General features: G+C 48.5%; 1 protein-coding gene across 1 annotated transcript; it reads left to right on the forward strand.

The window, feature by feature from the left end:
* Positions 1 to 15,625: 15,625 nt before the first annotated feature.
* LOC139050197 (uncharacterized) lies at positions 15,626 to 29,306 on the forward strand. The gene is made up of 3 exons (XM_070526403.1): positions 15,626 to 16,295; positions 16,745 to 17,526; positions 29,226 to 29,306. The coding sequence occupies exons 1-3, from the start codon at positions 15,626 to 15,628 to the stop codon at positions 29,304 to 29,306; spliced, it is 1,533 nt and encodes a 510-aa protein (XP_070382504.1).
* The last annotated feature ends 36,403 nt before the right edge of the window (positions 29,307 to 65,709 follow it).

The following is a 65,709-nucleotide window of genomic DNA, read 5'->3' on the forward strand; positions in this document are numbered from 1 at the left end:
CAGTGCTAAGAATCACTGGCTCCAAACAGGCCGCCATTGGAATATGAACCTGGCAACGTTTAACGCTTGAACGTTATCTAGTGAGGCGAGTCTAGCAGTGCTATTCGAGGAATTAGAGGGCAGTAAATGGGATATAATAGGGCTCAGTGAAGTTAGGAGGCAAAAAGAAGCATATACAGTGCTAAAAAGCGGGCACGTCCTGTGCTACCGGGGCTTAGCGAAGAGAAGAGAACTAGGCGTCGGATTCCTGATTAATAAGAATATAGCTGGTAACATACAAGAATTCTACAGCATTAATGAGAGGGTGGCAGGTCTTGTTGTGAAACTTAATAAGAGGTACAATATGAAGATTGTACAGGTGTACGCCCCTACATCCAGTCATGATGACCAGGAAGTCGAAAGCTTCTAACAAGACGTAGAATCGGCGATGGGTAGAGTGAAAACTAAATACACTATACTAATGGGCGACTTTAATGCCAAGGTAGGCAAGAAGCAGGCTGGAGACAAGGCAGTGGGGGAATATGGCATAGGCACTAGGCACATCAGGGAAGAGTTATTAGTAGAGTTTGCGGAACAGAATAATATGAGGATAATGAATACCTTCTTCCGCAAGCGGGATAGCCGAAAGTGGACATGGAGGAGCCCGAACGGCGAGACTAGAAATGAAATAGACCTCATACTCTGCGCTAACCCTGGCATCATACAAGATGTGGACGTGCTCGGCAAGGTGCGCTGCAGTGACCACAAGATGGTAAGAACTCGAATTAGCCTAGACCTTAGAAGGGAACGGAAGAAACTGGTACATAAGAAGCCGATCAATGAGTTAGTGGTAAGAGGGAAAATAGAGGAATTCCAGATCAAGCTACAGAACAGGAATTCGGCTTTAACTCAGGAAGAGGACCTTAGGGTTGAAGCAATGAACGACAATCTTGTGGGCATCATTAAGGAGTGTGCAATGGAAGTCGGTGGTAACTCCGTTAGGCAGGATACCAGTAAACTATCGCAGGAGACGAAAGATCTGATCAAGAAACGCCAATGTATGAAAGCCTCTAACCCTACAGCTAGAATAGAACTGGCAGAACTATCGAAGTTAATCAACAAGCGTAAGACAGCTGACATAAGGAAGTATAATATGGATAGAATTGAACATGCTCTCAGGAACGGAGGAAGCCTAAAAGCAGTGAAGAAGAAACTAGGAATTGGCAAGAATCAGATGTATGCATTAAGAGACAAAGCCGGCAATATCATTACTAATATGGATGACATTGTTCAAGTGGCTGACAGAGACATACAAACAGAGACATATCCGAACCCGCTGGCCTACCACCGCTACTACCCGGACCTTTACACGGATAGATGTAGATTCTGTGTAGAAAGGGCGGACCTACAACACATGGTTTGGGCTTGTCCTCGTACACCCATACAGAATAAAATAATTAAGACCAGAGAGCAGTGGGAGACCGCGTTGCTCATCTGTGCACCGGAAGACGAACTCAAGGCAATCCAGCAGGCCGAAGATGCCGCCAGGGCCCAAGGGCTCGAGGCCGTCATTTAGGTAGAGGCCTAGGTCTCAAATCTGCTTTGCACAAATAAAGTTTATTCTTCCTCCTCCTCCTCCACAACCAAAAAATTATTCGGCCTAATGAAACAACTCGCGTGCCCTTTGCGAATGTGCCAAGAGGCTTTCCCGATACTTTCGTCCTTGCCTAGCACGCACAATTACCGATGCATTGCAAAAGTGGGCGTTTTTACCGGTTACTCATTTTCTAGACAAAGTTTTCCAGGCGGTTTCCGGCCCGGAAAATGTTCCCCAGTTGAGCACCGTGTCAAATGCGTCCCATTGCCGCGTCGCGAAGGTTGTCGCTGCCAACGTTTGTTGCCGGAGCATGCGCATAAGCAAGACAGCGGAGTGAGCTGCAGACAAAATAAACCCATAAAGAAACGTGCTATGGCTTGCGCACCGGTCACATAAATGGCAGGCCAAGGAATTTCGCTTTCGCTACAGCTGTCGTCTGACGATGTTGGAGGAAGAGGGCTTTGTCCTTGAATTGACCAAGTAAGCAGTTTTCTGGCGTATCAGTGACAGCCAGCGGTGCGAAGAACAGTGACAGCTGTCCTCCATAATTGTTCGCTGCAGTCCGTGAAGGACTTACACAATTGAACCGCGAACTTCACAATCCTTCAATCACCCGTCATAATTGTACTTTAGAGGAAATCACATAATTGCAACACGATCTTACATGCGCTCGCTGAGTGTACCGTATGCACTCGACCTCGTGCAGTGAAGACAAATCACTGGTCATGCCAGTCGGTCAGAAGCAAGGACCGGTTGGCTTTCGGAAGCGAGGAAGGCCTCGCCAGGTTGCGCGTCAAGCCGTGGTGCATGTGTGCCCGAAATGATTAGCGGGGTGCGTTTACATCATTGATACTGACGCTGCTCGTTGGTTAGGCCGCAGCGCAGGGTGTTGCACACGCGCCATAGTACAGTCCACGCATCAAATAAGGCAACTTCATTTGTTCTGTACGTAGCATCCGTAGTCCTTGTTTCGGTTAAAATTTGTGCGGATTGCGCATTGCATGTTAGCTCACAAGTGTTTCGACAGCGGTCATTGATAGCGATTATTTTATGGCGTACGTAGCACTGCGTATATGGCCAGCGCGTCAGCAGCGCACGGTTAACACGCGTAGGTGTAACACCACCCTGCATGGAGCTAAGCAGGAAACCGAAGCAAGCTATGCAACTTTTTCGTCTTTACGTGTCAGTGTATCTTTGTGGGTCACCTGTAAGCACCGTTACACGCACCATGAAATAATGAATACAGAGTGTATTAACATAAAACTGGCTGTATGGCCTACGGTGGAAGAGGTGCGTAAGAAGGCAGGAGAGAAAGGAATGACACACTGAAAGTAGAAGCGAAAACGGGGCTAGTTGTTATGTGTTGTATCACAAGTTACAAAAAAAACAGCGCACATTACAAGATGCAGAGAAACAGGAACAGTGCTCGCCTAGTGTTTACCTATTTCTCGCTGTCAGGTAACTTGCGCGATTTTTGTAAGATGTACCAGGACACATTGGGAATCAGTGGCTAATTCCGAGAATGTCACCCGGAACTCCCTTGAAGGAGGGGGATGATGCCTGTTTTCGTGGCTGACTGTGTAGGAGGGCTTCGAGAGCGCTTCGTTCATTGATTTGCCGTGGGCTTGAATCGTCGATATCGGCCGCGTGGTCCCGCTGCCTTGACGGCTGGTCAGGGAGTGCGCTTCACTCCAAGATCACGTGATAAGCGCTTGAGTGGACGTCTGTTTCGCGTGATGGGTGGGTCACGTCATGTAAAGGTAGCAGCGCATTTGATTCTGGGGCACTGAGTCTGTTGCATAACGCTCGCCAGGTGGTCAGGAGGTCCGAAGTTAACTCTGCCGAGAGCCGGTTCAGCGGTAACTTGCGCAATAGAAGTGGCGCAGCTTGGGAATCAAAGTGGCGACAGATCCGGCTAATTTATTTCGCCAGCCGTACTATAATGTATTTTCTCATAGCAACTTCGAAGTGGAGTCTAGATAAGCGATGCTGGATAAACGGGAGACTGGAAATATCGTCGCAACGGCGTGTAGTACCTCGAATATCACGCGCCCCGTCATGTGCCCCCTCATTCCCGGAGATCGCACAATGTTTGGGTACCCAGCGTATGCAAGTACTCAATTCGGGATCGGTTAGAAACCTGCGACCTACTTGTGCAATGAGGCGGGCGTGTCGCAGGCTTGCCGATCACAGCATAAAAACCGCCCCTTGGCAATGGTAAGCTTTCGCCTACGTGTAGCCATACAATCATATGAAATCGTACTGCTTACCAACAGTCATCTTGAAATGCACGAGCACAGTTCATTCCTGGCAACATCCTGCAGCAACAATTTACTGAGGATGCTACGCTGAGCCACGAAGTCCTATAAAATACTTGTTGGGACGTCGTTTACCCTTCGGAATCGGTGCGGTTCTTACATTTCCAAAAGGAAAAACATATATATGGCCGCGGTACAACGCGCACAGAAGACAGGGAGACGTTCAAGAACCAGGGAACCTGTTCAAAAACAAACGGAACCGAGGCACGTCTTGTTCGTCCTCACCCAATTTCAGCCACCCACTAGACGGAGTCCGTTAATGTCCCCATCGTCGTTGTCTTCTAAGTAGACCACTTTGTTTTCACTCCGCAGTGAAAACAAAGTGGTCGCCTATCAACGGTGCGCCATACGTCGGTTCTTCGCAATTGCGGCCGTCCCGTAGCGTCGTTTTGCGGCGTTGACCAAGGGGCGGCGAACGACGGCTGCTGGTATGACTGCAGCGGCATAACGGGTGCGCACCTCGAAGCATCCTCTTGCGGCGGCGACCAAGGAGCGGCTGCAGGAGGCTGGTGATACGGCGGTGTGGTTCTGACGGGTGGTGGACATCGGACAGCGGCGGCGTAAATCATGGAACGCTGGTGATCTTGAAAATCGCTTGCCGGGAACACCTGCCTGATTTCGTCACGCACCACTTCGGCGATTGATGCTACAGGTCTATCCAACGTTGGTGTCAGAATCTTTTGCACTTCCTCTCTGACAAGCTCTCTGATCAATTTACGCAAGGAATTCTGACGCTCGGCAGTCCCTGCGGCGGCATTGGTTGCATTGCTGGTGGACAGTCGATCGTACTGCCTGCACCGTTGATGAAGGGCCCGCTCAAAAGCCGTAGCCTCTTTGATAAAGTCAGCGATGGTGACTGGTGGATTGCGCACAAGCCCCGCGAGCAGGTGCTATTTTACACCTGGCATGAGGTAGCGCCACTTCCTATCTTCGGGCATGTTCGGGTAGGCTCTACGAAAGAGGCGGGCCATGTCCTCGGTGAACATTGTGACCGACTCATTAAGCTATTCCACCCTTAGCTGCATCATCTGCTGGGCGCGGCCGGGTCAGTCGGCACTGCCGAAAGTATCCGTGATCTTCTGCCGAAAGTCACCCCATGTCATCAGGCTAGCTTCACGGTTCTCGTACGAAGTATGACCACTCTCGTCAAGGGCGAAATCGACGTGGGAAAGCTTTTGCTGCTCAGTCCACTGGTTAATCTGTGTGACGCTTTCATACTTGTCAAGCCAGTCTTCAATTTCTTCAAAGACTGCACCACGATAGTGATCGGGAACGAGTGGATGCAGAACGGTTACCTGTTGTGGACTGGGAAACTGGCTGCTTTGCGGAGCTTGCGGTGAGCTGGTTTCGGCAATTGCGAGAGGTGTGCAGCTGCCGGAGAGAGGTAATTGAAGAGGCGAAAATTCGGGGCAAGGCCTAGCAGTCGGCGACTAAAGAGATGCACTGGTGTCGTAACTGGTGACAATGCCTCCGGGCTAGATAGACGGCTCCCAGAAGGACTCCGGCGCATCAGGCGAACTCATTACCCAGAACCTCCACCAGTGTCGCGGTACAACGCCGAGAGAAGACAGGGAGACGTACAAGAATGACAGGACAACCTGTTCAAAAACAAACAGAACCGAGGCACGTCTTCTTCTTCCTCACCCAATCTCAGCCACCCACTAGACGGAGTCCGTTAATGTTCCCATCGTCGTTGTCTTCTAAGTAGAATAGACGCGTCAGTATGATATACTACTGAAATGTGGTGGGCTTCTATTAAGGCGAATCCAAATATGAGCAACAACGTGGGAGCATCTGTTCTATTTCCCCAGTGCAGGAAGCTCCGAAGAACTAGAGTGGCTAAGTCGCTTAAATCGGACTTCTGCAGCTACCTCTGACGCCTGCTACTGGGCTTAGCGCGACACGCGAACGAGCAAGCTTGGAGCTGCCGACTCTCTTAGCTACATGATTAAGAAATGCCGTTTCTGCGTTCATAAATATATACTTTAGCGTAGAAGATGATGGTAATATGGGCAATACTGATACCAAAAAAATAATTAGGGTCGTCGTCGACATACTCTGCATAGGCTGTCCGGGATCGCAAGAAACAACTTCACGCATACTGCCGCTGGTGATGCCCAGCATACGTTGATGCGTTGTCGTCAGCGGTACAAGGGCGCTGCAGAATTTTTCAGGGGGCACCTCAAGTTCAACCTCGTCTGTAAAGCTCAAGCTTTGATCCCTCGTTCTTTACTCCTGCATCTGCCGGTTGACATAGCATTTGGAAGAAGCGTGATCTCGAAGGTGGAACGACAGCTTCTACAGGCTAGAATCAGTGAATGTAAGGACGAGATGAAGCTAAAAAACGATGTATTTTTCTCAAGACAACGGCTAGAGCACAATTTCCCTGAAGATTTCTTTCGCATTCCGCTGCACGTAAACTTCCAAATGGGATTACAATTACAAGTGGAAGCAGTGGAAAAAGCTTTAAAATATCGACGAATATGAGACAGTTGGCGACAAAGTAGAATGAATTTAATTTATAAAGGTAAGTGGGAGAAAGACAGTATTCACTCGTATAGACAGTTGACCATCACGTCGGTAATACACAGGCTTGCAATGCTGGCAATAAAATTAAAGCTGCAAGCATGGGCAGAGAATAATGGCATTCTGGGGGAAATTTAGAATGGCTTGAGAATAGGTAGGCGTTTACATGATAACTTGTTTGTTCTTACTTAGTGGTATCAATCGTCACTTACAGCTCATACATAGACGAGGGACAAAAAAGGACGGCGAAGACAAGCGCTTGTCTTCATCGCCCTTTTTGTCTCTAGTCTATGCGTGCGCTGTAAGTGACGATTGATACCATAGAATACCAACTGGCATGTACCCAAACCTTGCTTACTCAGTGTATTGAAATATTAAAAGTAGAAAGCAGACCCTTATATGTAGCCTTTTTAGACATTACAGGATCCTATGGCAACGCAGACCACAGTATTTTGTGGAATATCCTGGAAGGGGAAGTTTAGGGGACGATTGTCTACAGCTTTTGAGAGAGATTTACCTAGGAAATATCGTTTGCGTCGAATCGGAAGGCATGAGGAGCGAAGAGAAAGTTGATATCAACAAGGAACTGAGGCCGGGGCGCCCTTTACCACAATTGTTGTTTATGATGTACAGGCACCGACAAAAGTGGTATACTCCATGCAGCGACTACCCAGGGATGATATTGACACGTGTACTTATATTTATCGGGCGACCACGTTTCGGCGCCTAACAAATCTTATCGCACAGCACGGGACGCGCTTGCATGTGTCCGAAGTTTCTGGAAAGTTATCGATGCTTCTATCCGCAGTCTGTTGTCCCCGAACCTTGTGTTATCTGATTTATTCGCCTGACGCGCATGATGTAGAACTTTGTGGAAGGCATGCGGGTCCCGACGACTAGTCTGGAAAATTCGATGACTACTGTATAAAAGCCGACGCGCTTGACCCGCTGATCAGATTTTCGACGATCGCCGACTGTGTTCGCCGCTATCGTTGTGCTATAAGTGTAGCCTGTTTTGTGGGCACAGGTTCGCCCAATAAAAGTTAGTTTTGTCGTTCACAGTACTGCTACTGTGTTATTCAACGTCACGACCACGTGACATCTGGACTAATCGTCGGGACCCGCATGCCTTCCACAAAGTTCTACATCATGCGCGTCAGGCGAATAAATCAGATAACACAAGGTTCGGGGACAGCAGACTGCGGATAGAAGCATCGATAACTTTCCAGAAACTTCGGACACATGCAAGCGCGTCCCGTGCTGTGCGATAAGATTTGTTAGGCGGCGAAACGTGGTCGCCCGATAAATATAAGTACACGTGTCAATATCAAGATAATTGTTCGACCGAAAGACGGGCTGAATATAAGGAACTCGTGCGGAACGAGTCTCGACGAGGCGATACGCAATGAAGCGGTAGTGGGCGACGACGAGATGATCACGATCTGTCCCAATCCCATGCAAAACATCCTGGGGATAAGCACACCGGACGAGACAAGTGCGACGAAAATCGCTAAGATCAAGGTTTTGCCGATCAACGGAAAGAGGCACGAGACCAACGCGTACGATTCGGTGCCCGAGCAAATGGCAAAAAAGATTATCCGCAACATTCCCCTGAAGTATACGCAAGACCAGCTCATGCATGCTCTGGTGAACTCGAGAAACCCCTCTTTAACATACGCCAAGCCGCTCGGCAGTACGACCACCGTGATATTGCTGTATGAGGGAAACAGAGTCCCCACATGGGCTTACTTCTATAGCATCATGATAAGAGTACCATTGTATCGGAAACAGATTGACTTTTGCAAAGAGTGCGGCAGGCTCGGCCACCGACCCGACGTATGCCCTAAACCGGAGATCAAACTATGCCCGGCCTGCGGATCGAAGAACCCGAGCATCGAACACGATTGCACGCCCAAGTGCCGGATCTGCGGCGAGGTGCACCCCACGGCCGACCGAATGTGCAAGGCAAAATATAAGTTGCCACACATAGTGAAGGAGAGAAGGTGGCGGGCGAGAAGCAGAGAAGAAAGGGAACAAACACTGCAAGAAGGAAAGACCCCTCAGCGGACCCTATCACCATCGGGGTAAAGTATGGCGCTGGGAAAAGGCCGAAGTTGCTCGAGATCCGGATCCCGCTCGCCGATAAGAAGACGTAGCCGAAGTCGTAACAGACCTAAGAACAGAAGTCGAAGCCGGAGTCGGAGTGGAAGCCGAAACCGAAACCGCCCCATGCCAGACGGCGTGCGGGCCACACATGGCGAGATACAGACAGGGCCGCGCAAGGTCACCTGGTCCGACATAGTCGCGGAAAGAAATAGATATTCTGTAAAGAGCACCCCACTTTCTGGCAGCACGAGGGAAGCCCCCGACTGCCTCCTGGCGTCGAGGATGGAGAAAATGGAGCGAGCGAATAAGGAACTTCGAGAAGAGCAGGGCAGGGCCAGAAAGCAGAACGAACAATCAGCGAGGAAAATCGACGAGCTACAACAGACGCTCAACGAAATCTTTAAGGGCATGAGAGTATCCCCTCATGAGAGGATCTCCTCCTTCACCTCCCGCGAGGCCGCCGAGCGAGGCTATGCGACCGCGACAGGAGGCGAAGTAGTCCAGATGGACATGTGTTGTGGCGAAGAAGCGCCAGTGGCGGCGGGCTCCAAGCGCAAGGGCACAAGCGATACGCCACCTACGGAAGACGCTTTGGACCACGCACAAGCACTGAAGAGACCCAGGTCAGGAACCAGAAAGATAGATGCGATCGACGAGATGGTGAAAAAACTGACGGACAAGACGAAGCGAATGTTTGACATACTCCTGACAAGGCTGAACGAATCCGACGCGGGACGGAACGCGCAGTACGCAGCGGTCAACACCCAACTCGCAGCCATGAGTAAGCGAATCGAAGATCTGGAACACGGAACGATGCAGCTGAAGCAACAGCAACATCACCACCACCTGCCTGAAAAGACCGGGGTACCACCGTCACAAGTGCTAAACACACCGGCCATCCTCGCCAGCGACAACAACGCCAACATCACTCGCACTGGGGCAGGAGGGACGCACGGACAGTTGTGTCCCCCCAACACCCCTGCATAACAATCATGGCTGTGTCCCGCAAGTCCGACAACAGACGCATAGTCAGGCAGTGGAATTGCAGGGGCTTCAAAAACAAGAAAGCAACGATGGTACAATACATGAAAACGCTTGCCAATAACAAACTTCCTGTCGTGATTGCCTTGCAAGAACCTTTCGACCGGGCCCAGCTTCCGAGTTATGTGACGGGCAGTCCCCCCTATTAATCCATGGGGAGGGACGTCAGGGTGTGCACCCTGGTTAAGCGCGGGGCGGCCTTCATCGAACACGATCTCGTGCTCCACGAAGAGTCGGACATAGACCATGTACTTATCGAAGTCGTGCCGAGTATTGGAAGTAGGAAAACAGGCCTTTTCGGGCTCAACGTATATAGCTCCCCCTCACAAAGATACCGCACGCACACTGTCGACGCCCTCTTTCGCGAAGCGATGGCCAAGGCCGCCTCCAGTTCCTTGCTGATATGCGGAGACTTCACTGCGCCGAACCCACTATGGGGATACGGAGCCGACTCGCCGAAAGGGAAGAGGCTAGCCGGACTGATGGACGAGCTCGGCCTGACTGTACTCAACGAACCTGCTTCGCACACCAGGATCAGACAGGGAGTGTGCCGCGACACGTCCCCCGACCTCTCCCTCTGGTCAGGTGCGGGCGTGGTCACTTGGTCGAACTCTTTCGAGGACCTGGAGAGTAACCACAGGATCCTGTGCGTGACCGTGGCAGAGGATGAAAACGAGGAGGGCGTCTGCCAAAAGGCGAGAATCGTAGATTGGGACAGATTCCGGAAAAAATAGAGAGCAAGACAAGAAGGAGGGCCCGATCGGAGACATCAGCGAATGGTGCAGAGTACTACTCGCGGACGTAGGGAAAGCCACCGATGAGATTGAATGGACGGACTGGCGAGAAGAACCACCCGAAGAGGCAGACAGATCCCGCGGAGCCATGGGCAACGGCGCTCCCCTACCGTCCAGAGTGGACAGCCGGCTGGCACATCTTGTGGTGGCCAAGATATCCATGCAACGAAGAGCGAGTAGGCAAAAACTCAACAGGAAGATACGCAAGAAGATTGCTGAAACAAACCGGGAGATCGAGACGCATTGCACCCGCCTGTGCGAGCAAGAATGGCAAGAGCTGTGCGACGCGATGAACGGGAACATGAGCGCTGGACGCACGTGGAAGATTCTCAGGCACCTGCTCGACCCAGGAAGCACCAGAACGGCGACCCGTACAGAGATGGCCAAGCTGCGACAAAAGTACAGGGACGACCCAGAGGCCTTAGCGCAGGAGATGGTGCAGACGCACCTCGCACGGCCGGAATGGAAGAGTCACCCAGAGTACTGCGGGGCTCCCAACGAGGAGTTGGACGCGGACTTTTCCGTGCAGAAAATTAGAACGGTCCTCCAGCTACTGAAGACCAACTCGGCGCCCGGTCCTGACAGGATTACCAACAAAATCCTGAGGTACCTGAACGACGACGCCATCGAGAAGCTCTGCGAGTATATTAACGCGTGCTGGAAGGAGAGCCGAATTCCGCAAGAGTGGAAGACCACGGACGTTTTACTCATACCAAAGCCGGGCAAACCACTGGAGGTTCGAAACATGAGGCCGATCTCCCTCACATCCTGCGTCGGAAAAGTGATGGAGCATGCCTGCCTTAACAGGGTGACGACGCTGTTCGAGAAACAGGACGCCTTCGGCATCCACATCATCGGTTTCCGGAAGGGCCTTTCAACGCAGGACGCCATGGTGCAGATCAGGGAACAGGTCGTGAACGCTCCGAGCACGCACGTGCGCGCCCTACTCGGGCTAGACCTCAAGAGCGCCTTCGACACTGTGAAGCACATGGCCATACTGGACAAGATCAGCTGATTCGATCTCGGGGCGAGGTTCCACCGATATGTCAACAGCTTCCTGAATGGACGCGAGGCGACAGTAAAGATCGACGGGGCCCCACCACAAACGGTCCGAATAGGTAGTGCAAGAACGCCGCAGGGCTCCGTACTCTCCCCCATGCTTTTAAACCTCGTCATGATCGGCCTGCTGGAGCGTCTTGACGCGATAGAGGGCATCAATCATACCAAATACGCAAATGACGTGACGGTGTTAACCACGGAGAACACGAGCGTCGGCGAAATGCAAGACCGACTGCAGCGGGCCGTCCGGTAGGTGGAGCGGCACCTCGAAGACACGGGACTCGTCTGCTCACCCGACAAGTTGGAGATCCTGCTCCACAGGCCGCGCAAGAAAGGACCCCTTCCGCAGGCCGTGCTAGACGCTCGTCGTTTGGGCATCCGCGTCACCACGAGGGAGGGGACCCGAATACCGACGGTGTCCAAGTTGCGAGTGCTCGGCCTGTGGCTGGAAGAGAATGGTGCCAACCGCGAGCTGGTTGCCCGACTGAAGAAGAAAATGGCTGCCGCCACACACCTTGTGCGGCGGGTCGCGAAGAAGAAGAAATGAATGAAGGAACGCAATGTTACGAGGCTGATACAGGCGTACGCGCTGAGCCACATAGCGTACGTCTCCGCATACGCCGACTTGAACAGGAGCCAAGCTGACAAGCTGAACGTGGCGATCCGCAGGGCGTTCAAGACTGCCCTGGGAGTACCCCAGTACACGCCAACCCACAGGCTCCTCGAGTTGGCCGTACACAACACGCTCGAGGAGATCGCCGAGGCGCAGAGAATCGCGCAGCTGGAAAGGCTGTCGAGCACCGTAACGGGAAGACGAATCCTGGACTTACTCAGGATTCGATATCACGAGGCGCGTGGACTGAAAGAATCACTGCTACCGGAAGTCAGGGACGCCATACAGACGGAAAACATGCCGAAGAATATGCACCCGGTGCATGACGTGCAAAGACGTATACGCAGGGCAGTAGCAACTCTCGAGAAGCACGGAAGACAAGAAGGCGTCCTCTTCGTCGATGCAGCCAGGTACCCGCGGCCAGTCGGTGACTCTGATGGCGACGAGGAACGTCGACCACCACCGCCGCTACAAGGGAATGTGCGAGGCGAGCCGCAGTTACCAGCACCACCACCACTACTGCTACTACGACAACAACGGCAGCAGCAACAACGGCAACATCGACACGGCTGGCCGACGGCGGCTGCGCCCGCCTTCTCCATGGCAGTCACAGATACAAAGGGAACGATCCGAGTCACGGCATCAGCGAGGCTGCCGTCGGCCGAAGCAGCGGAAGAGATGGCCATAGCCCTCGCGGTACTCCAGGGAGGTGCGGAGGATAACCTGATTATGAGCGACTCGAAATGAGCGATTCGGAATTAGATCAAAGGTTGGGTGTCCGCGGATGTGGCGCGCATACTCAACGCCCGGGCCGGGGACTTCGAATCCGGCACCATTACAAACAAGTCCCTTAAGTGGCTCCCCGCGCACGTCGGGGAGCTTGGCAGTAACAGCAACAATGACACCAACATTGCTAACGGCCGAAGACGTAACGACACTCCACCCAACCACAGCGAGCGCGCCCACCTCGTCGCGAGGCAGCTTACCCGCCGCGACGCAGTCACCCAGAGGGCAGCCGCTGCCGTTGTTGTGCGGGACCCCAGCGGAGAGGTGACGGCGACGGTGGCTGCCGCCCCATCTGACGCGGCAGCTGTCGTTGCTAATACAACACAAATCGCGGTGGACGGAGCTGGGGATCACGCGGACGCCGATTGCGATGTCAGGGAGTTTCCGGCAATGTACAGAGAGGTGATTGGTCACTATAGGAAAGAACGAAGAAAATATCCACAACCCCATGGGCGTCTAGACAGGTCCCAGGCGGTCAACCTGAGACGGTTGCAGGCGGGCACTTTCACCAACCACTACCACCTGCACCGCCTGTAGCCCGCGCTGCAGCCGTCGCCCGGCTGCCCGTGTGGCCATGTGCTTTGGGAATGCCAACACCACGTGGAACAAGGACAAAGAGGAAGGGGGAATACAACAGCGGAACCCTCTGAAGTGGGGCGCCTCGCTGATATATGGCAAGCCGCCCTCCTCAGCGAGGCACCCGAAGACTAGGAGTGGGCCGTCCAGCGGGCCAGGGCCGTTGCCGAGGATCTCGAAAGATCTTCCTCGGGCGATAGACCCCTGGCAGCCTAGCCCCGGGCACCAACATCAACAACCGTTGGACAAATAAAGTTTATTCCTACCTTATCGTATCCATGCAGCGGGAGCCGGAGCAGCTGCTCACTGCATCGCGACGCCATCTACATTTACACGAGTCAAGTGATATGCGTGCAGATAATAAAGGGCACCCATTGGCTGTCTCGATACAGATGCTGCCTGTAGATGGCGTTGCGATGCAGTTTGCCATTGCTCCGGCTCCCGCTGCGTGGAGTATACCACTTTTGTCGGCACCTGAGCATGGGGAGAATGGAGGGGTTGCTAGAAGGAAGTCATATCAGGTTTAATATCTGATACAGACAGTCGGGTACAGTAGGAGAGCAGCAGCTTCCAGGTTTATTTTACGCGGGCGACATTGTGTTGCTAGCTAACAAACAAAGTGATTTGCAACGTCTGGCTCATATCTGTGGACAGGAAGGCAACAATTTAGGTTTGAAATTTAGCGTTAGAAAATTAGATTTTATGGTATTCAATTAAAACAGTTGACAGTGGCAATACAGGGTCAAGAAATACCTCAGGCAACAGAATATAAATACCTTAGTATATGGGTAAACGAAAGCAATAGGTGCGTTGCGCAACCAAGCTCTTGCTATTATACTGCCTAATGTCCTACCTAGCTTAAACAAGAAAAAAAAAGAAAAAACTATGATCTCCCACAACCAAATTTCCTGATCCCCCATTGGAAACTTTGCTTTTGTGCGTCTCCGTTACAGTGAAGGGGAAGAGAAATGCAGCCATAATGAAGCACCGATTGCTATGGGGATACAATAGGTACAAGATGCTCCGAGGTATGTGCAAAGATGTAATGGCTCCAGGACTTACATTTGGAAATGCGATTGTTTACTTTAAATCAGGGGTGCAATCAGGACTCAATGGGAACAAAAGCTCAATGGGACGCCTCGCACTGAGTGCTCACGGGAAGATTACAAATGAAGTTGTGCAGGGTGGTATGGGCTGGGCTAGCTTTGAAGTGAGGGAAGCTCGCAGTAAAATTGAGTTTGAAGAACGGCTGAGGAATATGGCAGAAAGTAAATGGGCTTGGAGAGTGTTGAGGTGTCTGTACAGGAAAAACATTGATTCACAGTGGAGAAAAAGAACAAGGAAGCTTACCAGCAAGTATGCGCCCTGTAGGGTGGGCAACACAGCAACGAAGAACGTCAAGCGGAAAGTAGAGAGGCTGATATAATCTCATCGGTGGCGGCAATGGAAAAGAAACCTGCCATTGGTAACTACTTAAGTGGAAAGAGCGAAATCAGGAAAGAAGCAATTGACGATAACTCAAAGGGAAACTCATTTGAAGAAACTGCCAACTTTAGCCTCATTCTTTTCGTCAGTGGGCAACCCTGTACTCTTCCAAACTCGCTCGGCCACGGGCATCCCTATCGAAATAAAGTTTAGTTGTTTTGTTCACCTCAAACGAAGCAGTCGGTTCTTTTTTGACCTGCCATAATTTCCTAATTATTTGGTGCCGTAACCCGGGAGAAACGATCGAACTTACCATTGAGGCAACGGGGTCAACAGACGTCGACACCACAACGAGCTCGGCGAAAACCAGCAACGATCCTCGGGCAGAAAACGGTCGACGAGGCGCGCCTTCAAGAACAAGGCCTAACGACGCCACACCCAACTGAAACCGACACCACGACTCAAGCCCCATGGCGGTAAGCGAACTCTAAACATTGATGCCACGATTGAACGGCTCAAACTGAAAAGAAGTGCATTGAGAGCTCAAGTCACTAAACTGATTTCTGAAGCGGACTTATTCTTGGAGAGTCATGCAGACGAAGGAGCTCTTAATGTATTGTCTGCGAGGCTTAGCGCCCTCCAAATACAGCTAAACGAGGTGGATGCCGCCATCGAGCCCATAGTACAAGACCAAGACTCAGAGCAAAATTATGTGCGGAGCATAGAATACAACGGCCGTATCGTCGCACACATGGCAAAACTCCGCCAAGAAGCAGAAAAAGACCTGCTAACAAGACAAGCAGAAATGGCGGCGACGCGGGCGCAGACCGACGGCCCTCCCGCGGGGGCAAAGTGCAAAGTGAAACTGCCGAAGCTCGAGTTACAACGATTTAGCGGCGCCGCCACGGAGTGGCAGTCCTTCTGGGAGCAGTTCGAGCAAGCGGTGCACGGAAACGACGGCCTCTCCAACGCAGATAAGTTTCTGTACTTGCGATCTGTGCTTTCGGGAAAAGCCGCAGCGGCCATTGCCGGCATTCAAGTGACTGGGGCAAATTACACCACTGTCATCGAACTTTTGAAAGAGCGCTTCGGTCGACGAGACGTGCTGATTCAAGAACATCTGACTCAGTTACTCGAATTGCCACCGGTACAAAACGAAAAGGAGCACATCGGCCTACGTCGACCCTATGACCACCTGCAACGCAATATCGCTGGTCTCACGGCGCTCGGAGTCAAGACAGACAGTTACGGCGCCCTACTCTCCTCCGCACTCCTGCGAATGCTGCCAACCGATCTTGTTGTCGGATACCATAAGGGACTTTCTGCTGCAAGCAAAGATGACGCGATCAGCATCAAGAGTTTGCAAGCTTTTCTTAAAACAGAAGTAGAGAGCCGGAAAAGGCACTGCAACCTCGTAATCTCGCAGCCAGAGAATCAAAACATCAAGACAAAGAAAACAGCAAACCTCAAAGAGGGTCAGCAGCTTCTCCTTTTTCTGCGGGTGCTTCGAAGCAGTCCGATCCATGTGCATTCTGTTCTGCAAAAGATCATGCGACTCACAATTGTCAGGCGAAGATCTCATTGGATGAAAAGAAGAAAAGGCTCATTGCAGCTGGCCGGTGCTTCCGATGCTGCATAAAAGGGCACACTTCAAGGGAATGCCGCAACAAAAGAATAAAATGCAAGGAATGTGGCAGAAGACATCTGACTCAGATGTGTGACCCGACATGGAAGCCACCCGAGAATAAAGCCACAGAGTTGCATTCTCGGACAGAAAAGAAATCTGAAAAGGTACCAACTGTGCTGCTCCAAACCGCTCAAGTATGGGCAGAGGGACGAAGAAGAGCGCTCACCCGTCTACTCTTTGACGGAGGTTGCCAACGAAGCTTTGTCACTAAAAGACTTTCACGTGAACTGCAACTAGAGGTTGTAGGTGAAGAGGCCATCACAATCTACCCATTCGGAGGAGCAGAAAACATTATCAAAGAGAAGCGCAGAAGAGTAAAGATTTGGCTAAGAAGTCAATACGACCGTAAAGAGCACTCTATCGAAGCTCTGGAAATACCGGACATCTGCTCTGATCGGCTTCATGTTCCTGAGGACATCCTAAAAGAGGTGCAAGCGGACATGGATGAACTGGCAGACGTGACAGTTGCGCCAGCCCATTTGATGGGAAGCGGGATCGACATTCTTATCGGTGCTGACTATTACTGGACTTTGGTGTGTGGCGAAGAAAAGAAGCTGCAAGGCGCACTAGTTGCTGTAAAGACCGAATTTGGCTGGACTCTGCAAGGAGCGATTCCCTGCAGTAGCTCAGCTGCCTACTGCTCAATCGTGGCAGTGCTGCGTGCCGGAGTGTTCGCCGACACCACCAGCTTGTCCAAGGAGCTCAAATCGTTCTGGGAACTTGAGAGCATTGGAATTATCGACTCTTGTGCCCAAACGAACGAAGAAAGCGAAGAAGTCATGAGCACATTTTCGACATCGGTAGAAAAAATGGACAAGCGCTATGAGGAGGCACTGCCCTGGAAACCCTTGAACATGCAACTCGCCGACAACAAAGCTGTTGCAAAGAAGCGCTTGACTAACCTTACAAAGAAGTTAATGAAAGATGAGTCGACACTGATCAAGTATGACGAGGCTATCCGTCAGTACCTGGATCAAGGGTTCGCAGAACGACTTCCATCGAAAGAAAGCAACAACGATGTAAGCAGATTATACTACATGCCTCATCGTGCAGTTTTTGGACCTGACAGCCTTTCGACCAAGATTAGAGTCGTCTTTGACGCATCTTCTCACGATGCAGGTTGTATATCTCTGAACGAAGCCCTAGAACCAGGACCGAACTTGAATCCAGATTTACTTAAAGTTTTGCTGAACTTCAGAATTCATCGTATTGGATTAAGTGCAGATATTGAAAAGGCATTTCTGCAATTTTCTGTGCAACCAGCGGATCGCGATGCCCTCCGATTTCTCTGGTATGCACATCTTCCAACGAAGGAAGACCCAGAGCCTCCTATTGAGGTCTGGAGAATGACTCATGTCCCTTTTGGCGTGACAACTAGTTCATTCCTCCTCGCAGCCACCGTGCGGCACCATCTGTCCACGACAGGAGATTATCCACAAATAAGAAAAACCATCGGCGAGAGCCTTTACGTGGACGACCTCATAACAGGAGCGAACACAGTGGAGGAGGCTACAGATTTCTACCGAGGGGCACTAGATGTCATGAATCGAGCAAGCATGACACTGCGTAAGTGTAACTCTAATTCCAAGAAGCTGCAACAGCTGTTCAACGACGAAGGAACCGGATGCTCCCTTGGCTACGTGGAATGTCCAACAACAAGTGTCTCACGGGTCCTCGGACTTGTATGGTATAAGGACAGAGATCACCTAGCATTTTCCATGGAGGCCATCTTAGATTTCCTAGACCGAAACAGCAACACAAAACGATTCATTCTTCAAGCATCGGCTCGTATATATGACCCACTTGGTCTCATTTCTCCGGTCACAGTTACAACCAAGTTGATGTTTCAAACACTGTGGGAATTGGGTATTGAGTGGGACGCCCCTCTGCCTGAAGAAGTCAAAGCAGCTTGGACGCAGTGGCACACCCAGCTAAACCATTTAACGGACATAACGGTGCCAAGACGATATGGTAGTTTACCCAACGATAGCTGGAATGAAGTACATGTCTTCACAGATGCCAGCCCCAAAGCTTACGGAGCAGTTGTATATTTGCGCATATCCGGGGTCTAGGAAGCAAAGGTTACTGTGGTCCTCTCAAAGTCCCGTGTAGCGCCAATTAAAAGAATTTCTCTTCCAAGACTGGAATTGATGGGCATGGTGATAGGTGCTCGACTGAGGGAATATTTGGAGCGGTCACTGAGCCTTCCAATAGCCAAATTGTATCTGTGGACTGATTCAGCTATTGCGCTGCATTGGGTGCGAGGTCCCGCACAACAATGGAATCGCCAACAGAGTGTTGGAAATTCAGCAGCGATCGGATCCAGACATCTGGAATCACTGTTCTGGGATTGAAAATCCCGCCGACCTTTTGACAAGGGGAGTCACACCTCAGGTACTCAAGTCGAGCTCACTTTGGTGGAATGGACCTGCTTGGCTTTCGAAGCCATCTACTTGCTGGCTAAGGCATGAAGGCACCGCTGACATGATCATCGCAGAGGAGGAAAGAAGAATCCTTCGCGTTCACAACGTGACTGTAAAGGAGTCTGTCTTGCCTCTGCAGAAATATAGCTCCCTCTCTAGACTGGTTCGAGTGACAGCCTGGGTTTTTGCGATTTTTCCACAACGCCAAGCACTCCGGCCAAAAATACGAGGGACCTATTACGACCGAGGAAGTTCAAAAGGCGCGTACTTGTTTGATTCTTCAAGTACACTTCGAGGCCTTCCAAGATCAACTCCAGTGTCTTCGCCGCTCGACACGCATGCCAAGCGATTCCCCGATACGTGATCTCAGCGTTATCTACGACTACGATGGAGTGCTGAGAGTGGGAGGAAGGCTTGGTGCAGCCGATTTGTCCTACAACGTGAAGCATCCTATTATCCTACCGTCAAGACATCCCTTCACAGAGCTAACGATAAGCGCAACCCACCGCCGTCTCCTGAATGCAGGCGCACTGGAGACTCTTACCGAACTGAGGGAAATGTACTGGGTCGTGCGGGGAAGGCAAATGGTGAAAAAGGTGCTTAAGAAATGTGTGACTTGCAACCGTTTCAACAGCCGAGCGGCTACTGAGCCAGTCGCTCCTCTGCCTCGTGAGAGGGTGACACAAGCTCCACCCTTTGATGTTACCGGTGTAGATTTTGCTGGCCCACTGAACACAAAGGATCAAGGAAATAACCGGAAGTCTTACATCGTTATTTTCACATGTGCAGTGACCAGGGCAGTACACCTTGAATTGGTGACCGACATGTCCACCTTAAACTTCCTGATGGCGTTCCGAAGATTTATCTCGAGAAGAGGAGTTTGTCGAGTGATCTTTTCTGACAACGCCAGGACATTCGAGCGCGCTTCTAAGGATCTAAAGCGACTATGGACAATAATAAGAGGAGAAGAAATTCACAACTTCTTCACTAGCCACCAGATCCGCTGGAAATTTATAGCTGAGAAAGCTGCTTGGTGGGGAGGATTCTGGGAAAGAATGGTTCGGTCCGTGAAAACATCGTTGAAGAAGGTCTTGGGAAACAGCTACTGCAACTTCGAGGAGCTCACAACAATCCTAACGGAAATCGAAGCTGTCATCAACTCTAGACCCTTGACCTACGTCTACACGGAGGCGAGCGAACCCGAACCTCTAGCACCATCGCACTTTCTAGTGGGAAAGCGACTGACCACTCTTCCTGACAGTGGTTCCGCTACAGAGGTGGCTCAGCCCCCTGGTCAACTCACTCGTCGCTGGCACTACCGACAAAGGATGGTCGACCAATTTTGGTGTCGCTGGCAAAAGGAGTATCTGACGAGTCTCCGGTCAGCACATTTCGCTGTTCCAAGTTCGTCAAGCGCACTGAAGAAAGGAACGCTCGTTTTGTTCCATGAACAGTATCTACCAAGGCAACTCTGGAAAACTGGACAAGTGTCAGAAGTTCTTCTTGGAGGAGATGGAAGAATCAGAGCTTGCATGGTGCGCATGCCTAATGGAACCACATTGAGAAGACCGATTCAACTGTTGTACCCCATGGAATACACGGATGAATGACCTGAAGCTCATTCCGGGGGTAGTATGAAGAAACTGCCAACTTTAGCCTCATTCTTTTCGTCCGCGGGCAACCCTGTACTCCTCCGAACTCGCTCGGCGACGGGCATCCCTATCGAAATAAAGTTTAGTTGTTTTGTTCACCTCAAACGAAGCAGTCGGTTCTTTTTTGACCTGCCATAATTTCCTCATCATTAGTTTCCGAAGCGAGATCAGAGTTCCTTAGAATACGTACCTATAAAGCGAGATATAAGGAAGAAGAAGCATGCACTTGCTGCGGTAAAGCTAGGGAAACTACGGAGCATGTTTTATTATTTATTTATTTATTTATTTATATATTTATTTATTTGTTTATTTATTTATTCATTCATTTATTATATCCTCAGGGCAAAGGCATTACAGAGGGGAGTGGGTAATATAGGTTACAAAGACAATAAATACAATACAGTGAATTTTGTTAGAACATAATTTCAACATTTTCCAAAACAAACAAAGGTTGTTAGTGCATCACGAAATCGTTGATTATCCTCAATGGCTGCAATATCGGGAGGGAGGCGGTTCAATTCGACAGATGTCTGGGGAAGGTATGACTGAAAACAAGCTTTAGTTTTGCACTTTTGGATGCCAACGTTGTGCCGATGATCAGTGCGATGGGAGATGTATTCCGGTGGTGAAATAAAATCGCCATGTATCGTGACGTGATGATATAACTTGTGGAATATAGTGAGGCGACTGATTTTCCGACGAGATTTTAAAGATGGGAGCGAAAGGTTAGTTTTCATGGCTGTGATACTTGCAGTACGGTTGTAATTTGAAAAAATGAAGCGAACGGAGTTATTTTTTATATGTTCTAGAAAAGATATAAGATTTTCATGCCCAGGGTCCCATATAGATGATGCGTATTCAAGTTTAGGTCGTATCAGCGATTTATAAAGTAGGAGTTTGAAGGACGAAGGAGCAGCAGAGAAGTTTCGACGTAAATACCCTAACATGCGACTAGCGTTATTGGTAACGTATTCAGTATGGGCATTCCATGTTAAGTTCCGTCATTATGCACGCCTAGATATTTATATGATGCGACTTAATCTAGAGGAATGTCATTAAGACAATAAGAAGAAGGGGGAGTGCTAGAGCAGCGAGAAACACGCATGAACTTACATTTGTTAATATTTAATTCCATTTTCCAAGTTTTACACCAGTTAGTGACCAAATTAAGATCGGTCTGGAGAATATTAATGTCGTTGAGGTTACGTATTTCACGGAAAATTACACAGTCGTCAGCAAAAAAGGCGACTGTGTGGATAGGGTGGACGGAAGGCCATTAATATAAATTAAATATAGAAGGGGTCCGAGGACGGATCCTTGTGGTACACCAGATAGCACGTTAGTAAGCGGCGAGGTTGTGCCATTAGTGAAAAGAAACCGCCAGCGCTGGAGAAGGAAAGATTGAATCCATCTAAAGACATGTGGATCAAGAATAAGATGACTTATTTATAAAGCAACAATTAATGGCACACTTTGTCAAAAGCATTCGCGAAATCTAAAAAGATGCAATCGGCGCAAGATGACTGGTCAATAATGCAATGCAATTTATCAGTGAATGACAGTAACTGTGTGTCGCAGGAGTATGTTTGACGGAAACTATGTTGCGCAGAAGAAAAAGCAGAGTTATCATCAAGAAAGGTGGCGATGTGTTTAAAAATTATATGTTCTACTAATTTGCAGCGCGTGCTAGTGAGTGAAATGGGACGGTAATTTTGAGGCACGTGCTTATTACCGGATTTGTGAAGTGGGACCACCTTCCCGATTTTCCAGTCGTTAGGGAGGCTTGATGAATCGAGCGACTGCTGGAACAGTTTTGTTAGTATAATTGAACTATAAGCGCAAGTACTTTTTAGGAATTTACAACTAATTTCACCACACCCCGGAGATCAATCGTGTTTCAAAGACTCGATTAATTTAGCAATGCCAGGAGCATCAATAGTTATTGGTGACAATGGAAAATCTGTGATGTGGCATAACTGGAAGATCAACTGCCATGCTTGAGGAAAAGCTTTCAGTGAATGTTCTATTCAGTGTGGTAGCACAACGATTATTTGGGAATATGATGCCGGAGGTATCTTGCAATGTAATTAAAGCGTCGTGTGCAGGGTGTATAATGCGTCAGAACATTTTTACATTTATGTTCAAAATAGATGGTGAAGTAGAAGACAAGAAATTGTTTTTTGCAAGTTTCAGGGTTCTTACGTATGTGTCGAAAGCAGTCTTGTTTGTCGACCATCGCTCAATAGAAGGTGAAAGTTTGGCGAAACGGAACAAACATTTCTTTTTGTTAGATAGTCGCCTGATGTATGAAATGTACCAGGGTGCTTGAGGGCTAGAGATAATGACGCGCTTAGGAATATATTTGTCTGATAGTTGGTGTATCTTCGTTTTGAACAGCAGCCGATTTTCTTCGACAGAGTGGGTATCGAAATGGAAAAGAAAATGATCAATAAATGTAGATAGTTCAGTATTAATAGCGGCAAAGTTAGCCCGTTTGTAATCTAGGATGTTTTTCTTTATTTTATTCGTTTTACGACGTGGCGTACTAATAACGAAATTGAGCAGAAGATGATCACTGATACCTGGCAGATATGCTGGATTTGTAGCTAGCTCTAGATTTGTGGTTAGGATTAAATCTAGAGTATTTGCAGTACTTGTTACAGTCCTAGTGGCTTGCGTTACCAACTGTGTTAGCGAAAACAATGTACATAGATCTAAGAATTCTTTAGCTTGGGGCAAGGGCGGCGATGAATGAGGTGGATGAGCAGTCCACAAGATACTTGGAAAGTTAAAGTCTCCGAGTATAAAGAGTGATGATGTAGGATAGCGTATGCGAACCAAGTTCATAGCATCATGGAGATCGTTAGTAAATATAGACGAATAGGATGGAGGGCGGTAGGATACACCAATGATTATTTTCAGATGATCGATGACAACCAAAGCGAAAACTAGCTCCAACTCGCTGCATATTTGAATGCATGTAGAATGAATATCTTTTGAAATGGCAAGCAGAACACCACCGCCACGTCTTGCCGTCCTATCGGAACGATATAATGAGTAACGATGAGCGTCGTGAAAGATTCCAAAATCAGACACATGCCTTGGGAGCCAGGTTTCTGTTAGTGCGATAATGTGAGGTGTACATGTGTCAATGACGGAAGATAAGTTAGTGTGTTTATTAAGAACGCTTCTGACGTTGGTATGAAGGACAGACACAGGAGACAACTTCCCACTGCCGCTCGCGATTCCCTATTATATAACTTGCGATGCAGACTCGGTATGTAATCCACTGGCTTCGCCACGTGTGACAATCCCATCGGCAGTGTCACCGGTCACTGTCTCCTGCACACCATATTCGCCACGTGTCACGACCTCGCCAACAGTACCGGTGATTGCGTTATACATAAGGTATCTGTTATTGAAGCAAAGCTTGTTGTATCGCAGTTTAAAAGAGCGAGGGCCAGCGTGGGTGCTACCGAATTCAAACAGTTTTTTTTGAGCCACGCGTGTTGCAGGCGCGAAATCTTCACTGATAGTGACGCCTTTTGATTTGAATTCATTACGCAAGGAAATAATTTTTTTTTTCATTTTTGATTCGGTGAATTCGGCTATGACAGGACGACACTTATCATGTGAAAAAATGCCCAGGCGGTGTGCACGCTGGATTAAAGTACGAGAGCGCGTGTCGACGACCTCAGTCAATGCTTCCAATAGGTTAGATTCGGTATCTGCCCAGGACTCCTTAGCGTCTGATATACCCCGAAAGATTAAGTTCTCACGGCGTGATCTATCTTCAGCTTCCTCAAGACGAGACTGCAGAGAATCATTACGATTACGCTGCTCATCCACTGATGTCTTTAAGCATGAAAGTTCTTGACTAATGCTGTCGAATTTCGTGGCCTTCTCCTCGAGTATAGCCAGCCTCCTGTGCATGCCAGCTAACCTTGATTCGATGTTCTTTTGACTATGTTTAAAGGTTTTTATGTCCACATGTATTCCAGCCTGACCTTTCGAGGTTTGCAGCGCACGAGAGTGTACCCCTTTCAGAAGCTGAAACATAACCTTCATTTCATCAGATGGATCGTCTGGTAGGCTATCTACAGCTAGAAGGACGTCGGAGCGAGTTGTAGGGCCCGAGTTCGACTCAATGTCACCCGAGCGCAATAGCAAGAGAACCATTGAAAAACAATCACAAGCAATATCACAGCGAACCCGTGGGCATGGGAACAGTAACAAATAGCGATCGTCGCTCCTTTTTGCGTGTAAAGAATACTGCGTACACACCTGCACGGTGAAAAAACGAAGTATTGGAGCCATGCCGTCGTCACTGCTTCCATGCCCACTGAAGGGAAAGCAGGCGCGTCGGCTTCTTAAATCCGGTGCGGGTGGTGATGGCATTGTCGATGACGCTGGATGGCTTTGGAGGAGCCACTCCGCGAGCGAATAACCACAGCCGGACGTGCAGAAGCTGTCGGTGTTGGAAGTACCGGGAAATTCAGCCGCCGGGCCAAGATCAATCGGCGTGCCACAGGGTGCAGCCGAGGATGGCGTCACGATGTTCGACAGCACTGCATGCACGGGTGAAAAAAGCAAGTATTGGAACCATGCCGTTGTCACTGCTCCCATGCCCTAGGATGTGATAACGCCTACCCAGTGGTCGATTTAGGCACCACTGGCCTCATTGAAGCCCTAGGGTTCAGTGAGAGTAGTGGAAAAGTAAACATGTCCGAAAAAGGGATTAGTAAGAGGCGATTGGAGGATTGGTGGAAGAAAAATAGGAGAATGACAAAAAACGGAGACGCACAAAAGCGAAATTCGCAAAAGGGGATCAGAAAATTTGGTTGTGGGAGTTCATAGTGTTTTTTCTTCCTTTTTTAACCTAGGTAGGACATTAGGCAGTATAATTTTAAGAGCTTGGTCGCGCAACCCACGGCCCCATTCCAAAGGGGCGCTCATAACATCCCTCCTTTCATCCATCCATACAGCGAAAATGAGAAATCCACCCAATCTACAACTGCTACAAAGGAAACCCATATGGATTCCTCAGGAGAAAAGCTTCGCAGTTGAAGAAAAATGCGTCCTAGTCCAGGACCTGAACCCGGGACCACCGTCTTTCCGGGAAAGCCGCTGAAAATTCATGCGCTGTTTGGGGTCCTTCCATTGACAAACTAATTAATTCTTAGAACTCGTGCGAAATAATTCAGTTCGTTTCATCTTACATAATTACAGTAGAATTGCAAGCGTGTCTCCCATGAAAACCAACCTTGCACCCCATTTCCTTCTAGCCGTAAAAGTGCGCGTTTAGTCCTTTTTCATAAATGATGCCATCGATCAATACTGCACAATGATTTCATTTTTCAGCCACAATATGTATCTCCTGGAATCGCCAACCGTTATGAAGTTGGTCTTGAATCATGTCCCAGAAAGAGAGAGAGAGAGAGACGTGTATTATACGAAACAGTGGCCCAAGCGAGGCCCGGTATCACCCTAAGGTGGGAAGGCTCCTTAGTCCAGGAACCCTCTGGCTTCGACTGCCCTCTTGGCCCTGGCGATAAGTTGTTAGTCTTCCAAGTCCCCGAGGGTTAGCGTGGCCTCCCACGTTTCGGATAGGTGGTTTGCTTTCTGTGCTCGTTTTGTGTCCATTTCTGGTGGCATTTCGCTACCTCGCTGCCACGGGCATTCCAGGAGCAAGCGCACCAGATTGTCGGGTACATTGCAGAGTGGGCAGAGGTAGCCGTGGATAGTCGGGTAGAGGCGATGCATTATCGTTCCCTGAGTGTACGTATTACTTTGCAGGCGTCTAACCATCAGGATTTCTGCTCTGCCGAGTTTAGGGTGGGGTGGAGGGTACACTCGACGCTCGAGCCTGTAATGTTGCAATATAGTTGGTGGGCACGGCCTGCACCTTTTCTCTGGTTGACGTGCTCGGGGGCAGCGGCGTGAGCCGCTTCGTTCCCATGTAGTCCCTCGTGTCCGGGTACCTACGTTGCGCAGGGGTACGGGAGCGGAGTGCTTCGTCTCTTTAGTATCTTGAGTGCATCCGCCGAAATCCGACCCCTCATAAACTTTCTACAGGCGGCCTGAGAGTCGGTGAATCTAACCGGTGCATTGGTGCATGTGGTGGTCGCGAGAGCGATTGCCGCTTCTTTAGCCGTTTCCGGGTTCCGTGCCTTCATGGTTGCCGATGCTAGATCGTAGCCTCGGGAGTCTACGACGCTGAGAGCGTACGCGTTTCGATGCGGGTACTTGGCCGCGTCGGTGTAGCGGGCATTCGGGTCATGCTTGAAACTTCGTTTGATGGCCTCGGCTCTAGCCTGTCTTCTACTCTTGTGATATATGGTATGCATGATGCGCGGCACACGTGCGATTCAAATGCACTCTCGAACGTCCGGTGGGATTTGCTCTTTCTTGTCCGTATGCTGGAGTTCAGGTGTCTGAGTACTGATCTCCCTGTGGGCGTGAGCTTGAGTCGTTCCAGTTGGCTGTTCTTGTGCGCTTCAGCGAGCTCTTGCCACGTATTGTGGGCGCCCATCTTAAGGAGACAGAAAGTAGAGGCCATGACGGGGAGTACCAGCACGACTTTGCATTCCTTATCATGATGTTGAGCTTTTCTATTTCGGCGTTCTTCAAAGGCAGGTACGGCGTGCCGTTTGTGATGCGGCTGGTGAGCAGCGCTTGTATTATGTTTAGCGTGTCTTACTCCTTGAGCCCGCTTCTTTGGCTTGAGATCCTCTTGACGGGGCGTGTGAGTTGCAAAAGGGTGTGTTCTAGTCTCGGTAGGCTGGCAGCTCCCAAACTGTCTTTGTGGATGCGGAGTCTAAGTATTCGCTTGGTGTCGACTTTCGGGATTGTTGTCCCGTTGAGGTTGACGCTGGGGGCGGGCTTTTCGTATTTATGTGGCCGGCCTCTCGTTTTCCTTTCAAGACGAGTTGTTCAGACTTCTCTGTGGAGCAGCGGAGTCCGCAGTTTCGGATATGGCTTTCATTGGTGTCTATGGCTTCTTCTAAGCTACTTTCTTGCCTTCCAGCGTTCGTAGCTCTGGTCAGAGCGTGATGTCATCTGCATACATCGCGTGACGCAGATCTGATATGGTCTCGAGGAGGGGGGGGGGGTAGCTTGATCATAGCTGCGTTAAAGAGTAGCAGAGAAATGATCGACCCTTGTGGGGTGCCTTTGTTTGGAAGTAGGAAGCTTGCACTGCGGATGTTCGAGATTCCGACTGTTGCCATGCGGTCCATGAGAAAGTTCCTGACGTATGCGAAGGTCCTAGTGCCGCAGCTGGTGCGCGATCGTTGAGGTTCGCGTCGTAGTTAACGTTGTCAAATGCATCCTTGCTGTCTACTGCCACTATGGAGTAATTGCTTCGATCGTCTAGAAGGCTTTCCTTTAGTCGTAAGAGTACGTCCTGCGTCGAGAGGTGCTGCCTGAAGCCGAACATGGTGTCTGGTAGGCGGCCGTTGTCTTCCAGGTACTGGGTAATGCGGTCATGCACGATATGTTCGAAAAGCTTTCGCGCGAACGAGGTGAGGGAGAACGGGCGTAGGTTGTCCAAGCTGAGAGGTTTGTTGGGCTTGGGGATCATGGTGATGTCCGAGTGCTTTCATACAGCAGGCAGTTCTTTCTCCCAGCACTCGTTGTAGTAACGGAGGAGAGCCTCGGTGGCCTGTGGTGGTAGGATGCGTAGTTGTTTGTTAACGATCCGGTCTTTACCAGGGCTAGTATTTCTAGTCAGCTTGGATAGGGCAACGTGGATTTCGGCCTGCGTATAGGGTCTGTCGAGTTCTGGATTCGGTTTTCCAGTGTATTCTTTGCTGCGAGTTGAAGCGGGACAGGGTGTTTCTCCGCATAGTTTCTGTTTTATTTCTCGCAGAAGGTGTTCTGATCCGGCATGGTTGTGGGTACGACTGTGGAGATCTTGCTGCTGTTTCGTTTTGGTGGGTTCAGTGGCCAGGATTGCGCGTAGGAGGTGCCAGGTCCTCTTCGTGCTCAGAGTCCCCCGTAGCTTGTCACAGGAGGCCACTTCCGGCCTCCCAGAGATGGCAGAGGTGTGCGTCGACAGCAGGTGTATCGGCATCGAGTTGTATGACCTTGCTGTGACGTTCTGGGGTGTCTAATACATTTTTGAGCCACTCGTCAATGTCAGTTATGCTCGCTCCGGAATCTAGCTTGTCCCTAAAGGATTTCGATTCGGTTAACCATGAAATTCCGGTCTTGGTCTCTCTACGGGTGCGCGGTACATCTAATTGGAGCATATGGTGATCGCTACCCAAGGTTTCCTGGAGTCGGATCCACTCTCCCTAGGGGACGTCCGCAGTGAAGGTAAGATCAGGGTTTGTGTCCCTGGAGACGCTGCCGTGGTCTGGAGAGGATCGTTCCAAAGGGTGAGTCTTTGTTGCTGGGCGACATCGTGCACTCTAGCATCCTTCTTTGTGGTGGTGAGATGATAGCCCCATGCCGTGTGCGAGTCGTTGAAGTCTCACAGTATGACGAGTTGGTGTCTGTGATGTGTGGTGCGCGACATGGTCTGGTGATGGGGATGATCAGGAGCAGACGACAAGGAGTGCGCGCGCTGAGGTAAATTCCGTGCTGGAAGGAGATTGAAAGTATGGTATTAAGGGCAGCGCAGTAACTGTCTCTCCGCAGAGGACACCTCACCCGAAGGAGAAAAACGACAACGCCAAGAGCGTCTGGCACGTGAACGCGTGGCGCAAGAAAAACAACTAAAAGAAGAAAAGCAAACCAATTAGGAAAGATCACGGGGCGTCAGAAAGCCAATCAGAGAATGCCTAATCGGCCAGCGAGAAGAAAAAGCGTGGTGCGCTGGCAGAAGGAGACGCAGGGGAGACGCAGAGGAGACGCTGGGGAGACGCCGAGAGAGTTCCAGCAAGCGACGCCAGGAGGAGGTCAACCACCGGGAGTTGAAGACGGGCCGTCAGGTTCCGGACCCGAGCCATCAGGACTTCACCCGACTGGGGCCTCCTGCCAGCCCGTTCCTGTGCGTCGCCCGCCTACCGGAGCGTGCCGTCAGCTCCTCAAGGCCGGTGAGTTTCTGCACCCGTGGGCAGGACGAGAACAGTCGGGCTACGGGTCCGAGTTCTACGCCCGCTGCCCGGCCAGAACGCCGCACCCGTCTGTCATGCCGCCTGCTGCCCGAGGCCGGCGTTCGAGCTTCTGTGCCCGTGGGCAGGACAAGAGTAGTGAGGCTACGGGCCCGAGCTCTACATCCAGCTGCCCGCCCAGAACGCCGCCGCCCTCTGCTCGTGCCACCAAGCCGCCAGCTTTACCTCTCCAAGCGACAGCTGGCGCGCTGCGGTCGCGCGGTCAGTCACCTTACACCATGACCTTTGGTGAGACCGGCGCAACTCCTTGCGCCAACTTGTCGCCGCATCTCGACATCGAGACTGTTATGTGTCCCTGCCATCGTGGCAAGCCGGGACTCGCACACTAGTTAGCTTCACACTAGCCCCCAAATGTGTCTCACCGCCGTGATGTCTATTTGAGTGTTTATTTTATTGTTTCTATTTCTTTCTATCATTTATTTTAAGCCCTTTTTGGATCCATTAAAAGTTTGTATGTGTGTTCGAAACCAACGGCTTTGTCCTCAATTGGGTTCTCGGAGGCTCCGCCTAAGAGAACCGTCAGAACATTTGAGTACACGAATGTTTGTCCCCAATTGGGCCTCACAGTGTCCAATCATGGATTTCCTGATTTCTCGTACAAAGTGATCGAAGTCCGGTAGCTGGTCTCGAGGCGGGCTGTACACGCTGACCACGAATAGCTTTTTCTGCGTCTTTCGTTCCGGTAACAACTCGATTAAGGTGTGTTCTGTCTGGGTGTTGTCTACGCCGTGTTTTTGGGCTGTGAGTGTTTTCACCAGTATGGCAGTATCGAGTTTGTGCATATGTGGCGTATTCTTTCAGCCAGACGTTCTGCGCGTTGCTTTCCTGTAGTGATATGACGCCGGGTTGATTCAGCTTGACGAATTATTGCAGGTTGGCGTGTCGAGTGCCGTATGATCGACAGTTCCCTCGCCATATGGGTATAGTTGAACGCTGGTTCTTTGCCTTGTGGTTAGGGGTCACCATCCTCGATGGATTCGAATTCGCGTCGGAGATCACGAGTGGGCGAGACCGAGCGAGAATCGCTGTGGCTGTTCGCCCGTGCCTTCTTCCCAGTCGTGGGGCGCGAATTGTCGAGCCGTGTCTAGGTGATGCAGTTGCTGTTTACAAGCGCCATAAAATTTTTGAGCTGTGGCGCGATCCCATCTATTTTGGCGTTCGACATGGCAATCTTGTTTTCGAAGGTAGCGGCTGATTTTTTGACTGTTGATTGGACATTTTTTTCTTTTATGGCGTGAATGTTCTTCATAAAGTTTGCTTGAAATATCAGGCACCTTGAATCTACAATGGCTTCAACGTTTGCCTTTGTCAACGTCCTTCCCGACTGTCTGTTTATGTTTTCGAGCTCCTGGCATTTTTGATGCAGCCTGTCTGTGAGTTCTTGTTGTTCTTTGCATTTTTAGAGCAGTTTGTCAGTGAGCTCTTGCTGTTTCTGTTGACTGCGGGTAGCTTGTCTATGAGGTTTTGCTGGCTTTGCAATTGGCTGTGTTGATTCAGCAGTTGGCTCTGCTGGTTCTGCTGTTTGTTTTTTAAGACCCGTATGACTGCGACTTCGGCCGATGCATCGAAGCTGCTCGTACCAACCGACTCGCTCGAGCCGCTTAGCAGCGGGCGACTCAGTGGGATTAGCTCGCATGGAACAGCGCTGCTAAAAACGCCCTTCGCCTACTTGCAGATCGACGTGGTGATTACCTGGAGAGCCTGGATGACGCCCCCTCAACTCTACTGACAAGAAGCCATCACTGCGCCTGCGCACCGCCGGTCCTGCAGCTATAAAAGCAAGGTGGTGGAACCCTCTCGGCACAGAGCAGCGGGCGACTCAGTGGGATTAGCTCGCATGGAACAGCGCTGCTAAAAACGCCCGTCGCCTACTTGCAGGTGCGTGACTTAGACGCTTTATTTTTATCACCTACTCTAAGTCGCTCGCTGTTCTGGCTCTATGATGGGAGCAAAAGCAGCTACCACCATCAAAGAATTGGCGAAAATTGTTCACGACATGTCACTGAAGTTTGACAAAATTGATGCAATCAGGACTGACCTTGACGAAATCAAGGAAGCGACTCAGTATATTAGTAATTCCTTTGATGATTTTAAGACCAAGCTAGAAAGTGCCTGCGCGGATCTCAAGACTCTGAAAGAGGACAATGAGTAGCTTATAAAAGAAAACCTGCACCTTAAGCAGGAACTTACCACAACAAAGAAGGACATAATCGATTTGAAGCAATACAGCAGAGCAATGAATTTGGAGATTAAGGGTCTTCCTTTCACTGTTGATGAGAACCTTGAAAATACCGTGCAGGTACTTGGAACTAAACTTGGCACGGAAGTCTCCGCATCTGACATTGATGTAGTTCATCGCGTATCAACTAAAGATAAAACAAAATCCAACATTGTTGTCCGATTTACATCTCGCAAAGTCAGAGACAACTTCCTCCAACTCGCAAAAAGGAAGAAACTTTCCACATTAATCTTGCAATTCAAAGATGACAATCCTATTTACCTAAATGAACATTTATGTCCGGAACTGAAGATCTTGCTCGGCAAGACCACTCAGAAAAGGAAAGAAAAACAGTGGAAATTTTCCTGGGTTTCCAATGGAAAAATTCTTGTCCGGAAAACTGAAACCTGGTCAGTCATTCACATCACTTGTGAGGAAGACTTGAATTTAATTGCATGATTTTGTGGCCGCTGCATTAAGTAAGCCATTTCCAGAAATGTGTAATGTGTCGCATCTGAACGCGGCTTTTTCAGCTGCGCATAATCTGAAGATACTACACTGCAATATTAGAAGCTTAACTAAAAATATTGACTCTTTGCTGGTTTTATTAAAATCCCATTCCTTTGAGTATGATATAATCGCGTTGTCAGAAACGTGGTTGAAACCTGATGAATTCTTTAATATTCCGAATTTTAATTCAGTTCATCTCTCGCGACCAACAAAGACGCGTGGCGGAGGAGTTGCATTGTATGAACACAAGAATATTCCTTTCAGGCATTGTCCCAAACTGACATGTCAGGTTCCCGAGGCATATGATTTCTTATTCCTTGAGCTGAGTTCCAAGTTAACTGTAGGTGTTTTATACCGTTCCCCAAGTTCGCACATTAGTCTTTTTCTGGATGCCTTTGAACCTGCTCTAGAACATCTCGCTTCTATGAATAATCCGGCAATAATATGTGGAGATAATAATATCGGCACGCTTAATGACAATGCAGCACCATACGTGAACCTGATTGAGTCTTACGGGTTCCTTAATCAAATAACACAACCAACTCGAGTCACCCCCCTCCACAGCGACGCTCATAGACCATATCCTATGCAATTTCGAAACCTCACTGTCTTTCTCTGGAGTTATTGATGCTGATATTTCTGACCATTTTCCAGTGTTTCTTCTAGCATCGTGTTCTCCTCTCAAAAAAAGAAATCAAGAAACGCGTGAAAACAACTGTTGATCACAGCCTGTTAAGTTACCGTATACGCACTCTAGTGATCAATGTTGAGAACAGTAAGAATATTAACAAAGAAGTCGACCACCTTATAAATGTTATCTCATCTTGCTTTACAGAAACAATTGTTAACGCAAAATCTTATTATTCTGACCCAATATGTCCTTGGGTAACGACTGAGGTCTTAGCTGCTATACAAACTAAAGATAAATGGTATAGAAAGCACAAGCAGTTCAAAGCTAATGAATACTATCGTATACAATATAAAATACATAGAAATAAAGCTCTGGCCTTACTTAGAAAATCCAAAAAGCACTATCATACAACTCTTATAGAAAGCAACCAACATGCCCCGCGTAAAATGTGGAAAATAATAAACTCGGTCATTACACTTCGAGAGAAGGATCATATATTGCCAGAAATTATCCCACCTACTAGAACCACAGAAAGCCTTGCGGAAGACTTCAATCAATACTTTTGTAATATAGGTCCAAGTCTTGCGAAACAACTAAGTATGCACGAAGCCCCCGAGCTCCCAGCTCCTGTACTTAATTCGTTTGTTTTTGATGACATTACTCAGGATGAAATCATTTCTACCGTTAACACAATGACTGCAGGAAGAACACCAGGTAAAGATAAGATACCCTTACTCGTCATTAAACAGCACATCGAGGAACTGAGTGGCCATTTAGAAAAATTATTTAATGCATCCTTCTACATGACCACATATCCAGACGCATTTAAAATAGCGCAAGTCACACCAATATACAAGTCCGGTAGTAAGGATGACATCCAGAACTACCGACCAATATCAATACTTAGTGCCCTTAACACAGTATTTGAGAAGTTATTGATGAAACGTTTTACCCATTTTCTAGATAAGTACAACGTACTAGTAGATAACCAGCATGGTTTTAGGAAAAACAGATCTACTTCCATGGCTGTACAATGTTTAAGTGAATTTATTAACAAAGCATTAAATAACAAAGAGTATGTAGTTGGCATTTTTGTTGATATTAAAAAGGCGTTTGACACTGTGAACCATGATATACTACTATCAAAACTACATCGGTATGGATTCAGAGGTCAAGCGAAGCAGTTTTTCGAAAGCTATCTTTCTGGTCGCAAGCAATGTGTTAAAATCGACAAATCCGTATCAAGTGTTCATTCCATCCTTTGTGGCGCGCCTCAGGGCTCGGTATTGGGACCATTACTCTTTTCCCTGTACATAAATGATCTGCCAGATGCTTTGAATTATGCCCAAACTATTATGTATGCTGATGACACAGCCCTTCTCTTCTCTAGTCATGACCCTAATATGCTCGAAAGGCACGCTAATAGTGATCTTTCTCAGATGTGCCAGTGGTTTTTACAAAATAAATTAACTATACACACCTCAAAGACTAAATACATTGTGTTCTCTAGTTCATATAAATTTTCATATAGCTTAAATGAGTTACGAATAGGCGCAAACCCCCTCGAACGAGTCGATCAACAGGTATATCTTGGTATAACCCTAGATTCAGCTTTCAATTTTAATCCTCACATAATTCGAGTAAGCAGCAAATTGAGACGGGCTTGATTTATCCTAATAAAAGCTAGAAAGTTCTTCCCGCTTCGCACATTAAAAATTTTGTATTATTGCCTTTTTCAAAACAATATGACCTACTGCGTAGAGTCCTGGGGACTTACGTATAACACGTACTTAAATCAAATAGTAATTTTACAAAAAAGAGCACTTCGAATAGTAACACATAGTAAACACACAGATAGATCCGCTCCGCTATTTCGTCACTTAGACATTACACCTTTCTTTGCAATGCGGGATTTCAAACTAGCTTGTGTGGTTATACATATACTAAACCATAACATCCCACTATCATCATCTGTTTTTGTATATCCATCCCGTCCAACTAGAAATTTTTTCAATTGTCGATTTAACCTTCCAGCTGTTAATAATGTGTATGGTAAAAGAACTATCGCCTATGCCACTGCTAAAATTTGGAACCAGCTGCCTGCTAACTTAAAAGTAGGTCAATTCTCAATCGCCAATATAAAAAAATTTTTCCGAAGCCAGCAATATTAGACTCCTCTGTAAGTCTGTGTTTTCTCTTTGATGCATTCTTCCTTTTATTTTTATTTTTTTTTTACTTTTTTATTTTTTATGTTGTCCTCCGTACTATTGTATAATTTCTTGAGCATTTCGCCTGCCTTTGTGTATAACTGTCGTATAACTGCTGTTACATGAATCCTGTGTAAAATACTGAGTTGTCTCGCAATAATTATTTTTTCGCACTTCCTGCATGGGCCCAAGTCTAGCCGAGAAGGCTAAGGGCCCAGATGATTCATATGTATTTCTGATTAGCCGTTTCAGTAAACGGATTTTTTTTATTTGATTTTTGATACCACGTGGGCGTAGCTCGCGCTGTCGACTGAGCGGGAGGGAGAGTGGGAACGTGAGTGCGAAGCACTTCGCCGTATTGGTTGGAGCTGCTGCGTCTGGGGTAACTGCTCGCACTGACTCTGCTCGAGCTGGTGGCCGAGGTGCCCAGCACTGGGAAGTCTTCACTGCTGGAGCTCCAGTGGTTGTCACTTTCTTGCAGTCTGTTAAGGTGCTGTTTCCGCATGTTGTAGGGTGGAGAGCTTGGCTTCAGCCTCTCATCGCACTCTGTACTTGCAGTTTCGTGCGCTTCTCTGCAGAGCTTGCAGGTTGGTTTGCAGTCATGTTCTTGTGGTAGTCCAGTCTTGCCGCATTTGTAGCAAAAATCTGGGATCGGTTGGTGACAGACGTCGTGGTGGTGTCCCGTGTTGCCACAGGTGCGGCAGTACTGCACTGACTTGCGATATGGTCTGCAGTGGAAGTCTACGCTATGGAAGATGATGTAGGAGGGAACGTGTGGTCCTTCGAAGAATATGACTGCCGCGGTCGACTGACCCATCATTCGGGCGTGAAGAACGGTGTATTGTGCCAATGCTCGGATTCCTGCCATGAGTTCTGCGGTGCTTTTTCCTGGTATGAGGCCATTGATGACGCCTCGGGAGACGTCGTCCGGGGTTTGTATGTTGCCTTTGACGTTGTGGTAAGTGCTTCCGAGCTGTATTCTGTTGAGGCTGACCAGCATCCTGGCGTCTTCCTTGTCGGCCGTGCTTGCGATAATTAAATATTCGATTATCTGACTATCTGTACGATTAGCGTACTTTGTCATGGAAGTCCTGCTGCGATAGTCCTCTCACTTTACCGATGGCGTGCATGACTGCGACGGTATTCCATTCGGCGAGGTCAAGGCCTGCTTGCGGGCAGTAGACGATCTTAAAGTCGTCATGTGGCAGGGGCGGCATCCTTGGTCTGCGTTGTTGCTGTGAAAGTGTTGGATTGAACGTTTGCTAATCGGTTGGTTTTTTTTGCCGGCGACTTTGAATTCGAGGTTTCCTTCTTCGCTTTCTTGTTTCTCGTGATCCAGGTGCTTTCCGCTTCGATTGTTCGGCCGCTTTCTGCGTCATAGTTCCAGGTATCTTCCCCGGTGTTTTCTCCAGTCTGTTTGCATTGCATTTACTTCATCTTCTTTCTTGTTCATTGACATTTCGCTTGCAGCACCTGCCTCTCGGCTCATCGTAGGGGCTCTACGCCGCGGTGTGGGCGAGCGCTCGTGTGCTCGTGCTCACGCGGCACGCGGCGCGAGGGTGTTCCTGCCGATGAGATTGCGGGTGCTGGTTCTGGTGTTAGGCTTAACCGGGCGGGCGGGTGGTCGTCGGGAATGACGCTTGATATTTTGAGATAAGGTGCACTCGTCAGAATGTGGCTAGTGTCCGCCAATTTATCATGTCCCACTAAAACTTCTTGGCAGTCATTTTTCTACGCTCACCCACGGATGGAGCCATCTTCCTGATGAAGTCCTATTCATTTAGGATAACCAAAAATTTCGAGCAGTTCTGGCTAACATTGCGTAATTGAAGCATTTTTGTTTACCTTATGGTTGCAATCTAAGAACTTTAGTATTTACCGCTTTACTCTCCTAGCTTCCTTCCAATTTATCATGAAGCTGTTAACCCTAGCTAAAATTGTATAATCAGAAGCCTTTGTACTTAAACGTTCTAACTGCTTATATTTGTTCCTTTTCTTATCTGCTGCAACCCACTCCCCTCTTCAATGACTTCGGCGCTGAGGTTAATCATAAATAAATAAATAAATAAATAAATAAATAAATAAATAAATAAATAAATAAATAAATAAAATGAAGAGTTAGCTGTAGTTGATCGCCACCGGGTGTTTGGTCAATACAGGGGAAGTTGTGGTCGGCTCTTGAAAAGCAAGGATATTACAGTGTTAAAGAAAGAGGAGCTGTTGCTCTTGGCAGCCGATCTAGGTATCGAGATTACCCATAGGTTAAGGAAGCCAGAAATTAGTACTGTGATCGACGAAGTGTGTTTCAATGAGGACGAGCTCCCAGAGGCCTGGGAAAATATATATCGCGAGAGGGAGGAATGAGCGGAAAAAAAATGTGAAATAAAGGAACGCGAGGAGAAAAAAAAAGAGCGGAAAGCAAGGAGCGCGAGAGAAAAGAGAAACAAAGGGAACATATTCAGCTTGAAAAGGAACGAAGGCCAGCAGAAAACAGCAGTCTCTACCTGATTAATTTCGAACGGATTTGTGAGAAGCGATCATTTCACATGGACACATGGCCAGAGTGGTTGTTTGAGTTGAGGCCCGGAGTGGTCGCGCAGGTCGTAGTCCGACTGAGCCAGGCCGAGGCAGACAAACACGGTTTACTGAAGGTTGGTTTGTTCACTAAATACAAGCTCTCCACAGAAGAATTTGGGGAGGAACCGATTTCATAGACCAAAATTCAGAAAGGGGAGCAGGCGCTGTGTTGCAACGCGGAACACAGTGCAGGGAAGGAGGAAACGGCTAAGTCGCGACACGTAGTTCAACCGGGAGAGGAAATCTTTCCAATTTCCCTCTTCCGAAATTCAGGAAGAGAGACAGGCGCTGAACTACGGTGAACTAAGTAAGAAGAAAGAGTATGAAACAGCTAGGTGGAAAGGCACAGTTAAGTGGTAGGATGAAAATTTTCTAATTTCCCTGACAGAAATTCAAGAAGTTCGTCCGGCCGAGGAGCCGTCAACAGAAAGAATAGAAAGGCACTCTGAACTGAGAACCAGAAATATTGTGAAGAGAACGCGATGCCGAAAACTCAGATTTGCGGCAGAACAAGGTATGCGGGCGAGTAAATTTAAAGCCACTAAACCCTATGGGGAGCACCAAGAATATTTTGGAAAGGCGCGTTTGTTGTTTGAAAAGTTTCGAGTCAGAGCACATACCTATCATCAGACGAGGTTCAAAAAAAGTGACATTCGGCCCGGAGGAGGACAAGAGCCAAGGGGCAAACAAGTCTCCTCTCGTTTAGTTCTTTTCGAGGTGTTGCCTGTCTGATTGGGGAGAACGCGGCGGTCAGGCGACGCGACGTGGTCATACCAAGCAGTGCATTCCGAGAGCAATGCCAGAAAGGTAGGTGGACAAAACAAAAAAAGGTATCGGTCCTCTTCAGCAAGGGGAAGGAATTCTGCGTACCTTTTGTAATCCCCGGTTGTCAAGTTTGACAAATGTTTTCAGACAGCGCGAGTCTGGAGTGCGCTTTAAGGACACAATTTTCGCGCGAGCAAAGTTTGGGAACTTTGCTTTACAATATGTCGTTCCCTTGTTTAGCAGATAGGATTCATATTTTTATAGGCTAGCACCGCCAAGACAAGGTTAGTTGTTTTAAACCCGTAGAGCGCGCGTGAGTAGCAGGTAATTTTTCGCAAGTGTTCGCTAGATTTCTTTGGCAGAAATACGCGTTTCTTAGCGGAGCCGCTGTCAATCGCACAATTTGGAAAGTGTTAGTACTGGCTCTTTGAGGTGTGTCATGCTCGGACACAGAGAAGCCAAGCGTTGGTGCGCGTCTCACACGTGTATTCATCAGACAGCAGCGTTTTAGTTTCGATTACAGCGTGCATGGGAGAAATGAAAATTAAACTCGAATCCTCGTAAAATTTTAGGTGCGTAATTTACGCATCATGGGTTTGTTTTTGCATTAGTGCGGGTCCATGGTGGACAAGAGAAAGCCAATGCTGGTGCGTTAGTCACACGAAACTTGAAGATTAGCGGACCTTATTCGGAAAATATGGATAGCTCGAGACGGAAGGTTTGTGTTCACGGCCTGGACTTGTTTCACCAGACTTCTGCAGGTAATGCATTTTCTGGTGTGACGCCAACAACCGTGGTGAACGTGTCGTCCTTCCCCAAATTAACGAAAGCCGTGGAGCACACCCTGCCTGTGCGGTACCTCAGTCAAAAATTTACACCGCGAAAAGAGGCGTTTAGCACCTCGGATAAAGAATGTTTTTGCGTGGAATGAGCAATTCAAAGGCTAGGACACGATTTTCAAGGAGCTAAATTCTCGGTCGAGATTTACCATGGCCCTCTTGTATGACTGAAGCAAAGGTAGAAAAGAAACGGGAAACAAATGACGTGGTTGCATATCGCCGAAATAAGAATTTCGCAGGGGCCACGAGCGCAAAATTTCTTTTTAGAAACGTGTTTTGTATGTCATCATCATCATCAGCCTGGTTACGCCCACGACAGGGCAAATGCCTCTCCCATACTTCTCCAACAACCCCGGTCATATACTAATTGTGACCACGTCGTCCCTGCAAACTTCTTAATCTCATCCACCCACCTAACTTCAGGCCGCCCCCTGCTACGCTTCCCTTCTCTTGGAATCCAGTCCTTAACCCTTAATGCCCATCGGTTATCTTCCCTCCTCATTACATGTCCTGCCCATGCCCATTTCTTTTTCTTGATTTCAACTAAGGTGTCATTAACTCGCGTTTGTTCCCTCACCCAATCTGCTCTTTTCTTATCGCTTAACGTTACACCCATGATTCTTCTTTCCATAGCTCGTTGCATCGTCCTCAATTTAAGCAGAACCCTTTTCGTAAGCCTTTATGTTTCTGTCCCGTGGGTGAGCACTGGTAAGACACAGCTATTATACACTTTTCGCTTGAGGGATAATGGCAACCTGGTGTTCATGATCTGAGAATTCCTACCAAACGCACCCCAGCCCATTCATATTCTTCTGAGTATTTCCGTCGCATGATCCGGATCCGGCGTCACTACCTGCCCTAAGTAGATGTATTCCCTTACCACTTCCACTGCCTCGCTACCTATTGTAAATTGCTGTTCTCTTCCGAGACTCTTATACAATACTTTAGTTTTCTGCAGATTAATTTTTAGACCCTCTCTTCTGCTTTGCCTTGCAATTGGTCCCATGAGTTACTAAGCAAGGCAATATCATCAGCGAATCGCAAGTTACTAAGGTATTCTCCATTAACTTTTATCCCCAATTCTTGCCAATCCAGGTCTCGGAATACTTGATGTAAACACGCTGTGAGTAGCATTGGAGAAATCGTATCTCCGTGCCTCACGCCTTTCTTCATTGGGATTTTGTTGCTATCTTTATGGAGGACTACGGTGGGTGTGGAGCCACTCTAGATATATTTCAGTATTTTTTACATACGACTCGTCTACACCCCGATTCCGTAATGCCTCCATGACTGCTGTGGTTTCGACAGAATCGAACGCTTTCTCGTAATCAATGAAAGTTATATATAAGGGTTGGTTATATTCCGCACATTTCTCTGTCATCTGATTGATAGAGTGAATATGGTCTATTGTTGAGTAGCCTTTACGGAATGCTGCCTGGTCCTTTGCTTGACAGAAGTCTAAGGTGTTCCTGATTCTATTTGCGATTAGCTTAGTAAATAGTTTGTAGGCAACTGACAGTAAGCTGATCGGTCTATAATTTTCGAAGTCTTTGGCGTCCCCTTTCATATGGTTTAGTATTATGTTAGCGTTCTTCCAAGATTCCGGAATGCTCGAGGTCATGAGGCATTGCGTATATCGGGTGGCCTGTTTCTCTAGAACAATCGGCCCACCACCCTTCAACAAATCTGCTGTTACTTAATCATCCCAAGCTGCCTTCCCCCTTTGCATAGCTCCCAAGGCTTTGTTTACTTCTTCCGCCGTTGCCTGTAATATTTCGAATTCCTCTAGACTATTCTCTCTTCCAATATCGTCGTGGGTGCCACTGGTCCTGTGTAAATCTCTATAAAACTCCTGAGCCACTTGAACTATCTAATCCATATTAGTGAGGATATTGCCGTCTTTGTGTCTTAACGCATACATCTGATTCTTGCCAATTCCTAGTTTCTTCTTCACTGCTTTTAGGCTTCCTCCATTCCTGAGAGCATGTTCAATTCTATCCATAATATACTTCTTTATGTCAGCTGTCTTACGCTTGTTGATTAACTTCGAAAGTTCTGCCAGTTCCATTCTAGCTGTAGGGTTAAAGGCTTTCATACATTGGCGTTTCTTGATCAGATCTTTCGTCTCCTGCGATAGCTTACTGGTATCCTGTCTAACGGTCTAACGGGGTTACCAGCGACTTCTATTGCACACTTCTTAATGATGCCCACAAGATTGTCGCTCATTGCTTCAACACTAAGGACCTCTTCTTGAGTTAAAGCCGAATCACTGTTCTATAGCTTGATCTGGAATTCCTGTATTTTCCCTCTTACCGCTAACTTATTGATCAGCTTCTTATGTACCAGTTTCTTCAGTTCCCTCCTCAGGTCTAGGTTAATTCGAGTTCTTACCATCCTATGATCACTGCAGCGCACCTTGCCGAACACATCTCCACATATTGTATGATGCCAGGGTTAGCACAGAATATAAGGTCTATTTCATTTCTAGTCTCGCCATTCGGGCTTCTCCACGCCCACTTTCACCTGTCCCGCTTGCGGAAGAAGGTATTCATTATCCGCATATTATTCTGTTCTGCAAAGTCTACTAATAGCTCTCCCCTCCTATTCCTAGTGCCTATATGCCATATTATCCCACTGACTTGTCTCCAGCTTTCTTCGTGCTTACCTTGGCATTGAAGTCAGTATAGTGTATTTTGTTTTCACTCTACCCATCGCCGATTCCACGTCTTCATAGAAGCTTTCGACTTCCAGGTCATCATGACTGGATGTAGGGGCGTAGACCTGTACAACCTTTATTTTGTACCACTTATTAAGTTTCAAAACAAGACCTGCCACCCTCTCGTTAATGCTATAGAATTCCTGTATGCTACCAGCTATATTCCTATTAATCAGGAATCCGACTCGTAGTTCTCGTCTCTCCGCTCAGCCCCGGTAGCACAGGACGTACCCGCCTTGTAGCGCTGCATATGCTTTTTTTGGCGTCGTAACTTCACTGAGCGCTATTATATCCCATTTACTGCCCTCTAATTCCTCCAATAGCACTGCTATACTCGCCTCACTAGATTACGTTCTAGCGTTAAACGTTGCCAGGTTCATATTCCAATGGCGGCCTGTCCGGCTTTGGAATATGAATTTGTAAGTATCGGCATGTGTATGTATCGCTAGTAATGGTAATTAAGTTAGGAACCTACTTCTCTCTTCTAGAGAGCTGACCACGGCTAGAAAGGTGGAAGATAGAGAGAGGGGTAAAACATTATAAAGAGATACGAGAATACAGGAGAGCACGTTGTTGGGCGAGTCGGTCGTACATACTTAAAGAAGGGAATTGCGCTAAAAAAGACACGGACGAGTAAGGACATGGACGGGCGCAAACTCGCGGCTGATTTTATTCAGAAGGAACACAAATATATATACCTAGATTCTTATTGCCTAATCATTGCCTCAATCATTGGGTCTTGTGTGGCGCCGGTACTGGCTAACATTTTCCTGGCCAGCATTGATCGTGATCTGGTGTGTTATTTGGACGACAAGATGGTTCTTAAAGTTTTTAGATACGTGGACGATTATTTGGTGATGTTTAAGAAGCAACCCGGTTTGACACACATGGTTACCGTGCAAGAGACCTTATCTGTCTTTAAACGACACGGGAGGGGTCTAACCTTCACCCACGAATTACCTGAACAAGATAGATTGCAGTTTTTAGATATTAACATCACTTTAACACCAGATCACACGTGTTGGATGTACTCACCACGAGCCCGGAAAGACCTGTTGCCTTTTGAGTCCGCTCATTCTAAGACGGTAAAACGCGCCATTGTTATGCTGTGTCTGAAGGAAGCCCTGCAGAAATCATGTGTTCACCTGGTAAATGACAGCCTCAACTATCAGATTGGCAGATTACAGAAGGCTGGTTTTCCCGTTTCCGTCGTGGCTGCTGTGGCAGAGAAGCTTCTGCAAAGCTTGAAACCTAGAACACCTCAAGATGGTGGCGGTCAACCGAAGACCAGACCGGCGGTTCTCCCCTATATTCATAGGGTCTCCCACAACCTGAAGAATGTAGCCAATCGCTACGGTGTGCCGGTGGTATTTTCTGCCCCGCGCAAGTTGGCCTCTTTGTGCCCCCGGATTGTCTCCGGCGAGGAATGCGTGCGAGACTGCACCAAACGTCACGCCACCCAGTTTGTCAGGTGTTCGGTCGGGGTTGTGTATGAAATTCCCCTGACATGTGGAAAAGTTTACATTGGCCAGACGGGCCGTTGTATAAATGAACGACTAAGGGAACACAAGCTCTCTATGGTTAACGAAAAAGGGTCAAATTTGCCCTTACATTGCGACGCATGCCCTTTGGCTACGCCTGATAAAGCATGCCAGCCTTTGCTGGCTAGAACCAAAATCTTAAGGCGCAGTCGTAACCAGGTAGCACGTGAACTCGCAGAAGCTTTTTACATTGATAAGTCAGGTGATGATTGTGTAAGCGATTCCAGTATAAATTTGTATAAGAAAGAAAAAACGTTCTTGGCATGTGCGCTTAGGCAATGATTAGGCAATAAGAATCTAGGTATATATATTTGTGTTCCTTCTGAATAAAATCAGTCGCGAGTTTGCGCCCGTCCATGTCCTTACTCGTCCGTGTCTTTTTTAGCGCAATTCCCTTCTTTAAGGTACGAGAATGATAGCATGCGGTAGGCGTGTCGGTCGGGCACGCTGAGGAGTGTGTGTGTGCGTTGTAAGAGTTGAGGAGGATTTCGGGATGAAAACTTGGAGGTCTATTGACATTATTTACATTGAGAGTCAATTAACAGTCTTAGAGTCATTACGGGCTGGCAGAAACTCGGACGCTGCGGCCCGTCGCAAGAAGTTCGAAAGAGATGAATCAAGGAATGCTCTAGGAATGCTCCCGGTCTGCGTCTCTTAAGCGCTTTGGTGTCTCGAAGACACGTCACGTTCGGCCAATGGGAGAGCCCGCTCAGTTGACGCCATTTTCGGCAAATCGGCGAGCCCGCTTGGGTGTCGTCATTTTCGGCCAATGGTAGGCGCCCATGCGATGGGGTCACACCCGGCGAAGAGAGTCGCTGCTTGGTCCCCCAATGTCCGAGGGCTTACTTCTCCCTGCGGTCTTGCAATGCAGCGTCTTGCAATGCGCCGTCACAATAGGCGGATGGGGGCGACGCTGCCAGGTTTTCACGGTGTATTACAGCCGTCTTCCTTAGGGACCCGCTTTACCTGCAAGAGTGCCAGGCTCTCGCCTCACTTTCGGGAAGAGTCAAGCAGTGAATAGCTGCACCTGCAGCACACGAAGTGGGGGCTGCCAACTTTGCACGTGCCGCGTCTCAGGAATGTGGTATCCGTGCTTCTGCGCTCCTTAATTAGCTGTGGTGCGATTCGATGTGGTTTGGTGAACTCGAAGTAGGTTCAGGAAATGGTCCCGTATCTAACAGCGTGTGCATGTGTATTCCCAGGGAGGCGGACACAACGAAGCGAGGGCTGCCCTGTGACATCAGCCATCACAACTACAACGATCTCCGAGGCAGCAACCAAACATCGAAGCTTCGGGCTACCTGACATCTCGTCACCTTCAGGTCGGATCTCGAAGTCAGGTCGAAGTCAGGTCGAAGTCACGAAAGCCGTGATAGCTCCCAATGTGACATGACGTGTAAATATTGATTATGCGTGATTCAACCGAACAAAAGAAAAATAATTCTTTCTGACTTGATGCCTTTTCGCCATTAACCATCAGCGATTGGTAGGAAGCGTTCAGGTTGCATCCACTTAACTTGCCTGCCACTCGACTTCATAAAAACCGCGAAAACTCATTGCGTCAAAGTGGCGTGTACGCGTTAAGCATGCATTAATATGCCGAAGGAAACAGGATATTTTTCTGTATAGCCGGATACTGCCTCGGTCCGAAAGGAACAGAAGATGGCTGCCGCCTATCACTCAGGCACTGGCTACTCACACCTGCCGGAGCGCATAGGTTTATTTGCGCAAAACAAAACTTCTTGCGCGGCTGTGCAACGTTATCGAGCCCTTTCGACACGTATACGACATCGCTCTGCCAACTCTTCTTTGCTGGGGATCCGTTTTAGCGGCATCGTTAACCTTCCATTGCACGCCACCGTGATTTTAAACAAGCGATCGCAAGCTAAGGGATAGCGGAACAATCGCACACACCGGCACCCTACTCTTCATCCGGTTATCTATTTTCAGTGCGCTGGCTCGGTCCCATCAAAACCTCCACTTGAGCGTTCTCCTCGCCTCTATTAAGCCAACTAGATAAGAAAAGCAGCTCAATGTAGGCGGTGTTATCGTTTGGGAAGCAACCTAAAGGTACCTCCTAGAAACAAGGAAAGTGTTTGATGGAGCTGTTCAGGCAGTGCTGCGGGTCACCGCCCGGTGCTTGCCACGGCAGTTACCTAAATTTGATGACAGGAGATTGGAATAGAAACATATTGCAATATTTTTACGTTATATTTACGTTACTTATTTTACGTTATTTTACGTCAGGCATCTGATTTCTGTACGGGTACTACCCGTGCAACCTTCCACACGCTAGGAAACATACTAGGCTTTAGGCAGCTGTTGAATATGCTTGTAGGACAAGTACAAGTATGCTTTCCTAGGTCTTAAGCAGTATGGGAGAGATATCACCAGCGCCACGAGAAAGGCAAAGTTTGCGGACCTTCATACACTTCAAAACAAAGTGTTGCTTGACTGATAGCGTACGTATCGTACCAGACTCAGAATGAAGATTAGTTGAGGTGTACGCATATTTTGCACCAAATGCGGAACAGAAATGTTCTGCAAGAGCAACAGCAGTGTTCGAAACAACGTCGCCATTTTTATCCAGAAGACAAATAAACAGAAAGAGGGCTGAAGGTGTATATTTATTTATTTATTTATTTATTTATTTATTTATTTATTTATTTATTTATTTATTTATTTATTTATTTATTTATTTCAAAATACTGCAGGCAGCAATGGTTCCCCGGCAGCAGAGGTTTACATCAAGTCCAATGACAAAGATTTCACAAATGAATCTACATTTGCACAACCAGCAACAGACGCTGGCAGACAATTCCACTCTTCAATTGTGAGCGGAACATAGATTTCTGAAACATCTTTGCCCTCGCAAAGTACGCGCGGATAACATTCGAGTGGTTAATTCTGAAAGACCTGTGTTGTGCACGGAAAAGATGAGTTTCGCGCGGCAGACCGATTTTGTTCTGATAGATCAAATAAAGCATTTTTAGCCTCGCAACCTTTCGGTGGACATGCAGGGTTCCAGATTCAGTCGCTGAAACATGTCAGTAACAGATGAGGAAGACCGATAGTCAGATACAATAAATGGAGCAGCGAGGCGCTGAATTCGTTCTACTTGTGCGATGTCTTTAGCGTAGTATGGGTCCCATACTGTGGAAGGGTTCTCAAGGACTGGTAGAACCAAAGTGCGGTATGCCTCGAGTTTAGCACTTGACGGTGAGTTTTTTAATTTCCTGCACAAAAAGCAAAGTCTATTAAACGCTGTTGTACAAATGATCTTCAAATGTTTGTCCCATTTTAAGTTGCTTGTGATAGTTAGTCCTAGATATTTGACAGACGTTACTGACTGAATAGTTTTCTTAGCAATGTGGTACGTATGAGACAGTGGCTTTTTCTTTGTGGTTCTTGTCATAGCAACTGTTTTATTAAAATTGGTTTGCATACCGTTTCGTTCGCAGCAATCCGCAAATTTACAGAGGCTATTGTTCAGTAGTGTTTGGCAAGAGAAGCTATTGACAATACTATACATCACGGATTCATCAGCTAACAATTTCACTGTAACAGAATGATCGACGTTAGAAGCAATGCCATTCATATAAAGTAAAAACAACAGAGGACCAAGCACGAAACCTTGTGGAACTTGAGACAATACCGGCAGATCAGCAGACGTAACACCCGTACACTCCACAAACTGTGAGTAATTATTCAGATAAGCCTGCAACCACAATATCAGCCTCTCAGGAAGCCAGGCATCCCTTAATCTGCCATGAGTAAAGTGTGCGGCACAAAATCAAAAGCTTTTGCCATGTCAAAAAAAACCACATCTAGATGCCTACAATTATCTAGAGCTGAAGCAAAATAATGTGTAACCGAAATAATAGTGTAGTTGTTGAGACTGTCTTCCGGAAACCATGCTGATACTCAACGAAGAATTTTTTAAATTTAAGGTGCTGAGATATATGGTGAGCTATTACATGTTCAAGCAATTTACAGCATGTGCTTATTAGAAAAATTGGTCTGTAGTTACAAGCTTTTAGCCTGTTTCCCGATTTGAATACCGGTACTACTCTTGCCGTGAGCCAATCTGCGGGTAAGGGACTTTGGTTGAGTGATGCGTTAAACAGAACATTAAAGGTAACGTGACTTAATGGCTGAGTACCGTATTGGAAGGCATTCGGTAGGCCGTCAGCGCCGCTTGACTTTTTCATTTGCACATTTAAGAGAAGAGAAAATTCGCAAAATTCGAAAAGAATTTCGTGATCAAGAACTAGGCTAGGCATTGAGTTCGCAATGGGCAGTAGGTCAGAGTATTGCGTTCGTCTGTGTGTGTGAAAACTTTTATTGTAATGAAGTCTGGAGGCTCGACTTTTTAAGCCAAGGCGGGCCGCTCCCACGATTGCACTGTCAGGCCAAGACTTTCAGCAACATAATGGGCCCTCTGGACTGCCCTTAGTTGGTCCTGAAACAATGGGCTTTGAATCCGCACAATGCGTTGGCGGGCTAGTTGGTGCGAATCCATGAATACTTTGTTTAGCGCCTGTCGTCTTTCTTGTGTGTGTCGTTTTGCGCTAAACAAAGTATTCCTGGTCTTTGAATCCTTTTCTCCCACTGTGTCCATTCTTCAATGAGGTTGGGGAGAGTCGCGGGACACCCCGCCAGCATATGCCTGATTCCAATAAGGCCATTACAATCATTGCAGTCCATCTTAATCTCCCTCTCTGGATATATTTTATTAATGGTGTATGGTGTGGGATATGTACTCGTTTGCAATAAGCGCAGTGAGACTGCCTGAGCCCTGTTCGGTTTTGAATGTGGCAATGGGAATCGTCTGCGTCCTAAATAGTAGTGTTTGGTAACGTCATTGTATGTTATTAAATGATCTCTGGATTCCCTGGTTTCATTGTGAACGGCTTAGTTGTGACTGTCACGGTTAGCAAGTCCTCGTGCCAAGTCATGAGCAACCTCATTGAGGTTTACCCGAGTCTCGCCCACTTTTCCCATATGCGCAGGAAACCATTGGATTTCAGTTGTAATAATCCCAATGTTTTCAAAAAGTTTAGCTGCAACTCCAGCTACGTAGCCTTTATAAAAACACTTTACAGCGGATTTCTAATCACTGTAAATGCAGGCCTGCTTATTACTCCTGATGGTTAGAGCAAGTGCCGCTTGTTCCGCCACCATGCGGTCTTTGGTAAAAGTAGAGAGAGCGTCTTGCACCTGGCCTTGATAATTTGATACAATGGCCGTATATGCTTCTTTACCTTTCACCCAGGCAGCATCAACTACAGCTGCCAGTTGGCGCTGCTGCTCTATTTCCTGCACGAGTATTTTAGCTCTTGCCTTTCTCCTTTCGACATTATATCCTGGATGCACGTTTCTGGGAAGAGGGTTGGTTCTGATCTTGTTCCTAACTTCAGTCCTTAATTCTACTTCAGCCTCTATTGGGCTCCTTAATGTATTCAGTTCTGCACCTATTGCCTGTAATATGTTCCTGCCAGCTCGTGACTTTGTCAATTTTTCGTGTTGCGCTAGCGGTTGGGCCTCCGCAATTTCTTCCATTGTTTTCTGCACCCCCAGACTCATGAGTATGTCGGTTCCAGCGTTACTGGGTATCTCTAGGGCTACTTTACCGAGCTTCGTGAGCATCACATTAAGTTTGTTATGTTCTGCCTGCTTCCATTTGAATAATACAGCCACATAAGTGAAGTGACAGAGAGCAAAGGCATGTATTAGCCTCAAAGCGCTGTCTTCTAAGCCTCTGTGTCTATTGGTAATACTCCTTAGTAACCTAATGACTTCATCTGTTTTATTCGAGATATGTTGTATTGTTCTATGGTTAGTATTGTTTCCGTCTATGTGATACCCATGAACCTTGATTTTTTCAACTAGCCTGATTGCGGATCCTTCATGACTGTATAAGCACACTCTTGGCTCATCTTCTGGAATGTAACCTCTCGCTTTACGACCTTTTCTGCGATGTTTAATGACTAAGAGTTCTGATTTGGGTGCCGAGCATTTCAACCCGATGTCTTTCAGTGCGTTCTCTACAACGCATCAACTTTCCTGTAATCTGGTCTCTGTCTGTCCTGCATTGCCCTTGGCACTCCGTATGGTTAGGTCGTCGGCATATATCACATAATTTATACCCTCCATTTTCTCCAGATTTCTTGCAACCTTGGACATTGATAAATTGAATAGCATGGGTGAGAGCACAACCCCTTGTGGAGTGCCCCTATTTCCCAAATTCTTAGCTTCTGATTTAAGCTCACCCAGCATGAATTGTGCAGGTCTATTTCTAAGAAAGTCCTTAATCATGTTAAAAAGTCTCTTACCTAGACCCATCTCCGAGAGAACGTCAAGTATTGCCTTATGCTTTATACGATCAAAAGCTTTTTCCACATCCAATCCCAAAAGAGCTTTCGTATGCGCTGGGCTGGCCTGTATAAGTTAATGTTTGATCAGCAGCATAGCATCCTGAGTTGACAGCCCTGGACGAAAGCCGATGAAGTTGTATGGGAGGATCTCGTTCTGCTCAAAGTATTTCGTGAGTCGATTTAGGATGACATATTCCATAGCTTTGCCTAGACATGAAGTTAACGAAATAGAACGGAGGTTGTCTAGAGTGAATTGTTTTGCCTGGCTTTGGTATGAGGATAGTATCGGCCACCCTCCATTCCTCTGAGTATACCCCTTTTCTCCAACATTCATTGAAGTGTTCTGTTAGATAAAATATTGATTCATCATCTAGATTTCTTAATATCTTGCTAGTTATTCCGTCAGGTCCAGCCACCGATCTACCATTAAGACTCTGAAGAGCCGCCCTCACTTCACTCTCTGTGATGTCCCGGTCAAGTTCTTCACATATGCCTCCCTTATACTCGCGGCTCTCGTCTCCTGCGTTTGGTTAAGTGGGAGATATTTGGTTGCGAGGCTATATGTGATATCCCTCTCTGTTTTATTCTGGCTTTCCGGATGAACCAACTTAGCTATAGCTGTTCTCCTGCTTGCCCTTGTTTCATTCTCATTGAGCAAGTGGTTGAGGAGGTTCCAGCTATCTCCATGTTTGAGTCTACCATCAGCCGAATTACAGACCTCATCCCACTGTTGCTTCACGAGGGTCTTCGAATGATCATCAATTTCTCTGTTTAATTGCACTATTTTTTCCTTAGCCTTCTGTTAAATCTCTGCGTTTTCCATCTCTGCAATATAGCCTGTTTGGCCTCAATCAGACCAGCCAGCCTGCTTTCCATAGCTTCAAAATTTTCCTTTGTCCTGATTTCTTTAGTGGCCTCCTTGACGTCCTCTCTGAGCTGGATGACCCATGTCTGAAAGGGCTCCTGCTCAGCATCTGGAGGCCCCACTTTCCTTCTGTTCACCCTAATTTGTCTGAACTGATCCCAATCAGGGAATTTGAAGACTCTAGTTTCCTGTCTCGATATGCGTATGGTTATGTGTATGATGTAATGATCGTTTCCGAAATCCAAGTTTGAATTTTCCCAATTGGCTCCTCTTGAATTGTTTACAAAAGTAAGATCTGGCCTGGAGTCCCTGCTTATGGACGTGCCACAACGGGGGGGATACGGCGGATCAGTAATCAAGCATAACCCCAGATCCATGGCAAGACTCCATAGCTCCTCGCCCTTCTTTGTGTTCCAAGTGTATCCCTATGTGTGATAGGGAGCATTAAAGTCCCATCCGATAATGAGCGGGGAGTTTTTGGCAACCGAAAGCACCTTGTTGAAGAGTGCTCTAAACCTCTTCCTCATGTCGTTAGGACTGCTGTAAATATTCAAGCAGAAAATGCTTTGCGTCTTACCTCTGGTAATTTTAGGTATAATCTCAACTAGAATAAATTCAAACCTGGAATGTCTAAGGTGAATATCATGCTCAATGTATGGCAACTTTTTGCCAATGAGGGTCGCCAGCCCTCTCCCCATTTTTTGTCTCTACATATAACTTTGTACCATGTGAGCATAATTTCATCCGCTAAGGTTTCCTGCAGCATAATTACTTTTGGCCTGGCCTGAGATGACCTGATCACCTGTTGCAGTGCTGCTTTTTTGTGTTGGACCCACGACAATTCCATTGCAATATGTTAAATCCAGGATTACTGTCCATTGTTATAAGGTGAGGCTGCCTTTCTATTACCTGCTATTTTTCTCTTTGTGATGGCCCCCGACAATCCAGGAATGGACATGATACTATCCGGCTCCGATAGCAGGTACTCATCGTAGTCATCCTCTCACTCCTCCATTTTCCTAAGTCTTTTCTCCGCCGTTAGCCTCCATTTCCACAATTTGTCCACTTTAAAGTTGGTAGTTTCCAATGTCTCTCTTATCGCTATAATTGCCTCTTTTATTTTACTGATGGCTGAGAAGACTGAATCACCCTCGGAACTCAGCGTTCTCTTTTTAGGGGCAGGAGAGCTGGATTCCTCTGGATCGTTGTTTTTGCTCACAGGTCTACCTATCTCCACTCCAGCAGGACTTGGCTGCTCTTTTTTACGATGCTCTACTACCTGCCTGGTCAATTCTTCATTAGCTTTTCTTAAAGAAGCTACTTCTTTAATTAACTTCTCTATTCTGGCATCATTGTCATCACCCACAGCCGCCGAGGCGCCCCCAGCAACTCTCGCGATACCTTTGACTTTGTCAGCCCATGTGGTTCCTGGCATCGTCTTCTCGCCAGGTATTGAGTCTCTATGCATGAAGCGCACCTGCGCTTCCCTTGACTTGGAGCTCCTTCTCTCCCTGTATAGTGAACGATGCCTGGATCTGTTGCGACTCCTGGAGCGTGAGTGCTCCCTGTCCTCGGGGTGATGGTTGGGCGCCGGCTGTTGCACCTCTGATTGCGCTCTTGTTGACGACAGAGTCCTGTTGCGCTCTCTTCGACGGAATCGTACGACGTAAGGGCTTGAAATCTTTTCTTACAAAACTGGTCGCCGGTAGGGTGATCGCCGTCACAAAATTTACACCTAGGTACACACACACATGTTCAGCTCCTGGGTTGCGAGTTCCACAACCCCTGCACTGAACAAAGTCAGGTGTTGGACACACATCAGAGCGGTGCCCGACCCTTCCGCACGTGAAGCAGACGGCGAATTGCTTCCTGTAAAGGTAGCATCTCACTAGTGTGGATCGATACCTGACAAAATTCGGCACTTTGAGCCCCTAGAAAAGTACAATGGCCGATTCCGACGTCTCGTTGCGCTTAGCAGCCAGCACAAGCGGGTTCAAGTCATGCACGATATCTCTTGTTATCATAGCTTGGGAGTCTTTGATGTCCACTCTTCGGATGACGCTTTTGCATGTGGCATGTGGTGCCGCTTCGTATGCGTTTACCTCGTATTCCGCTTTCATTATCCTGAAAGACTTGATTCTGACGTACTTCGCAGCACGTTCGGACTTAGGTGTGCTAACTACGATCATATTTTGAGTGAAGTTTGGGCAGACAACATCTTCATGGGCCTCGTTTTCCGTTAGGCCGGACGCCTCGATGACTGCAGAACCAATTGTGGTGGTGCTCACCTTGTTCAAATTGAGCCCTTCTCGAGGCCGTATAATGACCTTTCTGTGCTCCTCAGGCAGTTGAGGCATCCTCGAAGTTTTGATAACCCTATTCTTAACCATTCCACCGACGGCGGTTTTATTGACGCCATGCTCTCGCTCATTGCGTGACAATGTGCTCTCCTCATCCGCAGTCTTTGTGCTAGCTTGTGATCTTCGGGCAGTCAGTACTTGAAAGCTGAAGTCATCCTGAGCATTGTTTCTTTCATTTCCAGAAAAATCGTCATCTTCCATGCTTGTATCCGCCATGCCTGCGGACAGGTGGGCTTACTAGGCCCAACAAAGGCCCTACTCCTCACTAAGCTTAGCTCCGCTTAGCTCAAGTCGGCGTCTAGGAGCAGAAAAGGTTCCGTAAAATTGTTAAAATAGGAGCCTGACCTCGAATCTTAGTGTCAGTCGATTCGCCGTCGCTTCTTGGATCCAGTGGTATGCTTCTTTTTGTTGTACTCTCAAAATTGGCGAGCGGAGCATGGAAAAAAACGGAGCCGATGCTTCCACGTCTGCACTGTTTGGCGCTTGCTGAACACGCTTGGTGAAAAGTAGTGTTGTATTCATTTACAATTGAAGTAAGGCTTGTACACATGTTACCATTAATCTTTAGATAATTCACACACGGTTGAGAACCTGAAAAGTAGCGCAAGAATTTCTCAGGAGATTCCTTCAAGAAAGCTGTGAGAGTTTGGCCATAACATTTACTACGCGCAAGCTTCAATTCAGCAACCAGCTGTTCTTGAAGGGTGGTTAATGCTCACATAGTTTTAGCCTTCCTTTTTCGTTCAATATGCCACTTTAGATGGATTAGGTCCCGAATAATCCATGGGTTCCGACGCTTTGTAATCTTACGACACGAAGGAACAAAACTGTCAATGCATGATGACACCAATTTCTTGAACTCGTTCCAAAGATGGGAAACATCGCCACTACGCTAAAAATCAGAAAGCAAGAGGTGCATTGCATCTTGGACAGATTCATCATCTGCAGTAAAAACGCTACGAAAAGTTGCCACCGAGGGAGGCGATTTTGTGCTATTGATTTTTAGATTAACTTGAACAATCTTGTGGTCCGAGATACCATCGCCAGTAACACCTGAGTAATCTTCAGGAAAATTTTCAGAAATACAAGGTCGAAAATCTATTACATGGTTGCAGTCATGCGAGTCGGAATAGGAACTATTTGTTTCAAGTCATGAAACAATGAAGAATCAAGAAGTAGGCGTGCATTGTCAGCATTATCGGGCCCCGAGATAGCGAGTGCGTTGTAGTCTATGCCAGGCAAGTTGAAATCGCCAGTGAGCACCAGCGTGTGATTTAGGTTGAGGAGGTGCTCTAGGTAGGCGGCCAGTGCTTGCAGGTATGACACATTGCTTTTTCATGGCCGGTAACACACGCCAAACAAAGTATAAATATTTTTGTAATTGAATTTACACCAGGCACTTCCATGGTTTCGAATGCCTTGAAGCTCGACACACATGTCCAGGAATTCTGGACATTCTCCTTCGGAACTTCAAAGCAACGCACAAGTGTAACTCAATGGGACAATTTTGTTTTAAAACAATATTTCAGAATATCAGCTGAGGGTCAAAAAATTTCAACTGACTACAACAAGTGGGTAGCCCTTCTAACAACATATGTATTTTGGCACTTAGTCAGAACATTGGTGGTGCGTTAAAGCAGTTGAAACAGGTCAGACAGGGGCGGTGAAGTCTCACTACAGGAGAAAATCGTTTTGCACCTTCCCGCCAGACTGCACAATGACTTGAAGAAGCGCCAAATTTAAACTATAAAGCGGTTTATTACTGTTGGCATTGAGAAGGTAATGGTAATTCAATTGGGGGTTTTCACATTCCAAAACCACATTCCGATTATGAGACACGCCGTAGTGGGGGACTCCGGAGATTTGGACCACCTGTGGTTCTTTAATGTGACCTAAATCTAAGTACACGGTTGTTTTCGCATTTCACCCCCATCGAAATGCGGCCACCGTGGCCAAGGTAATGGTAGAGGGAGTGGTATGCAGCCTGTTAGCACGCGCAGGTTTTTGAGAAGCAGCCGAAGATGGTATAGAGGGCTTATGCGTGTGCACGTCTTCAGTGCGCCTGGGTATGGTTGTATGCGCCTGTGCGCTCTGTGTATGATTGTGCGGGCGTGTGCCTCCGTATTTGCATTTGCATGCGGGCGAGCGCGTGTATGCGTGTGTGAGCGTTCGCGGCGCGTGTGCGCGCGCTTGCGGTGCATGCGTGGCCGCGTGTGAACGTGTACGCGTGCCAACGTGTTTTAGAATTTCAGCATGCACGATTGCGAACAAATGCGTGCTTGTGTGCGCATGGATGCCTGTGCGTGCGTAGTGTGTGTGTGCGTGTGCGTGCATGCGTATAAAGGATGGAGAGAGAGTACCTGCGTGTGAGGGAGAGTGCGTTTGTGTGCGGCGCAGACAGAAAGTGTGTGCGTATGTGCGAGGGAGAAATAGCGTGTGTATGTGCGAGGGAGAGAGAGACTGTGCGTGTGTGTGCGTGCGAGGGGAGAGTGTGCGCGTGCTAGTGCCTCCATATTTGCATATGCTTGCACGCGAGTGCGTGCATGCGTGTGCGAGCGTTCGCGGTGTATGTGCATGCCTGCATCTGCGTGTTAGTGCACGTGTGCGTGCGCTTGCGTGCTTGCGGCGGAAGCATGGCGGCGTGTGATGTGCACGTGTGCGACACTGCATATTCGTCTTTCAGCATGCATGCCTGCGCACAAAAGTGTGCGTGTTTGTGTGCGCATGGATATATGTGCATGCGATTGAAAGAGCGTGTGAGTGCTTGTGAGGAAGAGAGTGTGTGCTCGTGCGAGGGAGAGAGAGTGAGTACGTGTGCGTGCGAGGGTGTTTGTGTGTTTTCAGGTTTGAGTGAACATTTTGCTGCTTATACCTACTCTTCGAAACATACGATGTGTGGAGAACATTAAAACCCGTGTTTAAATCCTCGAGACAACAACGAAGGACACTGCATTTGTAGCATTATCTCTTTCTTAAAGGGAAACCGACAAAAAAAATGCGCCTGTGACGTCAGTATTGTCACCCTTGGCTGGCACGGTCCCGTAAGAAGCTGCCAAGCAGTTCAACTTCGTTATCTTGCTTCCGTTGGCGGCAGCGCAATGCCTTGAGAGCAATGACGCGCTAAATCTGCACTATCATTCAATCATGCATAGTTTCTGTGACCAAGCACGTGTGGCGACACACTCCGCGCATACTTCTGCGCACCCTCCGTCTTATCATCTGGCCCTGCATCACACGGCTGCACGCTGGACTGCATGGTCAATAAAATATAGCGCCACCGCCACGTCACCGCAGGTATGCGTCACCAACGGTGGCTATAAAAACAGGCTGCCTCGCTAAGAAAGGGGGCCTACCTTCCGCTACTGTGACGAACGTAGCGTTGGTATGCCCGTCCGCTGCCATCGTTCGTCGAATAAAGAAGCGTTACGCTTTTATCTTGGGATTCGTCCTTCGCTAGACATGAAATCCCACATCTGGTGACCCGGACAACGAACAACAACGCATCGCCATGGACGAACAAGACGCCCTTCAACGACAGCTGGAACTTCTCAACAGGCAGCTTCACGCGCAGCAAGAGGTGATCCAGAAGCAAGAGCAACAGCTTCAGAAACGGCACGACCAGCTCAATGGTTCCGTGCAGCAGCATCCTACCGGCTCTGCCGAGGACGTCACAACCCCGGCAGATGGCATCCCGCACGCTGCCCCGCACGGCGTCTGGCGTCTCGCTGTCAAGCTTCCGCCGTTTTGGGCCGACTCGCCCGAGGTATGGTTCGCCCAAGTCGAGGCCCAGTTCTCCCTTGCGCACATCACACAAGACCGGACCCGCTACGCTTACGTCGTCGCCCACCTCGATGCCCGCTACGCCAGCGAGGTCCGGGATATCCTTGCCAACCCACCAACGGCCAACCTTTACAAACACCTCAAGACGGAACTCATTCGCCGCCTGTCGCTCTCGGAAGACCAGAAGGTGCGACAACTTCAGTCCGCAGAATTAGCCGAGCGCAAGCCTTCGCAGCTCCTCCGCCACATGCGTGCTCTCGCGGGTAACATGGAAGTCCAGGATTCCTTCCTGCGAGCACTTTGGCTTCAACGACTTCCACCGCACGTCCAGGCAATTCTGCAGGCTCAGCTTAAGCTACCTCTCGACCAACTCGCCAACATCGCTGATCGTGTCATCGAGGTCTCTTTGCCGCCGTTGTCGCCCACCGTCCAGGCTGTCGCTGCACCGCTGAACACCATAGAGCTTGCGCGGCGTATCGACGATATCAACCGACAGCTCAGCTCCATTCAACGACGCCTGGACCAACACTTGCCGACGCGCCACTCGCAAAGCCGTGGCCAGAACACTACCCCGTCGCAGCTGCCTCGTGACAACGACCGGTGTTACTACCATAGACGATTCGGGGACAGAGCACGGCAATGTCGACAACCCTGCTCCGCTAGAAATCAGGGAAACGCCGACGGCAGCTCGTAGCCACGGCTGCGAGCTGCCAACCTGGAGGCCGTCGCATCTTCGTCACCGACCAAATTACAATGCAGCGGTTCCTTGTCGACAGCGGTTCGGACATTTCCTGCTACCCGCGAGCCCACCTTCAAGGTCCCCGTCCTTCTACGTCTTTCGAGCTCAGCGCGGCAAACCGTTCCACTATCAAAACTTACGGCTCGCTCCGCCTGCACGTCCAGCTTAAAAACTTACGCCGTGACCTTCATTGGAATTTTGTCATCGCCGACGTCACAGAGCTAATCATCGGCTCAGACTTTTTGGCGCACTACAACCTCCTTCCGGACTGCCGCCACGACCGTCTCATCGACGCGACAACGGGACATTCTGCGCCAGGGCAGCGAACGACTGCCCACCAGCCAAGCATAAAGGTACTCAGCGTCGAACATAATTCACCGTACCACGCCATCCTCGCCGAATTTCCCGGTTTGACGCGCCCCAGCGGGTTGCCACGCGACGTGCAGCATACCACCTTGCACTACATCCAAACCACCCCAGGGCCTCCGGTTTTCTGTCGCGCCCGTCGCCTTGCTCCGGACCGCATGCGCATAGCCAAAGCAGAGTTCGAAGCCATGCTGCAGGAGGGAATCGCCCGCCCCTCCGACGGCCCATGGGCCTCGCCACTTCACCTCGTCCCTAAGAAGACCGAAGGCTGGCGGCTCCGTGGGGACTACCCTGCCGTCAACGCCCGCACAATTCCGGACAGGTATCCCGTTCACCACGTACAGGACTTCGCCCATCGCATTTCCGGCTGCCACGTTTTTTCCGTGCTAGACTTCGCCAAGGCCTACACGCAGATACCCGTCAATCCGGACGACGTCCAGAAAACTGCAATTATTACTCCTTTCGGCTTGTTCGAGTTTCCCTTCATGAGCTTTGGCCTGAGGAACGCTGGACAAACCTTTCAACGCTTCATCGACGAAGTCGTCCGCGGCCTCGACTTCTGCTTCGTCTATCTTGACGACATATCGGTCTTTTCCCGCAACGCCGACGAACACCACAGGCATCTTCGTCTGCTTTTCCAACGCCTCGATGACCACGGCCTTCTCGTCAATGTCCCAAAGAGCACGCTCGGCGCTTCAGTCGTCAAATTCCTAGGCCACGAAGTTTCATCAGAGGGAACTCGACCCTTACCCGAACGCATCTCAGACATGCAAAATTACCCTCAGCTAACCACCGCTAAAGCCCTTCGCCGTTTCCTCGGTATGCTGAACTTTTACAGGCATTTCTTGCCACACGCAGCCGAGTACCAGGCTCCCCTCCCTGATGCCTTGGCTGGTCTACGAGGAAACCAACCCGTCACGTGGACACCGACTTTAACGGAATTTTTCGAAAAATGCAAAGCTGCTCTTTGCACCGCCACACTTCTCTCCCACCCTGTGCCAGACGCTCCCTTGTGGCTCTTCACGGACGCCTCTAGCATCGCCGTAGGCGCCGCCCTTATGCAGCACGTAGACAACACCTGGCATCCCTTGGCATTCTTCTCCAAGAAACTCTCAGCTCGCAAAAGGACCCCTTCTGCGGCCAGTCCCACCAATGAAACCACGACCCCCGCGCCGTCGAGTTCGCCAGCTTACTACAGAGAACTTCTGGCGATATACGAAGCAGTTCAGCACTTTCGCCACATTCTCGAAGCACAACACTGCACTATCTTCACAGATCATAAACCTTTGACCTACGCCTTCTCTCAGCGCCGCGACAAACTCCCGCCAATCCAGCAGAACCAGCTCTCGTTCATCGCCCAGTTTACCACCGACATCCAACATGTCAGCGGGAAGGACAACGTGGTCGCCGACGCGCTTTCACGTGTGGCAGCTATTAGCCCTTCGCAGATAACAGCTGATGTCCTCGCCGAGGCTCAGACTACGGACGCTGAACTGCAGCAGCTTCTTAAGGGCGGGTCCTCACTACAGCTGCAGCAAGTCCCCATACCTGAATCGACATATCAACAGCACGAAGCAGGCCTTACGTGCCCCTTTCCCATCGCCGTGGCCTCTTTAACCAGTTACATAATCTCAGCCATCCCGGCATACGCGCCTCTGCACGCCTCGTGGCTGACCGCTATGTCTGGCCCTCCATGCAGCGGGATTGCCACACCTGGGCGCGCTCCTGCATTCAATGCCAGCGCGCTAAAGTCACCAGGCATGTCACTTCGCCACTCGGCGCATTCCCCCAGACTTCTGGTCGGTTTGAACACGTCCACCTTGACATCATTGGGCCCTTGCCTCCAGCTGGACGCTATCGCTACTGCCTCACCGCCATCGATCGGTTCACTCGATGGCCTGAGGCATGGCCCCTCGAGGGAATCACTGCGGAAGACGTCGCCTCGGCCTTCTTCGCCGGCTGGATTGCCCGCTTCGGGCCCCCTCACCGCGTCACCACCGACCAAGGACGACAGTTCGAATCGCACCTTTTCCGGCTGCTCGGGCTGACCATCGGGTTCGAACGCTCGCGGACCACCAGCTACCACCCATGCGCCAACGAGATGATCGAGCGTTTCCACCGACAGTTCAAAGCAGCCATCATGTGCCACCCGGACTCAACCTGGCCCGAAGCCATTCCAGCCGTCGCCCTAGGTCTTCGCGCCACCTTCAAGCCCGACATTCAGGCTACACCCGCAGAGCTCGTCTACGGGGAACCCCTCCGCCTCCCAGGCGAATTTCTCGCTACACCGCCATCCACCACCGTGACGTCAGATCCCACAGATTTATTCGCCCGGCTCCGACGCACCATCGCTGCCCTCCGCCCGTCCCCTGCAGCTCACCACTGTCAGACCAACCCCTTCGTCTTCAAGGATCTGGCAACGTGGTCGCACACTTTTCTCCTCGACGACACCGTCCGCCGGCCTTTACAGCCACCTTACAGCGGACCTTACCCAGTTATCCGTCGCGACGACAAAACCTTCACCCTGCGCATTAAGGGGAGCACTATCCGCGTCTCTATCGACAGGCTGAAGCCGGCCTACACCGATTCCGCCGAACCAGCGAACACCAGTACACCCACAGACGCCATCCACGACCGCCGACACCGCAGCCTGCTTCTGTCACTACACGCTGTGGACGTCGCGTACGCTGCCCAGATTTTTTGAAGCCCTGAGGGCTCTCCACTCCGCGGGGGGGTGATGTGGCGACACCCTCCGCGCATACTTCTGCGCACCCTCCGTCTTATCATCTGGCCCTGCATCACACGGCTGCACGCTGGACTGCATGGTCAATAAAATATAGCGCCACCACCACGTCACCGCAGGTATGCGTCACCAACGGTGGCTATAAAAACAGGCTGCCTCGCTATGAAAGGGGGCTTTCTACCTTCCGCTACTGTGGCGAACGTAGCGTTGGTATGCCCGTCCGCTGCCATCGTTCGTCGAATAAAGAAACGTTACGCTTTTATGTTGGGATTCGTCCTTCGCTAGACACGAAATCCCACACACGCTTTTGGCAGCGCACGTTCGTTGCTACATTGACATTTCAACTTTAAACGGCTTGCCTTCGAAAAAACGATGTGAATAAACATCGACACTCGTCTGGCCGCAAGGAACATGCTCACGGAGCCGTGCCATTCATCGCAATATCTCGAAAGGCTGGAAGCGGTCAGGTCGATGTTACCCACGATCTTTTTCCGCGTCAGTTAGGCATTCAGAGAACGCTTAATTACAAAATATTTGTTCTTAGCTCTTACAGAAGCATGAATAATAAGCATATATTCGCTCAACTACAATTAGTTGAAGACAGGCTCCAGACTGCTAATTTGCTTTAGCCACCCAAAAACAATTATTTAAATGATAATCAACATACATTCGTAAATTGCGCACACAAATCTGCTCAACTTGCTCCGTATCCGGAGGTCGCCATCTGAACACTCGAATGATTGCAATAATGTCAGGAAGATTTACATGGATCTATGTAACGGTGGCGTAGAGGTAGAACACCCGCCTCGCTTGCAAGAGGTCCGTGGTTCGAATCCCGGTGCCGGCAATTTTCCACCGGGTGAAAAAAAAATCTGCGTGTTGATAAAAATTGCACAAACACGCCTGGAGTGTGGCCTGATCCCGGTGACCAGAACCGGTAACGCACTCCCTCACCAGAGCAGGATTGGCCACCCTGGTGCAGTACTTGGCCACAACCTTCTATATGAAGAAAACAATCAAACCCCGGCCTTCAGTCCCCAGCAGCTGCGAAGCAACTGACCACGGCGGCGGTCAGACCTGCAACGCAGTAGAGGGTGCTAAGAATCACTGGCTCCGGACAGGCCGCCAATGGAATATGAACCTGGCAACGTTTAACGCTAGAACGTCATCTAGTGAGGCGAGTCTAGCAGTGCTGTTGGAGGAGTTAGAGGGCACTAAATGGGATATAATAGGGCTAAGTGAAGTTAGGAGGCCAAAAGAAGCATATACAGTGCTAAAAAGCGGGCACGTCCTGTACTACAGGGGCTTAGCGGAGAGAACTAGGAGTCGGATTCCTGATTAATAAGAATATAGCTGGTAACATACAGGAATTCTATAGCATTAACGAGAGGGTGGCAGGTCTTGTTGTGAAACTTAATAAGAGGTACAAAAAGAAGATTGTACAGGTCTAGGCCCCTACATCCAGTCATGAGGACCAGGAAGTCGAAAGCTTCTATGAAGACGTGGAATCGGCGATGGGTAGAGTGAAAACCAAATACACTATAGTAATGGGCGACTTTAATGCCAAGGTAGGCAAGAAGCAGGCTGGAGACAAGGCAGTGGGGGAATATGGCATAGGCGCTAGGAATAACAGGGGACAGTTATTAGTAGAGTTTCCGGAAACGAATAATATGAGGATAATGAATACCTTCTTCCGCAAGCGGGATAGCCGAAAGTGGACGTGGAGGAGCCCGAACGGCGAGACTAGAAATGAAATAGGCTTCATACTCTGCGCTAACCCTGGCATCATACAAGATGTGGACGTGCTCGGCAAAGTGCGCTGCAGTGACCACAGGTTGGTAAGAACTCGAATTAGCCTAGACCTCAGGAGGGAACGGAAGAAACTAGTACATAAGAAGCCGATCAATGAGTTAGCGCTAAGAGGGAAAATAGAATTCCAGATCAAGCTACAGAACAGGTATTCAGCTTTAACTCAGGAAGAGGACCTTAGTGTTTAAACAATGAACGACAATCTTGTGGGCATCATTAAGGAGAGTGCAATGGAAGTCGGTGGTAACTCCATTAGGCAGGATACCAGCAAACTATCGCAGGAGGCGAAAGATCTGATCAAGAAACGCCAATGTATGAAAGCCTCTAACCCTAAAGCTAGAATAGAACTGGCAGAACTTTCGAAGTTAATCAACAAGCGTAAGACAGCTGACATAAGGAAGTATGACATGGATAGAATTGAACATGCTCTCAGGAACGGAGGAAGCCTAAAAACAGTGAGGAAGAAACTAGGAATCGGCAAGAATCAGATGTATTCGTTAAGAGACAAACCCGGCAATACCATTACTAATATGGATGAGATAGTTCAAGTGGCTGAGGAGTTCTATAGAGATCTATACAGTACCAGTGGCACCCACGACGATAGTGGAAGGGAAAGTAGTCTAGAGGAATTCGAAATCCCAAAGGTAACGCCGGAAGAAGTAAAGAATGCCTTGGGAGATATGCAAAGGGGGAAGGCAGCTGGGAGGATCAGGTAACAGCAGATTTGTTGAAGGATGGTGGACAGATTGTTCTAGAGAAACTGGCCACCCTGTATACGCAATCCCTCATGACCTCGAGCGTACCGGAATCTTGGAAGAACGCTAACATAATCCTAATCCATAAGAAAGGAGACGCCAATGACTTGAAAAATTATAGACCGATCAGCTTACTCTCCGTGGCCTACAAACTATTTACTAAGGTAATCGCAAATAGAATCAGGAACACCTTATACTTCTGTCAAGCAAAGGACCAGGCAGGATTCCGTAAAGGCTACTCAACAATAGATCATATTCACACTATCAATCAGGTGATAGAGAAATCTACGGAATATAACCAACCCTTATATATAGCTTTCGTTGATTACGAGAAAGCATTTGATTCTGTCGAAACCTCAGCAGTCATGTAGGCATTACGGAATCAGGGCGTAGACGAGCCGTATGTAAAAATACTGAAAGATATCTATAGCGGCTCCACAGCCACCGTAGTCCTCCATAAAGCAAGCAACAAAATACCAATAAAGAAAGGCGTCAGGCAGGGAGATAGGATCTCTCCAATGCTATTCACAGCATGTTTATAGGAGGTAGTCAGAGACTTGGATTGGGAAGAATTGGGATAAAAGTTAATAAAGAGTACCTCAGTAACTTGCGATTCGCTGATGATATTGCCTTGCTTAGTAACTCAGGGGACCAATTGCAATGCATGCTCAATGACCTGGAGAGGCAAAGCAGAAGAGTGGGTCTAAAAATGAATCTGCAGAAAACTAAAGTAATGTTTAACAGTCTCGGAAGAGAACAGCAATTTACAATAGGCAGCGAGGCACTGGAAGTCGTAAGGGAATACAACTACTTGGGGCAGGTAGTGACGGCGGATCCGGATCATGAGACGGAAATAATCAGAAGGATAAGAATGGGCTGGGGTGCGTTTGGCAGGCATTCTCAGATCATGAACAGTAGGTTACCATTATCCCTCAAGAGAAAAGTATATAATAGCTGTGTCTTACCAGTACTCACCTACGGGGCAGAAACCTGGAGGCTTACGAAAAAAGTTCTACTCAAATTGAGGACGACGCAACGAGCTATGGAAAGAAGAATGATAGGTGTAACGTTAAGGGATAAGAAAAGAGCAGATTGGGTCAGGGAACAAATGCGAGTTAATGACATCTTAGTTGAAATCAAGAAAAAAAAATGGGCATGGGCAGGACATGTAATGAGGAGGGAAGATAACCGATGGTCATTAAGGGTTACGGACTGGATCCCAAGGGAAGGGAAGCGTGTCAGGGGGCGGCAGAAAGTTAGGTGGGTGGATAAGATTAAGAAGTTTGCAGGGACGGCGTGGCCACAATTAGTACATGGCCGGGGTTGTTGGAGAAGTATGGGAGAGGCCTTTGCCCTGCAGTGGGCGTAACCAGGCTGATGATGATGATTCCTTAATATTTGGTGCCGTTAAAGAAGACCGCCTGTATATTGATGGTGCAGTAGGCACCTAATAAATCAGGTGCGAATACTCGAACAGGTTTTCTTGACGCAATTCAAGTTGATGAACTTAGAACAGATGCAATGTATTCTCCTACACTGTGCAAGAAACACCTCAGCGCCACGGTAGATCAAAAAGGGTGTGGAGGAGCACTATTTGCTCTAATAGATTTCTGAGCATTCGTGGCATCAGGCTTGGTTTCGTTGCGTCATCAGGAATGAAAGGAGCACATACCTAGGGGCCCAAGCATGTAGACTACTTCCGCCACTGGGTCGGCGTAAGATTACATTGTTTGAGGTGAATTAATTAAGATTACAATTTGAGGTGATTGTTAAAGGTGAATTATAATAAATCCTTCGGTTTTACGAGCAAAAACCACGATATAGTTATCAGGCACGTCGTAGTGGTAACTCCCGATTAATTTTGGCTACCTGGGCGTTCCTTCAACTTCCTCACAATGTACGGTACGCTACATTTCTTGCATTTCGTCGCCGTGGAAATGCGCCCGCCTCGGCTGGCATTCCAATCCACACCCTCTGGTATAGCGGCTGGACGGAGCGGCAGCCATGCAACCGCTTCAAAACCCGTTCTTGTTTGTTGTACAGATTCTGGCGTTCCTCGGCACGTGGCAGCCCTTGGATTCCGTTTGCGAAGCTATCGTCCTGCCTCTATCACCATGTTACGTCAGAGGTCAACACTATGGCGGAAACGCCACATCATCAACCCTTGACACGGCGTACATCGTGCCCCGACTTGGTTGGCCATTCCCATC

Source organism: Dermacentor albipictus, chromosome 9, assembly GCF_038994185.2.
Source record: "Dermacentor albipictus isolate Rhodes 1998 colony chromosome 9, USDA_Dalb.pri_finalv2, whole genome shotgun sequence".
Lineage (NCBI taxonomy): Eukaryota > Metazoa > Arthropoda > Arachnida > Ixodida > Ixodidae > Dermacentor > Dermacentor albipictus.

Coding starts and splice junctions, on each gene's coding strand:
- LOC139050197 (XM_070526403.1), top strand. CDS start 15,626: ATGGCGGCGACGCGGGCGCAGACCGACGGCCCTCCCGCGGGGGCAAAG. Junction 16,296..16,744: donor AACAGCAAACCTCAAAGAGG/GTCAGCAGCTTC, acceptor AACTGCAACTAG/AGGTTGTAGGTGAAGAGGCC. Junction 17,527..29,225: donor CGAAAGAAAGCAACAACGAT/GTAAGCAGATTA, acceptor GTCTCTCCGCAG/AGGACACCTCACCCGAAGGA.